Source organism: Hyperolius riggenbachi, chromosome 2 (assembly GCF_040937935.1).
Source record: "Hyperolius riggenbachi isolate aHypRig1 chromosome 2, aHypRig1.pri, whole genome shotgun sequence".
NCBI lineage: Eukaryota > Metazoa > Chordata > Amphibia > Anura > Hyperoliidae > Hyperolius > Hyperolius riggenbachi.
Window position 1 is genome coordinate 441330142 of NC_090647.1, and position 72089 is coordinate 441402230.

At 45.1% G+C, this 72089-nt stretch overlaps 1 protein-coding gene across 1 annotated transcript; it reads right to left on the bottom strand.

The window, feature by feature from the left end:
* Positions 1 to 244: 244 nt before the first annotated feature.
* On the bottom strand, positions 245 to 48263 carry EIF1AX (eukaryotic translation initiation factor 1A X-linked). Its single transcript, XM_068270006.1, has 7 exons — positions 48068 to 48263; positions 23326 to 23409; positions 20468 to 20571; positions 12589 to 12639; positions 6811 to 6892; positions 6625 to 6716; positions 245 to 3636 (listed from the first exon to the last, which is right to left on the bottom strand). The coding sequence occupies exons 1-7, from the start codon at positions 48081 to 48083 to the stop codon at positions 3631 to 3633; spliced, it is 435 nt and encodes a 144-aa protein (XP_068126107.1). The 5' UTR covers positions 48084 to 48263; the 3' UTR covers positions 245 to 3630.
* Positions 48264 to 72089: the final 23826 nt, after the last annotated feature.

A 72089-nucleotide genomic window follows, 5' to 3' on the forward strand; every position in this document is an offset into this window, starting at 1 on the left:
TCTAACAGACGGTGGGTTAAAATTTCTGTAGACAACTCATTAACATGTACAACCTAGGGATGATCACAGATATGAAAGTTCTTCCGAGTTGATGCAAATTTTTATGCAAACGTATGCCATTTGGTCCTTTTATTCAAGCTGCATATATTTGCATAAAACTTTGCATAATTTCTGAAGTATTTGCATCTCATTGACCATTCCTAGTACAACCTCTAATAAAAATAAAAACACATGCAAAGGAAAATATCCGCACAAATCTTTATTATGCATTTGGATGAAATTTTTCCATTCAAAAGTCGCATGGTATCTTTCCATTAGTTCATTCTAAAGCATAGGCCCTTATAGGTTTCACTTATATCTTTCTGTACACATTTTCAATTTGCATACTATACAATATTATGCAGCTAAGAAGGGTCTGCACACTCAACGGGAAGAGGAGAGAAGGTGGCGGCATAAATGGGAAGAGGGGAGAGGGTTGTGGCATGAATGGGAAGAGGGTGGTGGCCTGCAGACTATACTGTGCGCCATACTCCAGAGGGAATCTGCAGCATTTTTATGAGGTGACTAAATCAGTGCGTATGAATGTTCTGCAATACTTATTTCTATATATAGAAGCACTGATTTGCAAAAGGCAGCCAGATATACAGGCTTTGCTTCTTGTGGAAGTACAGCGATTTTTTGCAGTTCACCATTTCAGTACAAATCTGTTGGTCTGAAAAACTAAACTGTGTTCTTGAACTATAAAACTAACGCCAGATTTTGCATGCTGATGGACCTTATAGACATTCACCTTTGCTGCACCGTTATTCTGTCCTATGGAGAGGGGAAGGCAGAAAAAGCTCCTCACCATCTGCACAATTAACTACTGCCCTCCAAAAAAATCCTGTTGGGCTATTGGACCAAGTTATACCAGACACAGAAGATTGTTAGCTGAAAAAAATAATGTGGACAGAAAAGGTGTGTCTGTATGGCTTTTGATGCAAACATCAGATGAACATGCAATAGGACACAAGACAACTGTCCCTCTTGACATTAGCCTAAAATGTGCTGACCGTTCTCTTGGGTCAGGTCTGAGAATGAACAATGTAATGTCATGTAAACCGCACAAAACAAAATGGTCCATAGTAAACCCATTGCTTTGAATGATGCCTGCAATACTTCTATAGGGCACTGCCATCTTCCAATGGCACAACACTGGATCCAAAGGTGTATTCCACACAAATATTCAGCGTAGCCCAAACATCTCAGCTGGTTTGTAAAGTTTCCCACATGGGTGTACATCAAACTATCGATGGCCAGTGAGATGCTAAGCTTTCAAGCATACAAGCAAGTTCAATGCAAACTGCATGCAGCTTGGCACTAGGCAAATCGAACAACTGCTGCAGACTTGGACTGTACCAATTATAAGTGGCATGCAAGCTGGGTAAAAATGCATCTCCGCCACCACATTCCACTTGGGATTCTCCAAGAGACGTGGAGAACAGTCACTGCTGCTGATCTCAGAGCTGGTTTAGGAAGCACGGGGGAGAAGTTATAAACAAAGCATAAGAACATAAATTTGCCTGAGGAACAGATTGCATTTTACGCGTCACTCCATATCCTAAACTAACAGGCTCACTTGTTCCTATGAACTGCTGTACTTTGGAAAACAGTTCACATATTTGCCCTAATGTAAAGCATTTGTTTTACTAAAGGGAAGAAAAGTCAGGCGTTTGCTTGCAATGTGGTTTGTGACAGTGCCACCTATTTGTGCTGGTTGGTGGAGACTGCTGGTTAGTTGAGTTTTGGGTAACCGCACTGTATTTTTTTTTGCCTGAAGCCTCTGATTTCTGAAGTAGAAGTGTTTGCGGCCTCTGAATTTGTCTTCCTCTGCGTATGTGACTGCCCGTGAAAAATGTGTCCTGTCCTCCAACTGACAAACAAAGGAATACAACTGCTTTATAGGGGCAATAAGGACAAATATTTGCCACACAAGGCCCCTGGGCAAGAGGCAATAAATAGTATCCTCAGAAAAAAAATTTGCACTGGGTCACTTAAAGACCTATAGCAATCATTTATGCTCTATATGCAGTACTTAAGTTTCAAAGCTGTGAAACGCGGCTGTTCTTTGCCTCAACTACAGTCTTGTTACTACTGAATAATAAACAAAAGGAAAGAAAACTGCACAAGACAAACAGTTAAAGAAACTAACAGTCATCCACACACACACCTCTCCAAAGGAGGCAAATACAAGGCAAACAACTTCCTGTGAAAGAACTGGCCATTCTTATCACACTTATGTGTACATGCTTTTAGCTTACAGGCACATTTTGTGCCATTTTAAGGATATTGTCCATAGCAACCCTATTAGAGCAATTATTCCAATAGAACTGTTGCTTTAATACTTTGTCTTCTTGTAAGAATATTTACTTTATGCCCTGTACAACTGAAATTACTAAGGATGCTTCAGAACAGTGGCTCCCAGTCAGCAGCCTGGGTACCACATATGGTTCTCTGCTCCCTCTCAGCAGGTACACAGTATACATCTACATTAATGCCACCAGTATTAACTTCCTATACGGACAGACAAGCCCAATCATTAGTAAACCTAACTATTGTTGAGCCTGATAGTAAAATGTACTTAAATTAGTCAAAACTTTAACCAACGGTTTTCCCAAATGGTACACATATCTTACTGTAGCTTACAAGCACATGCAGGTTGGGCATTTCTGTTTTAGCATTTTACTGACTCTCCCTGCCTTCTGCAAACTGCAAAGATAATGAAAAAAAGTGTATACAGCTTGGAATCAGGCCAATCAAAAAGCTCTTCCTGTCAATGCCGATTGGCCTAATTCCAAGCTGCATACTATTTACATTAAATTTGCATCTTATTAACCATCTCTAGCAGCAAGGAGCATGCAATCAACTTCAAATCTAGCATTGCTCCTTCTTCCATTGGTAGTGTGCAATAATATCACTGCATAATAAAACAATTTCTGTATAGTAAAAATATTTATACAGCTCTTAAAAACACAAGCGAAACATATGATTAGGCATTTATTTACCGAAAAACAAAAATACAATTTGGTATTTTACTAAAAAAAAGTAAATAGATAAATGACAGGGATAGTCTCTAGGTAGATCTCATCACTTCACAAAACGCAGCCACTGAACACAGCAGCTTTTAAATAGCTGAGGAAGTGAATGTTAGATGGGATTGACTCTCTTTAGGTGTATAAAACTGGTCACATGGTAAAAACATGAGAATGGCGGTCATTGTGTGGACTGTTACTGGTGGCAATGAGTCCAATGGAGAGAGTTGGTGCATCTTCCAATTAAACACAAATGCTCTCAAAGGAATCAAAATGGCCACGATCATTACACAGAAATAAAAATCATGAGCACGGGGGGTACTGAAATAAAGGGCTGCACTTAACCAGCTTTCACAGGCATAGAATATTTTAATGTTCAGGCATTTAGAGTATCCAGCATGAATGACTTTTACTGAAATATAAATACTTTAAAATTTGAGAAAATAAATGTATTCAGTGGCAGGAGAGCATTGTCTCAAAGGGAGGACTTCACTCAAAATCAAAACCTCAAAACCGGAGCAATCTGCAGCAATTGGAATGGAATAAACTTCTCTCTGCTTTAGATCTGAAAAGCAAAAAAAGAGAAAAGAAAAATTAGTCTTAGTTTCACCTCTCAAGGCTGCATCAATCCAATAATGACCTTCATACTGTAGGACTATGCTTTAGGCCTCGTTCACATCTAGCTAACGCAGATGGCTGTGCGATCCGAACGCAACGCGTACGATCAGACGCCATCTGCGCCGCTGCTGATCCCATCCATTGACAGTGATGGGATCAGCTCTGCGCTTCCGGGCAAAATGCATGCAGCAGTACACAAGCGCTGCCCAGCGCATCATACTGCTGCGCAGCAGATATGAACAGTAGTAGGGCAGTCTATGCCCTTCCGCTCCGGCAATACGCAGGGTAAAAGCGCCCTAGATGTGAACAAGGCCTTAGGCCTCTTTCACATCTATGAACGCGTGCAGGAGCAGTTTCCTGCACAACGTCATATGCCCTGCGGCGTGTCGTCGGGAATCTGCGGTGCGACGCAATCAGCAGTGGTAGCTATTAATTGAACCCGACAGAAACGCTCCCGGGTGCGTCGAACCGCACCAAAATGCAGCGACGGGTGTGAAAGGTAAAATGAAAGTCTACGGACTTTCATTTTTCCTTGGTTAACGCAAAGAACTGCCTATGTGTTACACCGCAGAAAAGGGCTCTGGTGTGAAAGAGCCCTGAGAGTAGGGCTGCAAATATTGCCAGGAACCAGGCAACCTGTAAAAAAAAGGGTGCAGGGAATTGACGCTAGTAAAACATTGCTAAACTTAGTGATATTCTACTACTGCATTTGATCGTAAACAGTAATATTTACCAATATTTTAATATGGCTAAACCTAACCCTACTCTCACACAGAACCTTTCCCTGGTGGTGATCAACCCCAAGACCTCCCCCCTTTCCCCCTCCTGGTGGTGCCTAACCCTATACTACACGGTGCCTAACCCCCCTCCCCAGTGGTGCTTAACCCTAAAACCCCCTGGTAGTGCCAAACTCTGAGACCCCCCCTCCCCCAGTGGTGCCTTAACGCCCCCCACACAAAGCCACAATATGCACCTATGAAGGTAAATTTTAGCAGATAGAGGGGACAGTTTCCAAAAACACAGGCTTGCGGGGAAAAAAATTGGCTTGTAAATAACAGTTATCCGCAAGCCAACTTCTTCTGCAAAGACTTGTAGATAACTTTTAGTTATCTGCAAGCCATTTCTTTTTTCCCCGCACAGGCTTGTGGATAACTTAGTCCCGCAAGCCTCCGGGTGCCTCCAGGTGCAGAAATTTACCTTCTAAAAGCAGCAATTTGCGGCAAAGGTGTTAAAATTCAGCACCCCGAGATGCCGCTGCCGTGCACCCAACTTTCCCAATTATGCCGCAAAATGTGGCTTTTATTTATATTACATGCCGTTTTTATAGAAAGAGCTCCCCTTTTTTCCATGCTTTGAGCCTGTGCTCTTCACAAACTACACCTGGCATCTTACCTTTCAGGCTTTTCCTCATCTGTGGTCAATGAAACTACCACGCAAATATTTTCTGTTGGCTTCTGGATTGGCCAGACAAACTTGTCTTTAAAGGACAACAGTAACGATAGGGATATGGAAACAATTCCAGTTGCCTGGCAGTCCTGCTGATCTATTCGGCTGAAGTAGTGTCTGCATCACACCAGAAACAAGCACGCAGGTAATCTTGTCAGATCTGACAATATCAGAAACACCCAATATGCTGCATGCTTGTTCAGGGTCTATCACTGAAAGTATTAGAGGCAGAGGATCAGCAAGACAGCCAGGCAACTGGTATTGCTTAAAGGGTACCTGAGATGGGACTCCAGGCTATATTTATACTTACCTGGGGCTTCCTCCAGCCACATGACGCTTGTGGCTCTCTCACCATCCTCCTGGGTGGCTCCTTTAGCTGATTCTCGCTGGTAATGTGTCCAGTGGCGGCCAATCATGTTGTCCTGCGCAGAATGCTCCAGGCTGCGGGAGCATGGTGGAAGGGGTGTGAGCATGCATAGAAAAGTGCTCCTGGGTTACCAGAGAGTTAGAAGACAACGGAGCCTCATGGGGCTGGAGGAAGCATCAAGTATAAATATACAAACAGTGGTGCACATGACAGGGGCCCCAAGCTCTCCCACTGCCCGGGACCACCGAATGCACTATATAGATGCAGTGTGGGTGAATCCCCTGGCGGTGGCAGCACCGGGGCTCGCCTGCACTCCCCCTATTGGTGTTTCATGGGGAATCTAGGGTCTCGGGCAGTGGCAGAGCTTGAGGCCCATGCCATGTGCACCAGTGTGTGTTTTTAATTTTTTTGCAGCTTCTAGTATGCAGTATGGGGTAAGTGGTTAGGGAGGTGTGCGAAGTGAGAGGCTAGCTGCATGCGGTGAACGCTGCTAATAACAATCTTCAATTATGTCCGACCAAGCCCTCTCACCTGAATGTTGCTGAACTTATGCAATTCATGCTAGATTTAGTACTGCGGGCACGGGATATACCAATGCACTTGACTGGCTGACTGGCTGTCTGCTCACCATATTAAAATGCTTAATTGCTGGCTGGGAATGAGCGTTAAGTATAAATATAGCCTGGAGTCCCATCTCAGGTTCTCTTTATAAGTTAACAAATATGGCAGCCTCCATCTCGTTCTCACCTCATGTACATGAAGCACTTCAGTGCAATTCGGGCAAATGTAAACAGCTTACCTGGCCTATTGATCATTCCCACCAAGAATGATTACTTGCCAGTTTCCGTAGCAAATGTTTGGGCTCCAGACAGTGTGCTGAAGTGGCTTTTTTAAGAAATCCAAAGTAATAGGTCTATAGCTACCTCTCATCTTTCCCTCACTGTAATGATCACTTTGAAAAGATTAGTACAGAGAGACAGGCGCAGCCCATGACAAATTACAGCTTGCTAACATACTAATCAGATTCTGATGAATCACTGAGCATACTGCAGTACTGTAGACACAGCTACACCTACTTTATAACTCTGAATATTTCCTCACCAACGTCAGAATATCACTTACATCATCAATGTCTTCATCATCATCTCCGATGTCATCAAACTGGATCTCATCATCATCACCAGGACCAAATGTGTCTGTCTCATTGATTTTAGCTACAAAGAGAAAAAAAATATATATATTGTAGAAATCTATCAAGGAGACTAAAAACAAACAAAAACAAGTCAGCTTTGTTGTGGCTGTTCTTACCATGCTCTGGAAGTTCACCATACGCCTTTAGACTTCTTGCTTCATCTGCATTATACTTAAGAATAACATCTGCTTTGTTGTCCTGTTATGAAAACATTTAGATATTAAAGCCTCAAATGCAAAGTGTAGTAACTTCAGCACAGAAAACGCTCTTTAGAGATTCTCCATACCCAGTGTTCTCCCCAGGCTCTTTTAGCCGGAAATAAATTCTGGGGAGAACACTGCATACCTATCTCTCCCCCCCCCCCCCCCCCCCCCCCCCCAACACACCCATTTACAACCTTCTTAGCAAAACCAGTCTGTGGAAGCACAATTATCCAGAGCTGTGAGACTCGGCTCCCACGGGAAGCCACAATTTCTAGGGCACTTACAAAGTTCTATTCAATTGTACTAAATGGGACACAAATGCAATTCCATCAAAAATGCAATATACAGTGCATTTGGAATAAAAAAATAAAATAAAAGTGCTAGTGGAAATGGAGTACTGGGATTACATTATAAAGGACCGGTGCACCACTGAAGTCCAAATAATCTTATTAATTTATGAAAAAATAACCAACACAAGTTGACCTCAAAGTCACACAATGAGCATGAATCACAAAGCTTTCTCACCTGTTTTCACCTTATCTAGGTTTCTTTTTTAAGCTCCCAAAGAACAAAAGTATAATATTTAACCTCCTGGGCGATAATCCCGAGCTGAGCTCAGGGTATGTCGCGCAGGAGGAGTTCTCAGGCCCTGGTGGGCCGATTTGCATAATTTTTTTTGTTACACGCAGCTAGCACTTTGCTAGCTGCGTGTAACTTCCGATCGCCGCCGCCGCTCGCCGCTGTGCTGCGCAGCCCCCCCCCCCCTCCCAGACCCCTTGCGCAGCCTGGCCAATTAGTGCCAGGCAGCGCTGAGGGGTGGATCGGGACTCCCTCTGACGTCATCTCGCCCGGGTCGCCATGGCACGATTTAAAAAATATTTTTATTTTTTTTTAAAGTGCTGCGCCCCCTCCTGGGCGATACAATTAGTTTGTTGTAATCACCCAGAGGGTTAAAGAAAACCCGTACTGTAAAAAAGTTCCCCGGGTTGGGGGGGGGGGGGGGGTGGGGGGGGGGGGGGGGGGGGGGGGGAAGGAGGAGTGTCTGGACCCTATTGAGGCTTCCCCCGTCCTCCTGTGTCCCACGGCGGTCTCACTGCAGCCACAGAATGCACAGGCGACAACTGTCGGGCTGTACAATAATTACCTTTTCTGGATCCAGAGGGGGCGCTGTTGCGGCTTTTCCTACGGAGATAGGCGACAATAGCCAATCTCCGTTGAGTCCGCTCGACTTGTGCCTGCGCAGTAGAGCGGCCCGACGGAGATCAGCCATTTTCACCTATCTCCGTGCAGAGAGCGGATACTGCGCCTGTGCTGGAGCCAAGAGGTAAATATTTACATCGCCGCCACTCCGGGAGGATTTTCGCCACCGCCGTGGTACCGAGGAGGACGGGGGAAGCCTCGATAGGATCCAGAGGCTTCCCCAACCCGAGGTGAGTACCCCCCAGGGGAGGTTTTTTCATTACAGATTTTCTTTAAGGTAAGAAAAGTAATATTTTCAAGTAAAGGATATGCCGGCACCATGTGTAAATATATGCTCTTTTATTGTTTAAAGACAAACAGACATATTTCCATAACGACGTTTCGGAGGCGTACCTCCTTTCTCAAGTTGTGTCTGTGTCTCACTGATAAAATCCACATAATCACCTTAAATAGTATCAATACAATATGTACTAGCCTATCACGTCTGAGTACCGCCTCTGGCGGTAACCTCCCCCTATGTCCTGCCTAGCGGACCTTGTGGGGAACTTAATTACACATACCCATGACGTGTCCTCCTCATGGATATCTCTCCCTGGTTGGTGCGCATCTGTGACGGCGCACGTCCGCTACCTCGAGCGCTGTAGACCCACTCAGCCGCCGACCAATCACGGCAAGGTCTGCTGATACCTCATCTAGTACACGCCCCCTAAAGAGCGGACCAGATGGGAAACCTTGGTCGTGACGTGCGGCGATACGCCGCACGATCTGACAGGCTGCAAGGACGCCACGTGTGTAAACACAGTGACGCCCTTCTGGGTCTATCATAGCCAGAGGCCTAGATGTGCAAAAGGGATGCCGACCAATAGGAGACAAGGCTGATGTAAACAAAGCGCCACGTGCGCTGAAACCCAGCGCAGTACGCTAAAGTCTTGGATCCTAAGACGGCTGATGCCGTCTAGTCAGACGTCCCTATACAGACTGGACAAACGTCCACCCCGATATGCACAGATGACGTGAGACATCCAAACGCACACCCCCATGGGAGGTCAAAAAAGTACAGATAAAGGCAAATCACAGCACCTATCACAGCATAATGTATATAACCACCTATTTCATAAGATATATGATTAAATCAATGGCAGCATATCATATTCCCTATTCATGCCGCGCGGCTCAAGTGTGTCCAATCTGCGTATCCAGATTGCCTCCTTATAAAGGAGTTTTTTGATTCTATCACCCCCTCTCCTCAAGGGGGGCACCTGTTCTAGAATCTGGAATCGCAGCTGGCTCACATTGTGCCGCGCCTGCACAAAGTGGGATGCCACTGCTAGCTCTATTTTGCGTGTCCTAATGGCACTTTTATGGGCTGATAACCGAACTTTCATTGCCTGGGTGGTTTGGCCAATGTATAGCATCCCACAAGGACATTTGAGTGCATATATAACATATTTAGAATTACAGTCAAACTGGCCATGAATTCTAAATTTAACCCCTGTATAGGGGTGACAAATTTCCCTAGCTTTGATGACACTGCTACAATGTACACAGTTAAGACAAGGGTACGTACCATCAGATCTACATAACTTTTGAAATATTTTGTTGGTACCAGCATCTGCATGTACCAATTTGTCCCTCAGGGTGGGCGCCCTTTTATATGACATAAGAGGGAAACTCTGTACTTCTGCTACCTCAGGTAAACCATCCCTCAATAGGTGCCAATGTTTTCGCAAAATGTTCGCGATTCCTTCACTACAAATGCTATACTGACTCACAAAAGGAATTCTTTTGCTGTGAACCCTTCTTCTATGGGTCTGATTGGTCAAACCTTCCTGAAGCCTCACCCTAGCCCTGTCCAGAACTCTCCTGGGATATTTTCTCTGCAAAAATTTATTCTCCATCTCATCAAGTCTCACTGTCTTAATTGTATGATCTTTAACAATCCTGTCTACCCTCTGAAACTGACTAAAAGGGATAGCTAATCTAGTGGCAGGGGGATGGAAGCTTTCATAGCTCAAAGTAGAATTTGTGTCCGTGGGCTTTTGATATAAGTCTGTACTTAGCCCACCCTGGGACACACATACTCTAGTATCCAAGAAGCTAACCTCCTCCAAGTCACTATGAATCGTTAGTCTAATAAATGGACAACGTGTACCAACAAAATATTTCAAAAGTTATGTAGATCTGATGGTACGTACCCTTGTCTTAACTGTGTACATTGTAGCAGTGTCATCAAAGCTAGGGAAATTTGTCACCCCTATACAGGGGTTAAATTTAGAATTCATGGCCAGTTTGACTGTAATTCTAAATATGTTATATATGCACTCAAATGTCCTTGTGGGATGCTATACATTGGCCAAACCACCCAGGCAATGAAAGTTCGGTTATCAGCCCATAAAAGTGCCATTAGGACACGCAAAATAGAGCTAGCAGTGGCATCCCACTTTGTGCAGGCGCGGCACAATGTGAGCCAGCTGCGATTCCAGATTCTAGAACAGGTGCCCCCCTTGAGGAGAGGGGGTGATAGAATCAAAAAACTCCTTTATAAGGAGGCAATCTGGATACGCAGATTGGACACACTTGAGCCGCGCGGCATGAATAGGGAATATGATATGCTGCCATTGATTTAATCATATATCTTATGAAATAGGTGGTTATATACATTATGCTGTGATAGGTGCTGTGATTTGCCTTTATCTGTACTTTTATGACCTCCCATGGGGGTGTGCGTTTGGATGTCTCACGTCATCTGTGCATATCGGGGTGGACGTTTGTCCAGTCTGTATAGGGACGTCTGACTAGACGGCATCAGCCGTCTTAGGATCCAAGACTTTAGCGTACTGCGCTGGGTTTCAGCGCACGTGGCGCTTTGTTTACATCAGCCTTGTCTCCTATTGGTCGGCATCCCTTTTGCACATCTAGGCCTCTGGCTATGATAGACCCAGAAGGGCGTCACTGTGTTTACACACGTGGCGTCCTTGCAGCCTGTCAGATCGTGCGGCGTATCGCCGCACGTCACGACCAAGGTTTCCCATCTGGTCCGCTCTTTAGGGGGCGTGTACTAGATGAGGTATCAGCAGACCTTGCCGTGATTGGTCGGCGGCTGAGTGGGTCTACAGCGCTCGAGGTAGCGGACGTGCGCCGTCACAGATGCGCACCAACCAGGGAGAGATATCCATGAGGAGGACACGTCATGGGTATGTGTAATTAAGTTCCCCACAAGGTCCGCTAGGCAGGACATAGGGGGAGGTTACCGCCAGAGGCGGTACTCAGACGTGATAGGCTAGTACATATTGTATTGATACTATTTAAGGTGATTATGTGGATTTTATCAGTGAGACACAGACACAACTTGAGAAAGGAGGTACGCCTCCGAAACGTCGTTATGGAAATATGTCTGTTTGTCTTTAAACAATAAAAGAGCATATATTTACACATGGTGCCGGCATATCCTTTACTTGAAGACATTATCGGGACTCAAGTGCTGTGAGTCCCATCTGCAAGGCACATCAGCTAATCCTTACAGGAGTGCTATCCAATCCTTTGTTAAGAAAAGTAATATTGAAATTAAGTTAATCAGGAACAACTTAATTTGAGTGATTATTTTGCTTGTAAAATGTGCTGAAATGTTATTTTTATCGTTTAGGTGATAAAGTCACGTATGAGAAGTTTGCGATTAGTGAATGGCAATGTAATACTTAGGCCCGGTTTACACTGGGAATTAAGTTTCAAACGGATCAGTGAAAACTGATCTGATTATCGGTCGATCGGATCAGTTTTCACTCAATTGTCATTTAGCTCATTCCGTTCCCATACCTCCCCAACCAAAGTGGATTTTGTTGGCTAGAACGGTCAGTTTCTTCACTAGTGTGAAGAAACGTTCCATTTTCCCATTGCCGCGCTTCAGCTTCCATTTTGCTGGGCTCAGCAGTCTGGAAAAATTGCTGCAGAACCAAATTTGCGGTCTGTTCAGTGGATCGGATATGTTCTAACAGAGCAATGCGTAGGGATCCATCGGTTAACATTGGATCCGTTCTCATCCGTTAGGATCCGCAAACAGACCATTTTTGTCCACCAGTGTGAACTGGGTCGAAATCTGTATGTCTCACAGCAGCATATTAACACCCTGGGGAACAAAAGACCCTCATGGTATACTGAGTCAGGCTATATTCCTCGAATATTCTAAAGTGCCAAGCACAATTACTGTATAGCACTGTGTAGAGTGTAGTGTAGAGCTAAAAAACAAAATCAAAATGCAAACAGAGCAAAAACATCCACGGATGGACTAAATGTGTGCATGTACATATACTGTATAAAAACAGTTCTATTAAAAAAAAAAAAAACATTGATATAAAAGGCAACAACAAATAACTAAAGATTACCAGGCCAGGGTACAAGTGAGTGTAGAACAGGGGTTATTTACTATAGAGTAAATTGAGGCATGCAATCAAAAAGGAACCCAAGCCCAAACTCCCCCCGGTATAAAATACTTACTTGATAGTCCCTTAAGCCCACCAGTATAATGTCTGATGTGTTTATCCACACCTAAAACAAACAAAAAACAATCTTAAATTTTGCAGATATCACATCTTCAAGCAAAAAAAGCTGATGAAAAAGAAAAGGCGCTTGATCGCATAGAGCCTTTCCATGTCCCACATTCCAAATTCTCAGCTGGCTGTGTCTTCGGCCCTCCTTGAGCAGGCTTCAAAAGAGCTCGGGTCCTTGAGTACTTTGGAAGATGAACTGCTCCATACTGTGCACTAGTGTTAGGCGAACACCTGGATGTTCGGGTCGAACATGGGCCAGATGTTCGGCCCGAACCCCGAACTCAATGGGACCCCCGAACATGCCCATTTTGGGGGCCCTATGGGGTCGCAGGCATAAGGGGGGAGCATGCCCCGATCGCGCGGGGGGGGGGGGGGGGGGTCGGAAATTCCCCCCACCCCCTCTGCTAGCGCTCCCCCCTCTGCCCGCTTCCCCATAAAAAAAGTTTAATGCAAGTTAAATAGTACCGGTGTGGCTGGCAGTGGAGTGAGGAGGAGGGGTCCGAGTAGGAGAGTGATGTGTTGAGGCCGGGCAGCGGGCGGTTCAGCGGTAGTACCCTTGTGGTACTTCCGCCCTTTCTCTGACCTCACGTCCTCTGCATACGAGAGTACGCGTCACGCGTACCCTCGTATGCGTCATCACGTAGAGGACGTGAGGTCAGAGAAAGGGCGCAAGTACCACAAGGGTACTACCGCTGAACCGCCCGCTGCCTGGCCTCAACGCGTCACTCTCCTACTCGGACTCCTCCTCCTCACTCCACTGCCAGCCACCGGTACTATTTAACTTGCATTAAACTTTTTTTATGGGGAAGCGGGCAGAGGGGGGAGCGCTAGCGGAGGGGGTGGGGGGGAATTTCCGACCCCCCCCCCCCTGCGATCAGGGCATGCTCCCCCCTTATGCCTGCAACCCCATAGGGGGGCCGTATTCGGCCGAACAGGGGCCGTATTCGGCCGAACAGGGGCCGTATTCGGCCAGCCATTGAGCAGTTCGGGCAAACCCGAACAGTTTGGCCGAACACCATTAGGTGTTCGGCCGAACTCGAACATCACCCGAACAGTGGCGAACACTGTTCGCCCAACACTACTGTGCACTCGCAGGTCTGCGCTCTTGAGCCATGTACTTCCAAAGGCTGCCCCAGGAGGGCGGAAGAGATATATTAAATCTGCAAGTCAAATAACTTCACCGGGGACATCAGTTGAATGAGGACACAACGAGAGGAATGGGAAGCCTCTATAGCAGTGATGGCTAACCTTTCAAACGCCGAGTGCCCAAACTGCGACCTAACATCGACTTATTTATCACCAAGTTCCAATGGGAGGGCTTTGGGAGGTTTGCGGCGTGCCAAAAATGGGCGTGGCCATGGCATTGTATGGGCGGAGCTACCGTAATGATGTAACAGCGAGGCATAAGAAAGCAGCGTTTCCGCCATGATGTGGTGAAACGAGGATTTGCATCATGGTCTTGCAGAAACTGTGTGATGCTATTAGTATACCCGCCGTAACCCCAAAGCAGCAAATATAGCCAACTATGTCCATTAGCCTCTTGACGACCAGCTAACACCGATTGGCGTAAACTGGTCGTCTGCGGGTTTCCATGGAAACCCATGTCCGTTCACAGAGAGCCGCCGATCGCAGCTCGCTGGCAAAATGTAAACACGCGGGGAAGAAATCCCCGCTGTTTACATCATACGGCGCTGCTGCGCAGCAGCGCCGTAAGGCAGATCGGAGATCCCCGGCTTCTGATTGGCCGGGGATCGCCGGCATATGATAGGCTGAAGCCTATCCTACAATGCGCAGGACGGATATCCGTCCTGCGCAGCCCAGGGAGGAAGAGGTAGGGAGGGAGAGGGAGGGAGCACAGAAACCGCTGCGGAGGGGGGCTTTGAAGAGCCCCCCCCCCCCCCGCAAAGCGCAGCAAGCCGGCGGCGATCAGACCCCCCCAGCAGGACATCCCCCTAGGGGGCAAGTCTGATCGCCCTGGCATAATCCTGATCTGTGCTGCGGGCTTGAGAGCCCACGCAGCACAGATCAGGCAAACCACCCCTGGTCGTCAAGTGTTCAGCATACAGGGTTGAAATTTTTTTGCATCTGAGCAACTTTCACCTCCCATTCATTTGCCAATAACTTTATCACTACTCGGCACAATGAAGGGATCTATATATCTTGTTTTTTCCACCACCAATTAGGCTTTCTGTGGGTGATACATTTTGCTGAAAATTTATTCTAAATCAATTTTAACAGGAATATTAAGAAAAATGGAAATAAATTATTTATCAGCTTTTGGCCATTATAGTTTGAAATTCATACATGCTACCATAATTAAAACACATGTACTTTATTTGCCAATTTGTCCTGCTTATTACACCATTTAAATTATGTCCCTATCACAATGTATGGCCTATCACAATGTATGGCGCCGATATTTTATTTGGAAGTAAAGGTGCAATTTTTCAATTTGCGTCCATCACTATTTACAAGCCCATAATTAAAAAAAAATATATATTAATACACTCCTTTGACATGCATATTTATAAAGTTTAGACCCTTAGGTAACTATGGTTTTTTTTTTATTAAAAATTGTATGTGCGTAATTTTTGGTGTGGGAGGTAATCCGTTATTTTTTAATGTAAAAAAGTGTATTTGTGTAATGTAAAATGTATGTGGGTGTAGATTAACTATTTGGCCACAAGATGGCCACAGTCAAATAGTCCTGGGAGCGATCGAGCTCGCTCCCAGGAAGAAGATTGAAGCAGGGGAACTTTTTGGAACGCAGAAAAGCTGCAGCGTCTGGAGAGACGCTGTCGGCTTTTCTCCAGGGGAGTCCGATCAGTGAAAGGGATCTATAATCCCTTTCGCTGTTCGCTGGGCTAACGGCCGGTAGCGCGCAGCCTAATTGGAAGAGAAATTTCGTCCAGTTAGGCTGAAGTGGTTAAATAAAAAATGCAGCATCAGTTACCCCAGACCCCAGAAAATAAACGCAATGTGGGCTACATTTCACCAGAAAATAACGCAATGTGGGAAATATTTCACCAGAAAATAATGCAATTTGAGCAACATTTCAGCAGAAAATACATGCAAGGTGGGAAACATTTTTGCAGAAAATCAATGCCGTGGGCCACATTTCACCAGAAAATACAGGCAATGTGGGAAACATTTTAGCAGAAAATAACACAGTGGGCCGCATTACACCTGCAAAAAAAAGTAATGTACTCACCTGACAGAAGTCTTCTCTCTTGGCCGGGCTCTGGCGCGCATCTCCCCCGGACGATCCTCCTGCAGTCTCCCACGCTGACAGGCAGAGAGCAGGGCTACGGGAAGATGGCGCCCAAAGCCCTGTACAGGAGACACAAAGTCTCCAGTACAGGGCTACGGACGCCATTTTCCCGTAGCCCTGCTCTGCCTCCCGGGAGACTGCAGGGCTGCGGGCTATGAACTGGTGCGGCGGCCAGTTCATAAGCAGCGTTGGCATGCCAGCAGATTAGGCTACGCGTGCCGGGTCTGGCACCCGTGCCATAGGTTCGCCAACGCTGCTCTATAGGATCCAAAGCCTTTCCTCTAAATAGAAGAGCATCGAATACACCCCCCCCCCCCCATTGTCGCTTCATGGTCATTTTAAAGAGAACCTGCAACAACAACAACAAAAAAAAGTTTCCTTGGGGCTACTCGCCTCGGGAGGGGCGCCTGCGCTGGAGCAGGGAAGGTAAATAATTACATCCCCACTGTTCGGGGAGCTTTATCTCAACCGCTGTGGGACCGAAGAGGACAGTGGAAGCCTCAATAGATTCCGGAGGATTCCCCCCACGCTGGGCGAGTACCCCCCAGGGGAGGTTTTTCTCATTACAGGTTTTAAGCATAGTGTACTAGAATTTGGAGTAGCACACATCATTTTAACCTTATACAATTGTGGGCATGAGTGGCAGGAGACTAAGTGGTATGTGGGGAACAGCTGAAAGGATTTGGCCTGCTTGCTGCCTGCATTAGGATGGACATTCAGGCCCCTTTCACATGAGCAGCTGACAGGCGGTGAATCCAACACCTGTCAGCTGCTCTACTGCACTGGCTGGGTGCTTGTTAGCACTTAATACCAGCGCTGGACAACCCTCTGCCCATGGAGTCAGATCTGAGCGCGGCTGCAGCAGGCTCAACATGTCGCATTCCTCCACTGCGTGTCGGCACTTGCCACACATGGTGTTACAACCGCTGCAATTTGACTGCATTTGAATTGCACCCAAATTGCCCTGGCAGACAGGAGACTAAACTGCTTGGCAAGCGCGCAGTTCAGTCGCCCATCTGAAAGAGGCCTCAAGATTGTTGATGGTGGGGCTTTTAGAGGCCAAGGTGCTTAACCTCCCTGGCGGTTAATTTTTTTTGCCAAATTAGCAAAAATCCTTTTTTTTAAAAAATTTTTTCTTTGTGTTTCATGTAAAGCTACCAGAGTGGTAGCTACATGAAACACCACTAGAGGGCGCATGTGTCCCTCTAGTGCGATCGTCGCCGGCATCAATAGCAAACAGGGGAACGCGTATATAACGCGCTCCCCTGTTTGGCTTCTCCTGGCGCCATGGCGATGATCGGAATGACGTCATGGACGTCAGCCGACGTCCTGACGTCAGACACCTCCGATCCAGCCCATAGCGCTGCCCGGAACTCATTGGTCCGGGCAGCGCAGGGCTCTGGCGGGGGGGGGCCCTCTTGCGCCGCTGCGTACGGGCCATCGCCGCAGAGCGGCGGCGATCAAACTGTACGCGCGGCTTACAAAGTGCTAGCTGCGCGTACAGCATTTTGAATGGAGGAAATCGCCCCACCAGGGGCTGAGATATCTTCCTGCGCGGCATAGCCCGAGCTCAGCTCGGGCTTACCGCCAGGAAGGTTAAACATAATGAACACACTATTGCAGTCATGTTATTTTTTTAAATGTATGGACAGATTGCTAAAGAGTTTACACTTCTGTTCTTCTTACAGGGAACATTTGCCTAGTCCAAAAAAAACATTACATAACTTTTGTTAGGCCTCTTTCAGGCAGGCAGCTGAAAGGCAGTGAATTCACTGCCTGTCAGCTGATCTCCTGCACCTCCCAGGTGCTTGTTAGCACTCTGTACCGGCACTAGTAAGGTAGCCTCCCCATAGAGTCACATCTGAGCACGGGGGGCGCAGCCATGCCCAGACTCAACATGTCGCGTTCCTCTGCCACCTGGTATCACCACTGAGTGTCAACGCTTAACAAGCATGTTGTTACAACCGCTGCCATTCAGCTGCAATTAATTTGCACTGGCGGGCAGCAGAGGTGATGCTGCCAATCTGTCTAATAAAGGACCAAAACCGCTTGGAAGGGACCTAGTTGCCTCTTTCCCTTTCCCTACTGATTGTTTAAATAGCTTGTTAAAAAGGAAGCATTTATAAGATATAATCAAACATAAAGGAGAGGTGAAGCTAAAGAGAATTAAAAAAAAAAAAAAAGGAGTCACAGTACTGGACCCTGTATAGCTCAATTGTGAGCACTACAGCCACATTATTTAACCACTTCGCCATATCTGGACGCATATATCCGTCCAGATAGGCAGTGGTGCTGCAGCAGTGTGGTGCGCGCGCTCCCGCTGCCCCCCCCCCCCCCGATCAGTGAATGGGAATATAATTCCCATTCACCGATCTAAGTCCCCGGCAGAAATACCGACGCTTTCTCATCAGAGAGCGTGGTATTTCTGCCCCCAGGAAACTTCTTCTCTTCATTTTAGTTCCTAGATGCGACATTGTTCGCATCCAGGAATTTTTTGAATGTGGCCATCTTGTGGCCAAATAGTAAACTGCACCCACATACCTGTATTGAATAAAAAATACATTATATTACATCTAAAATTGGCTATTTACCTCCCAAACTAAAAATTACCCAAATACATTTTTGTACTAAAAAAAAATAAAAAAATTACAATAAAAAAAAAAAAACTACATAAATAGTTACCTAAGGGTCTGAACTTTTTAAATATACATGTCAAGAGAGTATCTTATTAAATTTTTTAAAATTATAAGCTTGTAAATAGTGATGGACGCAAATTGAAAAAAATGCACCTTTATTTCTAAATAAAATATCGGCGCCATAAATTGTGATAGGGACGTAATTTAAATGGTGTAATAAGCGGGACAAATGGGCACATAAAATGCATGGGTTTTAATTACTGTAGCATGTATTAATTTTAAACTATAATGGCCAAAAACTGAGAAATAATGATTTTTTTCCATTTCTATCTTAATCTTCCTGTTAAAATTTATTTACAGTAAAGTGGCTCTTAGCAAAATGTACTACCTAAAGAAAGCCTAATTAGTGGCGGAAAAAACGAGATATAGATCAATTAATTTTGATAAGTAGCGATAAAGTTATTAGCGAATGAATGGGAGGTGAACATTGCTCGGATGCATAAGATTTTCGAAGCTGTAGGCTGAAGTGGTTAAAGGACTTACGAGCTGAAATAAAAAAAAAAAAAAAAAGTTTATTACCTTAGTGCACTATTATGGCCCATACTCACGAGCTACAATTGTCGCGCGCGTGTTGCGGCGACAGGTCGCCCTTTAGTATGCAGCGTTGCACGGGCGCGCACCCCGAACTGTCGCCCGTCAATTGGCGCGGTCACTCGCCTGGCGACAGTTGCCGCCGCAACTGTCGCTAGTCCGCGTGAGTACGCGGACTAGCGACAGCAACATAATTGCAAATAGACGGCGCTTCCGGCGGGGGGAGGGACAACAGCGACAGCTTCCGCCGCATCAGTTGCCAGGTCCCTCCGCCGTGTGTATGCGGAGGGACCTGGCGACGAGCTGTCGCCGGCATGTCGCGCACGCTCCCGTGTGCTAGTGACATGCCAAAAAGTTGCCCGTGAGTATGGGCCATTAGAGCTCTGTGTAGACGATCTGTGCCTCCCTTGTACTTTCCAGACCCTCTGTTATCTTAATCCTCTTATCATTACAGGCCCCGACCCAGCCCAGGGTCGCCTCATCTCTATGCACTACAATCGCCGCTTTAAAATCCCTCTGCCTGCTTAGCTCAAAGAGACATTGCTGCGTAGGATTACAGCCCTGCTCGCAGCCCATCGTCACTCCGTACACTGAGTCATAAATCATGTGGGCGTCACCACATGACTGCCCACATGACTGATTTCACTTCAAGCCAGCCGCCCCCCTCAGCACAGAATAGGAGCGCTGAGAGATCGTGGAAGTAACCTAGTAACAGCATTTGTTTACAGGAGATTTGGAATGTAGATTTGTAGAAATGGAGATTTGGGCTCGGCTGGCTTGAAGTGAAGTCAGTCAGTCATGTGGGCGGTCATGTGGTGACGCCCACATGATTTATGACTCAGTGTACGGAGTGACGATGGGCTGCGAGCAGGGCTGTAATCCTACGCAGCAACGTCTCTTTGAGCTAAGCAGGCAGAGGGATTTTAAAGCGGCGATTGTAGTGCCCAGAGATAAGGCGACCCTGGGCTGGGTCGGGGCCTGTAATGATAAGAGGATTAAGATAACAGAGGGTCTGGAAAGCACAAGGGAGGCACAGATCGTCTACACAGAGCTCTAATAGTGCACCAAGGTAATTAACTTTTTTTTTTCTTTTTTCTTTTATTTCAGCTCGTAAGTCCTTTAACAACAAGTTTGATTTGTCTGAATTAAAAAGCAGCATTTTCCATTTCCTCCACCTGTCACCAAGAGCTACAAAAGGCACCACCATGTCTTAAAACCACAGGTCTCCTGGCTATACTGCTGATCTTCTCCCAAGAACACCCACCCAGCTGGACTGCTGAAAGAATACATTTAGGTTTCCATGTTCTTGTTTTCTAAAGTTCACCCACCTTTTTTCTTAGTTTCCCTCTGATGTGACATAGCCTCTTCACACCATCAAAGCACATGGCTTCCAGTCTACCATTTCCCAACATCTTAATGACCTGAGCATATTCTGAGAAGACAAATGAGATTAAGTCATACACACAAAGACAACATAAACTATTTTACATAAAACCACATGCACATTAGAATAATAAAATTTACAGAAACTTAAGACTTGAAAAATCTCACTACTTGTTCATCTAATCTCTAAAGCTCTGAGGAACCTTGGCTGCAGCTATGGCTCATACTATTCCCTGCACCACGGCACAATTATTGCCGTGAAATAGGGACTACAACACAGACTTTAGTCCAGTGGAGCAAAGCAGTATCTGACATTGGCACTGGAAGTCAGCACTGTGAGACAGGTATTAAATGAATAAAGCAAAAACCAGTTTATATGCAATGCACAAATCCTTTGCACATTACAATACATTTCACAAAATAAGAATAGCAAAACAACTACTTAGGCTTAAAAAAAAAAAAAAAGGTTAAGGGAAATTATCAGTCCTGCAGTCAAGTGGCATGCAACTTTGTTTGATCTAAAAATCTAAGAAAATGCTTCACTGCTTAAGGGCCCGTTTCCACTATCGCGAATTTGCATGTGTGTCCTGCATGCAGATTCGCACAGCCAATACAAGTGGATAGGCCTGTTTCCACTTGTCAGTTTTCCCGAGCGTTTTTCTGTGCAGGATTTTTCTGCACAGAGCCCTCAGAATTCGCCTGCATGTGGAATGCACGCGATTAGCCGCTAATGTATTTAATAGGGAAACCGCCTGCGGCTTTGGTATGCGAATTTTTAATGCAAATTCGCATGGAAATCAATGGAAAAGCACACCGGCACTGCCATGGTTAAATTCGCATACAGCGTCATCCATGCAAATTTTCACGCGAATTTTCATGCGAATTCGCACGAAAATTCGCATACAACCGCATGTGAAATTCGCATCCGCATGCTAATTTTTACTGCGGCGATTCGCACCGCACAAGTGGAAACGGGCCCTAAGAGCATGGAGCTGGATTGTAGCCTAGTGCCTGTATTTGGAAATAAGGGAGGAAAAGCAGCCTTTAGCTTTGTGCTGTGGACTGGTAGTGCATTTCTAGGTCAGAAAAAGAATGATTAAGGGCTGGAACCCACTAGAGCGATTTTCTGAGTGTCTAGGGAGCGATTCAAACAGCTAGCGATTTTCCTAAATGCTCAGCTAATGTTAATGGATGGGCCAAATTCCACTGGAGTGATTGCGCCATTTTTAGCGTTTCTGCAATGTAAAGTATATAAACGCTGGCATAATCGTTCGTCAAAACCTACACAGAGCGATTTTGCTGGCGTTTTTACATTACTGCACACTGTAAGTTAATTTAAAGGACCAACCAGAATTAAAAAAGCTTATCGCTACACAATCACGGGCAAAAACGCTACCAAAACACTTATGAAATAGCGTTTTGTATGAGCGGTTTGTAAGCTATCGATTATCGATTGCGTTTTGTAGTGGTTTCCAGGCCTAAAAAAAAAAAAAAAAAAAAAAAAAAAAAAAAAAAAAAAAAACTTTCACACATCTCTGATTTCAGGCTTGGGTTGTTCCATATATACAATTCTGCATTTTGTGAATTTTCGGTTCAGAATCTACTTTTGTTTGTGCACGCATTTGATGCAAATTTTTAGAATGCAATTTCATGCATTACGATAACGTCTATCAAAAGGTAAATGGACAGAACTTCAAATTAGCATGTGTTTCTTAAATGGCAAATGTGAAAATTTGCAATCGCCATTGGCTTTCATTAATATGCAAACTGCATGTCTGTTGCAAAAAATAAAATGCATACATGCAGGCATTTTTTGCAGGAAATTTGCACAAGTCACATGCAATGCCACTGACTTGCATTAGATGTGCAGGGAACTTGAATTTGCACACACACACACACACACACACACACACACACACACACACACACACACACACACACACACACAGAAATGTTAAGCAAAGAACAGACCAAAGGCTTGTTTCCACTAGGGGTGATTTGCAGCGTTTCACTGCACACATATTCAGATGGGGGTATTGCAGCCTACTGAAATCAATCAGCTGCTTCTGAATTCTTTTGGGTGAAGAAGATCATCAATTTAGAGCACAGAGACAAGATTTTTTTTTATTTTTTTTTTAATCACTGCACTATGAAGCGAACATGGACTTCCCATTATGAGCTGACAGAATACCAAGGGACCTGAAATGGATTCAAAAGTATCATTTAAACCATTTAGACTGCAAATAGCATGGGTTCACATTAGACAGGTTGGTGCCTTGGCCCATGGTATGAAGCCCTTGATATTTGTATGTTGCAGCAGACACATGATAGCACTGCTATTATGTCATGTCCGACTTCCATCCAGAAGGGATATGAGACACAAAAGCTGTGACTGACTGATTGCTGGGCTTAACATCAGGTCTGTAACTTTAGAAGACAACATTTATATTGGGCTATTCTCCTCAGGAACTCAAAGCGCCACAGCTGCAGGTACTAGGGAGTGCTCAGTAGGCAGTAGCAGTGTTAGGGAGTCTGGATCGAGGATCACCATCATGAAAAGCTGAAAATGAAAAATACATGTGCACACAAATGTACATTTCTTCCAGAACAAAAGGCACATGTGGCAAAGATGTCGTTTGGACCGATCAACTGCCATGCAGCAAGTGCTATTGAAAATAAAGAAATCCATGAGAATCTCATGAGGAGAGATTTCAAATATAAATAGATTTGAATTAGTCTATCTACTATAACAGACAGTGACCCGGGGGGAATGGATTTTGCTCTGGGGGAAAAAGGCACTAACCTTGACCATCCTCTTTGAATACCAATTCTCTCTTCTCAGATTCATTTTCATTCTTACCACGCCTCCTGTTTTTACCTCCCTTACCTAAGAGAAAAGACATCCAATAAATACAACAGGTCATATTATGTACACAAGTCAAATTACAAGCTTAAAAGATACATATAGGAAGTTTAGCGCTTTTCTCCCCTCCTCACCCACCTCCCGTCACGCATGCAAGTTCCCCATCAGGTCCACCGGCCTGGTGGGTGTAACAGCAGGGCGTACCTGGACACAGAGGCTGTCCTTTGCCGCCTGTTTGGATGGTGAGTGTGGGAGGAGGATGTGTCTATATTCAAACGGACCTATTGGGATCAACCTGAGTAGTTCCCCATCAGGTCCACTCTGAGGACGGACCATATGATTGGTTGTAATCTATGTATGCATTTTATTGGTTGTTCTGCCAGCATGCTGTGTATATAAAGTTGCTGTATATGTCAGTATGTGTTCTACTGCAGACAGCTTAGCTTGATAAAAGGGGCGGCTGCCCTGAAACGTCACTATAATAGCCGCCTTCTGAAATAAAAGAGCGTATACTTACCAGATGGTGCCGGTTTCATCCATTGGAAACCATAAGTCAAATTACATACACAAAGGTCCGTTCTTTCACAACACAATAGATTCTACAGAAACTGCACATTTATTACCCGTGTCTCTATTTTACATCATACAGAAATGCACAATATGTTACAGCATGACTGTGGCATATTTGGGTGGCAACTGATGCGCAGATGCACAGCAAAACTGGACCCTAAAACCGTTTGAACCTGCCGTAAAAATGGCTACCAATACGGCCATCATAGATCTGAAACTTTAGCCTCTGCTTGATAGGGTGGTAAGCATCTGGATGCTATTACAGTAGAATCCCTTTATAATAAACTGCAAGGGACCAGGAAAAGTAGTTTACTATATCAAAAGTTTACTATATTAGAATTGGTTATACACTGTATATTTATACAGATGCAGTTGCTGGAACCTGAGGGCTGAGTTTACTATAGCCAGAGGTTTACTATAACGAAATTCTACTGTACTGTGGGTATGTGAAGCTCTGCTGATGCCTAGCAGAAAAAGGTTGTTCCAGTGAATCAGATTTTTGGATCAATCAATTAGGCAAATGTTCTACAGTGGGGGGGGGGGGGGGGGGGGGGGGGGGGGGGGGGGAATACACGAAATAACAAAGCCCTTATTCTGGTTTGTGCAAACAGGTCCTAGCACGGGAAATGGTTAGCTCAATGCGTTTGTGTACACAGGTCTTCACACTGGACAGACTATCATAGCATATCCAGAAACATTACAACACTTAGGGCCCGTTCAGATCAGAAATGCGGATGGCCATGCGTGCGGAACGCAACGCGTACGAACGCATGGCCATCCGCGTTTGTGTGCGTTGCGTGGCTGATCCCATCACTGAAAAGTGAATGGGACAGCCACGCGTTTTTGCAAAATCTGCGTGCAGCATGCGTTCCCGGACCGCACAGGTCCGGAACGCATGCAGTGTGAACATCAGACATTGCACTCTATGCAATGTCTGATGTCGTGCGTTTTGGCCACCTGCACGCGTTTCCAAAACGCGGCTGGAAACGCGTGCAGTGTGAACGGGCCCTTAATACTTATAACCATGTTACTTTTCGCACCAAACTGTTTTACTAAGACATGCTACGGCAAAAATAAAGTTGTATAATATTCATCCCATGTCACATGTAATGCTTGTGCCACATCCACAATACACATTCAGTGTCTTGATAAGCCCAGACTTACAGGTCTAAATTTCCATCAATGCGAATGATGTCCATTGCGCCAAATGACTAAACCAAAATGGCTCTAATATGAAAAGTCTAACCAAAGTCACATATGACATGCGGACGACTAACAAATAGCTTTTACATACTACCACCAATCAATCTTACTGAAAACCCATAAAAGCTATTAAATCAGACATAAAATGGGGGGGGGGGGGGGGGGTGTCAGGACAGGGGAGGCAGTAGATTTTGATGCAACTGAAAAGAGTCCTGCATGCTGCATTTTTTCAGCGTTTTTCTACTGTTGCTAGCATCCAATGAAAATCGCAGATCAGAATCACAAATAGAAATTGTGATTTTCAGTAAAGAAGCCGAAGGGACATACAGACAGTAAACCAGGCACCCAGGAGGATTCTTTGGGATCATTTGGATGAGGAGAGATGTACGCTCAAAAGCCCATGATGACCGTACAAGATGCATATAATGTTCTGTGCAGGGTTTGTATAGAAGGAATCTGGCAAACACATGACTGCTGAGGTGAAGGGAGCAGCTTCTTTCTCCTTTAGGCCAAGTTTACATGGTCGTCCCATGGAGTTTTGTCCAAATGCTTTTCTGCAAGAACAGTTGGCCAGGGCTGTGGAGTCGGAGCAATTTTGGGTGCCTGGAGTCGGGAAAAATGCACCAACTCCTAATGAATTTGTAACTGTAATTAAAATAGAAAATATGATAAAATGTTCTATTTCTCAGATAATAGTCATTAAAAATAATGTATATATACAGTAATAGCTGTGTTCAGTCCACAAAAATGAAATAAACCAATCAAAATTAGTTACCGTATATACTCGAGTATAAGCCGGCCCGAGTATAAGCCGACCCCCCAACTTTTTCCTAATAAAACAGAAAAAAATGATTGACCCGAGTATAAGCCGGGGGTAGGAAAAAGGTAGCCTGGGGGTTGCTTGGTTGGCTGAAAGTTGTAATTGGTGACCCTTCTCTGTCTGTTTCTACTAATTTTACCCATACTTCTGATGCAGAAGGCAACACCATTAGTCTTAATCATTGATTATTAATCACCAGGCACATAGGACTGGGCATACCTGAACAGAAAATAAGCTACAGATTTGACCTTTCTCCCTACTCCCGCCGTGTACAGCTGAGACGTGATGTGACTGATGAAGTGTTTGCAGCATATGTGGTCTGTGTCTACATAATGCTACACTATGTGGCAACTCACACACTTTTCTAAACAGAACCCTGCACTTACACACACAGATAGCAGGTGTCTGTCACAGAGTAATGTAATCACAATATCACAGTGAACATATTATTTATTAGAGCAGCAGAGCTGGTAGCAGTGAAATGTAAGCCTGGAAGGCGGCAGGGGAAGAGCTCCACAGAGTGCATATGCATAGTGTGCATAGTGGTATATAGCTGCTCTTATCTAAGCTACGCCAACCAGCCCCCCTCCCCTTCAACCAGACCAGAGCGGCATGCAAGTGATAGCTTGTACTACCTCCAGGCATATGAAGAGAACCTGTGCCCGCTTCCCCCGAGTGGCCGCTCCTCCGGTTTGCAGCTTTCCGTTACTCTCCGCCAGCCAGACCAGAGCGGCATGCAAGTGTCAGCTGTGACCCCCCTCCTCCTGGGCATACGAGTGTGCGCTGAAGTATTTTCCCCGGCAGACCGGAGCGACATGCCGCTGTCAGATATGTCCCTTCTCCCCGGTATATGCAGAGTGTGCGCAGCGGAGCTTTCACTTACCGCTCCATGCCACCGGGATGTCTCGTTAGCTTGCCTGTTGCGTCTCTTTCCTATGACGCCCTGCACTAGCGCATGTGATGAGAAGCGTCACTAGAGGGCGTCATAGGAAAGAGACGCAACAAGCAAGCTAACGAGCAGTCCCGGTGGCATGGAGCGGTAAGTGAAAGCTCCGCTACGCACATTCTGCATATACCGGGGAGAAGGGACTTATCTGACACCGGCATGTCGCTCCAGTCTGCCGGGGAAAATACTGCAGCGCACACTCGTATGCCCAGGAAGAGGGGGTCACAGCTGATACTTGCATGCCGCTTTGGTCTGGCTGGCGGAGAGTAACGGAAAGCTGCAAACCGGAGGAGCGGCCACTTGGGGGAAGCGGGCACAGGTTCTCTTCATATGTTGGAGGGGCAGTACAAAGTTATTGACGCGTGTATAAGCCGAGACCCCCACTTTGGGACCACTTTTTTGGTACCAAAATCTCGGCTTATACACGAGTATATACGGTACTTGTGGTGCTTCAATAAAGCAGTCCCCGTATTTTTAAAGTCAGATATACATATCTAATTGTGACTGTACAGTATATATGATGTGTACACAGGAATCTCATATATACGAAACAGCTATGCTGTAAGTATAAAGCCTGATGTGTAGCCTTGTCACTAATAGAGATGGTCAATGAGATGGAAATAATTCTGCATTGAGGGGCAGCACGGTGGCGTAGTGGTTAGCTCTCTCGCCTTGCAGCGCTGGGTCCCTGGTTTGAATCCCAGCCAGGGCACTATCTGCAAAGAGTTTGTATGTTCTCTCCGTGTCTGCGTGGGTTTCCTCCGGGCACTCCGGTTTCCTCCCACATTCCAAAAACATACGGATAAGTTAATTGGCTCCCCCTAAATTGGCCCTAGACTACAGTACTTACACTACATAATATAGACATATGGCAATGTTAGAGATTAGATTGTGAGCGATAGAGATAGAGATAGAGATAGAGATAGAGATAGAGATAGAGATAGAGATAGAGATAGAGATAGAGATAGAGATAGAGATAGAGATAGAGATAGAGATAGAGATAGAGATAGAGATAGAGATAGAGATAGAGATAGAGATAGAGATAGATAGATAGAGATAGATAGAGAGATAGAGAGATAGAGAGATAGAGAGATAGAGAGATAGAGAGATAGAGAGATAGAGAGATAGAGAGATAGAGAGATAGAGAGATAGAGAGATAGAGAGATAGAGAGATAGAGAGATAGAGAGATAGAGAGATAGAGAGATAGAGAGATAGAGAGATAGAGAGAGATATATAGATATATAGATATAGAGATATAGATATATATATATATATATATATATATATATATATATATATATATATATATATATATATATACACACTGTACAGCGCTGCGTAATATGTCGGCGCTATATACCGTATTTTTCGGAAGACGCACTTTTTCTTCCCCAAAACTGGGGGGAAAAAGTGGGTGCGTCTTATATTCCAAAGGTACGGTATTTTCGCTCCATAACATACTTACCGGATCCTGCCGCCGCGATCCTAGCCTCCTTCGTCTATCCGCCGTCATCCAATGTCGCAGCAGCCGTCATCAGAGGGTCCAGCAATCCCATCCAGTATCCCCGACTGATCCCCGCTCTTTAAGTGTCCAAGTCGCCGGCTCCTCTTCACTGCAGTCATGCTTGTATGCAGGCTCGCGGTGATTACGCGCTGCCGGGGCCGCCTTCCTCCATACTTACGGCGTCCTCTTCTTAGATACAGTGCCCCCTTCTGTGTGACGAGCGGCGCATGTGCGCCGGGGTCACGCATGACGTCAGGCGCACGTGCGCCGCTCGTCACGCAGAACGGGGCACTGTATCTAAGAAGAGGACGCTGTAACTATGGAGGAAGGCGGCCCCGGCAGCGCGTAATCACCGCGTGATCACCCCGGGGCTGCATACAAGCATGACTGCAGCGAAGAGGATCCGGCAACCTGGACACTTAAAGAGCGGGGATACTGGATGGGATTGCTGGACCCTCTGATGACACCTAATGGGACCCTCAGATGACGGCTGCTGCGACTCTCGGGTGATGACAGGCAGATGGAGGAGGGGAGGATCGCGGCGACAGGATCAGGTGAGATGCAGCAGGGGTGTAGTGTAGTGTTTGGGTTGGCTGAAGGGGTTACTTAGTGAAGTGTAGTGTAGTTTGGTTTGGCTGCAGATGTTAGTGAGGGAAGTGTAGTATACTGTAGTGTAGTGTAGTGTAGTTGTAGTAGGGGTTAGTGAAGTAATGTGTAGTTGATGGGGGCAGCAGGGGTAAAGTGAAGTGTAGTGTAGCAGGTGTTAGTATAGATGGGCAGTGTAGCTTAGATAAAGACAGTTTTGGGGGAGTTAGAGGTCCATAAGAAGCCCCTGCACCATAGACGCACCTAGGTTTAGTTTATTTTTTTTTTTCCTGATTTTTGCCCTCTAAATCTAGGTGCGTCTTATATGCCGGAGCGTCTTATATTCCGAAAAATACGGTAAATACTAAATAATAATAATAATAATAATAATAATTGATGCTGGTTTATGCAAATGTATGTGCTCTCTTTGCTCATGAAATCAAATAATTTGATATGTTGTTAAAATTTGGTTTGGTGACTATGAATTAAAGGGTACCTGAGGAATTAAAAGAAAAGCTTTATACATACCTGGGGCTTCCTCCAGCCCCCTTTAGGACATTCGGTCCCTCGCTGTCATCCTCCACCACCTGGATCTTCTGCTATGAGTCCAGGTAATTCAGCCAGTCAGAGCAGTCTGGCTACGTGCCGCTTTCACAGCCAGGAGCGTTCTGCACCTGCACAATAGTGCTGCGCAGGTGTAGTATGCTCCTGGCGGCGGAGTGTGTGCATGCGCACTACACCAGACTGGCTCAAGTACCTGGACTCATAGCAGAAGATCCAGGTGGCGGAGGAGGACAGCGAGGGACTGATTAGCCTGAAGGGGGCTGGAGGAATCCCCAGGTATGTATAAAACTTTAATTTCATCTGTCTCAGGTTTACTTTGTTACACAGTAGTACTATACTCTACATATGCTCTCCCCACAGAGCTGCAGGGAATCCACTGAGAATGTTGTGCACATTGAACACAGAGGTGTTGTCTATCACCCATAAACCTGGTTCAGATTGCGCATGAAGAATGTGTAATAGAGGAAGAATCTCCTCATTCCCCTGCAGAGTACCTTCACATCATTCTTACATGTACCCACAGTTACATTGCCTAGGGCCTGATAGATGTTCTTTTTTCCGGTCTGTACCCTTTACAAGTACTCTTACCAAGGACTAGTTTTAGTCTAAAGGGAATAAATATAGTAGTCTACATATCCTTCTCACTTCAGTTGTCTTGTAAAATTCCTAAGCGTTGGCAGTTAAGAGATGAATTTCACGTTACACACTTAACCAACAAAATTGTAATATGCAAATTAGAGGAGTCGGAGTCAGAGTCGGTGGAATTCTAAACTGAGGAGTCTTAGTCGGTGGATTTTTGGACCGACTCCACAGCCCTGCAGTTGGCAGCCATCATCAGCATCCTGTGTGCAAAGTTTTTAACCCCTTAAGGGGAATACAGAGGTGCTGCTGATGCTGCATATAGCTTTCAAGTGCATCTGAAACGGCGGGGAAAAAAAAAAAAACTTGTCAGTGAACGATTGCACCAGCACTGTCCATTCACTTGAATGGACAGCGCTTAGATGACAAATGCCCCAGCCCATCATTTAGCACAGTGAGATGCCAGTGTGAGCTATCCCATCTTAGGGATAGTGGAGCCCCTTGTTATCTCCTTGGTGAATGCTCTGGGAGGTTGGAAGACCTGTGCTACAGCTTACCTACAGTCTGTGGGGGGGGGGGGGGCTTTACTGGTGGTCATAATACAACATCTGTCAGGCCCTAGGCAAGGTAACTGTGGGCACATGTAAGAGTGATGTGCAGGTACTTGGCAGGAGACTGAGGGGTTCCTTCCTCTATTACACATTCTTCATGTACAATCTGAACCAGGTTTATGGGTGATAGACAACACCTGTCTTCAATGTGCACAACTGTGTAATTTAAAGTAGACCTGAGAGATGAAATTAACGTTTAATACATACCTGGGGCTTCCTCCAGCCCCCTTCAGGCCAATCAGTACCTCGCTGTCCTCCTCCGCCACCTGGATCTTCTGCTATGGGTCCAGGTACTTGAGCCAGACGGGCGTAGTGCACTTGCAAACACTCCGCCACCGGGAGCGTACTACACCTGCACAGCACTATTGCGCAGGTGCAGATCGCTCCTGGCTGAATTACCAGGACTCAGCAGAAGATCCAGATGGTGGTGGTGGACAGCAAGGGACTGATTGGCCTGAAGGGGGCTGGAGGAAGCTCCAGGTATGTATAAGGGCTCGTTTCTACTATTGCGGTGCGGAATCGGCTGGATTCCACCGCTGATGATGCGTTTTTTGCCGCGAATTCGCATAGGTGAGGGTATATGCGATTTTAACCATGTCACTGCCTGTGTGAATTTACATTGGTACCTATGCGAATTCGCGGCAAAAAAACGCATGGGGAAAACGCATGCGATTTCCCTATTAAATACACTGTGTGCGATTCGCCTGCATTCCACACGCAGGCGAATTCTGAGGGCTCTGCCGTGCACAAAAATCCTGCACAGAAAAACGCACAGCAAAACTGACAAGTGGAAACAGGCCCATCCATTTGTATTGGCTGTGCGAATCCGCATGCGGACAACGCATGCGGATTCGTGATAGTGGAAACGGGCCCTAAAAAACTTTTCTTTTCATCCATCTCAGGTAACCTTTAATTCGTAGTCAAACCAAATTTTAACATATCAAATTATTTGATTTCATGAGCAAAGAGAGTGCATACATTTTCATAAACCAGCATGAATACAGAATTCTTTGCATCTCAATGACCATCTCTAATAGTGACACAGCTACACATCAGGCTTTATTCTTACAGCATAGATGTTATTTAGTATATATAAGCGATTCCTGTGTACACATCATATATGCAGTCACAATGAGATATGTATATCTGACTTTAAAAATACAGGGACTGCTTTATTGAAGCAACACAAGTAACTATTTGATTGGTTTATTTCATTTTTGTGGACTAAGAGCTATTACTGTGTATATAAATTATTTATGACGACTTTTCTGAGAAAGAGCATTTTATAATATTTTCTATTTTAATTACAGTTTAAATTCATTAGGAGTCGGGAGCATTTTTTTCCTGGCTCCGACTCCAGGTACCCAAAATTGCTACGACTCCACAACTCAGACTCCGAAATAAATAGGACAGCCTCCACATACCTCCACGATACAGTCGTCCTTTAAAGCAGTATTGTCACCATAAAAATTAAATTTCAACAGCAACTGGTCTAAGCAATGAACTTTGACCAAGTGTTTGCTATTGCTGTGGGGACATGGTGAATAAAAAAATTAACGTTTTATTGGACTTAAAGTAAACAGCATTATAAGGAAACATTGAGGTATTATCAACCAGGATAAGACCTCCCACCCACCTAATCATCCAAAGTACATACAATCGCAAAACATGTTAATATTTATACAGCACCATCCTCTGCAGTTCACTTAGGGTGCCCATACATTACTTGATTTTTGTGATCGATATCCAGCCAATTCTGCTGAATCTGGCAAATATCAATGCTGCAACATGGCCACCTGATCAATAGTTTTGACCAATTTCTGGTCAAAATAAATCAAAAGGATCAATTAGGCATGCTGGAAACCTCCCAAAGGCTCAATCAAGTGCAGGGCAGTAATGGACCCCCAGGTGGTCTCCCCCACATGTATTGACAATATACAATGTATCTGTGCGCTCACTCACAAATGTCCCAATATTAGTGATTTTTAGTCCTTTTACTTAGCTAAAAGATAGTCCTTTGGATCGCAGCATCAGTCATCAAGCATACAATGTAATCCGATTATTCCACCAGGATACTGCGCTCACAACTTCATTAGATCCTTATTCCAGAGATGTCACTCGGAAAAAAACAAAAGACCATAGCATAATACTGTTTTAAATGGTGTTCCCTCTTTCCACAACACTCAGTGCTGCAAACATCTGTGTATACATCCACCAGACGATGTAGGGTCTCACAGGTCCTCACCATATACTGTGGCTGCCAGATCACAGACAGCAGCAATCGCCTCAAACCAACACCAAGTGTAAACTCTCCTTCAGTGTTACCAAGTGTCCCAGCACCAACATATGTGAACTCTCACCTTCTCGCAATGCCGTCCAGATTATAAGACAGCATATGCGCCTGTTTGTTATCCCTTCAGTGGCAAACTCTCAGCAGATGGATCCTCATCAGAGCAACTGTGTTCATAACACCTAGCAAACTGAAGAGCCTCTCATAGCATAAAACCGTATTTTATTTTAAAAGATTAAAAAGTAGTGCACTCACATGTTCCAAGTATTTACACGCATAGTATAAAATCAAAACTCCTCCACGCCAGCTCTCCACACCCTTAGCTCCGCCCAGCTAAGGGTGTGGAGAGCTGGCGTGGAGGAGTTTTGATTTTATACTATGCGTGTAAATACTTGGAACATGTGAGTGCACTACTTTTTAATCTTTTAAAATAAAATACGGTTTTATGCTATGAGAGGCTCTTCAGTTTGCTAGGTGTTATGAACACAGTTGCTCTGATGAGGATCCATCTGCTGAGAGTTTGCCACTGAAGGGATAACAAACAGGCGCATATGCTGTCTTATAATCTAGACGGCATTGCGAGAAGGTGAGAGTTCACATATGTTGGTGCTGGGACACTTGGTAACACTGAAGGAGAGTTTACACTTGGTGTTGGTTTGAGGCGATTGCTGCTGTCTGATCTGGCAGCCACAGTATATGGTGAGGACCTGTGAGACCCTACATAGTCTGGTGGATGTATACACAGATGTTTGCAGCACTGAGTGTTGTGGAAAGAGAGAACACCATTTAAAACAGTATTATGCTATGGTCTTTTGTTTTTTCCGAGTGACATCTCTGGAATAAGGATCTAATGAAGTTCTGAGCGCAGTATCCTGGTGGAATAATCCCCCACATGTATGTGTACCCCCATCAGCCAGAGTGTTGCATGCTCACCTGTCACGCCAGCGCAACTCTTCACCACCTATGTACAGCGTCTTTTAAGAATTTTCACCATGAGCGCCTAAACCATTTGACACCACTACATGCGCCGTGTCACGTGGTACAGGTAAACAGTGGGGGATGGAGCGCACACACACTTGCGGAGCAACCCAATTTGCTGGGGGGGGAGGGATTGAAAGAAACACCTCAGACACTCCCACCAGTCTCTGGTCTAGGTGCATATTGTCTGTCACTCTGATTGGAATCGGATAATTGAAAAGATCCGGATCTTTGAACCATTTGCAGCAGAGTGAGAGAAGCTGCAGTTCCTGTTTCTTCCAGACATCCACTGTGAATCAAATCTCGGATGATTCGACTCACAAAAAAGATCCGGATCAAAGATCCTAATGGTTCATGATCCCGACAACACTACTGTGCAGTGAATATTAATTAGCCATGTGGCTAGGAACAATATGGGACTCCTGCAGTATACTCTAAGCAACATGTGCACTGTGAACAGCACATTGATTTTTCAGTGCTGTGAGTTGGGCTGCAAGTTACAAGCTGCTGTAACATGAGCCTGTAACTTCCCACTGTGAAAGCAGCCTTAGGGCGGGATAGGGAAATGAAGGGGAGGACCAAGGGAGTGCAGTAGGGAGAAGCAGTCCCAGCATGCTCTGCAGTATCTGTTAAGCGGCCTGCAGCCTCCTTAGGAGCTTGGGAATAAAGAGGATTGCTATTCAGGAAACAACAAAGTAAGAGAGATTTTTAACTTCAGTATTGCCTTTTTTGGCTTCCTTCTAAACTGTTTAACACAGGAGACTAGAGGTTTAAATTAGCTTTTGCAGCGTAATAGTTACTCTTTAAATAGAATCTGTACTCTAATATTTTTACAGCAAAAAGCATACCATTCTATTCATTATGTTCTCCTGGGCCCCTCTGTGCTGTTTCTGCCACTCTCTGCTGCAATCCTGGCTTGTAATTAACAGTTTTAGGCAGTGTTTACAAACAAACTAACCAGCTTGTGATAGGCTCACATAAGCAGAGTGTGTGAGTAAGGGCCTGTTTCCACTACACGCAGATTCTGCACGCTGAAAACTGACTCCAATGAATGCCTATGGGAAATCTGCATCAGAAAAATTGCGTTCAGTGGAAACAGGCCCATAGACATTCATTGGAGTCAGTTTTCTGCATGCAGACGTGGTTGAGGTGTCTTGGCACCCTATGGAAAAAAATACAGGAGACAAAAAAGGGAGCCCAATAGTGCAGTATGTCAATAATAGGTGTGTGGAGAAATCAATTGATTAAAAGGGCTACTCACAAAGGAGGGTTGCAAGGGGCAACCGACCACAGGAAGCAGGTGGAGACCATAAACCCGACTCCACTCGGGATGGTCCTGGACGGACCTGGTTGCGGTCGCTCTCTTAGATGAAAAAGGATGGACAAAACATTAACCGTGGTAAAACAACAGGTGTTCTGTCACCACCCCTCGGACAAACATGTACGGGGGTATAACTATGCACAATAAGGGAAAGAGGCGCCCTGATTTGAATAAAAGCTTTTAAAACCAGTTTAAAAACGAAAAAGAAAAATGAGGCATCTTACCTCAATGACGAAATCTCTGTAAACTTACAAAAGATTTTTATTTGAGCACAGGCAACGCGTTTCGCGGGTCTGAGCCTGCTTCCTCAGGCCAATACAGTGCGAAATGACAGAAATCATGTAGCATGGGGAGCCTCTCGATCCTTCATGCAGAATCTGCGTGTAGTGGAAACAGGCCCTCATACAGAGCCTGCAGAAGGTGTGTATCGCTTCTATCCAATCACAAGCAGCCCTGCACATTCCACACATACAAGCCTTAAGGTGGTCACTAATGGTCCAATTTCTAGTGAAAAATCGTTTGAGCGATCAGAAATTCTGATCGGACGAAAAATCGTTCACTACACCATCAACTAACCAATCTTTGCTTCCTATCTATCATGACCACCAAGAAGAAAATCCAAAATTTTAATTCGATGAAAATTCATTCGGGCGACATTTTTTTCACTCGTTCATAATCAATTGTGTCCACCAATGGAGATTATTTACAACCAATTCGATCAGAATTTCTGATCGCTCGAACGATTTTTCGCTACAAATTGGACCGTTAGTGGCCAGCTTTAGCCTGACAGAGCCAACAGAAGGAAACAGATTAGATCATATAACAGAGATAACAGCCACTGTGCAATTAGGATTAAGCCAGAGCACATTAGAACAGGCAAAGGAACGTATAGGATAGAAGAACTGAGGCTGAAAATTTTGTTACTGAGTCTCTTTAACCTATTTTGGTTCCTGGACGTAGTTTCTACGTCCAGGAACCATGCGCGCTGCCGCGCGCTCCCGCTGTCGATCGTGCACGCGCACACCCGGCCGCGGATTCGGTAGCCAGGGAATCAATGTATGGGGCTATGGTGCCCGATCATTGATTCCTCTCCCCCGCTGAAAAAGCGACAGCTTCTCTCGGAAGCTGCGCCTTTTCTGGCCGTTCCCTCTCCGATAAGTCACTCTAAGCGCGTGCTACGCTTAGAGTGACGTCATGTAAACAAACTCATGGCCGCCATCTTGTGGCCAAAAAGTAATACTACACCTGTAAGAAAAAAAAAAAAATACAAATTAACACACATTTACATTATAAATCTATTGTTTACATCCCACCCTCCCAAAACTACCCAAATAAAATGTTTACTATAAAAAAAAAAAAAACCATTACAATAAAAACAAACAAACATGTAAATATTTACCTAAGGGTCTAAACTTTTTAAATATCAATGTAAAGATGAAATATTTCTATATTTTTTTTTATTTTAAACTTGTAAATAGTGATAGATGCAAAATGGAAAAAAATGCACCTTTATTTCCAAATAAAATATTGTCGCCATACATTGTGATAGGGACATAATTTTAACGGTGTAATAACCAGGACATATGGGCAAATACAATACGTGAGTTTTAATTATGGAGGCATGTATTATTTTAAAACTATAATGGCTAAAAACTGAGAAATAATGCATTTTTCCATTTTTTTTCTTATTCTTCCTGTTAAAATGCATTTACAGTAAAGTGGCTCTTAGCAAAATGTACCCCCCAAAGAAAGCCTAATTGGTGGCGGTAAAAACAAGATATAGATCAGTGCATTGTGATAAGTAGTGATAAAGTTAAAGGCTAATGAATGGGAGGTGAACATTTCTCACGTGAAAGCGACGGAACCTGAATGGGTTAAGGTTCGCTTTAAACAAAGACATTTCTATGTTACAGCTGATACAAATCCTGCAGTGTGTCTACTTCCTGCTCTCATTGAAGCAGACATATTGTTAATCTGTGTTTACAAATTAGCTGCTCTGCCATGGCAGCCACCTGACTCAGCTGAGAGATCAAATTACAACTTGAGATTAGTCACAAATTAGGGGGAATGAGACCGGCTAAACTCTCTAAATACATACAAAGTGCATTTCTCTATGCCTTCCTTCTGACATGTGCAAGAGTTCAGGTCCACTTTAAGGCGAGTCACCGGTCGCAACCACTAATGGTCTGCCCTCTGCCACTTCTGCCTTTCAGTCCCCCGAACTCACTCCCCGCATACAGAGCTGTGGAGTCGGTACAAAAATCATCCAACTCCTAAATTTATGAAACCGACTCCAACTCCAAGTACCCGAAATTGCTCCAACTCCTCGACAGACACCCTGCCCGCACATCCCTCAAAACACAGATCTGCGGCGACCAGAGAAAGACAGAGGGCACATATTTTCTACCTTGACAGGTGCACGTCACATGTGGAAGTGATGTCATTGGTCACCTTCTGCATGTGAAGCGCAACGGGCAGGAAGTGTGCGCTCTGTCTCTGCGTTAGCCGTTGATCTGAGGTCTGTGAGTACAGCAACCAGCCTTACCACCCAGCGCAGCACCCAGACCAGGCAGCACCTAAAACAGAAGCCCAGCACAACAACCAGTACACAGAGACAGTGCCCAGCACACAGCCCTGAGTACAGCACACTGGACAGCCAGCACACAGCACCCAGAGCTAGCCCAGCACAACAGTCAGTACCTAACCCAGAGACAGCACAGCAGCCAGCACACCACCCAACATTGCCAGCCCTGCACCCTGTATAGCACCCAGCCTTGAGCCCAGCACAGAGCACACAGACCAGAGCTCAGCACAGCACCCTGGACAGCCAGCACCCAGCCCAGCACCCAGCATAGCCAGCCCAGAGCCTAGCATCCTGTATAGCAGCCAGCACACAGACCAGAGCCCAGCACAGCACCCATGTCAGAGACAGCCCAGCACCCAGCCCACACCACCAAGACCAGCGCCCAGCTAGCACCATGCACAGTCCCCAGCACACAACACCCAGCCCAAAGACCAGCACACAACCCAACCAGCATCCAACCCAAACCACCCAAGCCAGCACCTAGCTGGTCCTCCCTCTCTCTTTCCCACCCAAGACAGCACCACCCACCTCCCCCAACCAGTACTAAAGATAGGACAGTGAAAAGGCTAAAGGCTCATACACACATCAGACTATAGTCTTTGGAAAATGAAAGATCACAGACCAATCTTACCACCCTTCATGTAGTATGAGAGCCATACTCTACACAGTCTTTTCTATGGAGCTGAACTCCACATCAGAAAAAAATCTTTGCAAGATGTTGCACACACAGATGCTGTACAGACACAAAAGATCAGTATCTGCAAAAGATCTGTTCCTGCCAAAAATCCATTCCTGCAAATTGCAATGATAGTCTATGAGATCTGCAGATCATCATACACACATGATTTAACTGACATTCAACTGCAGATCAAGCAATCATCTGCAGATCTGAAAATCCATCCTGGTGGATCTGATCTGCAGATGAATGTCAGTTAAATCATGTGTGTATGATGATCTGCAGATCTCAGACTATCATTGCAATTTGCAGGAATGGATTTTTGGCAGGAACAGATCTTTTGCAGATACTGATCTTTTGTGTCTGTACAGCATCTGTGTGTGCAACATCTTACAAAGATGTTTTTCTGATGTGGAGTTCAGCTCCATAGAAAAGACTGTGTAGAGTATGGCTCTCATACTACATGAAGGGTGGTAAGATTGGTCTGTGATCTTTCATTTTCAAAAGACTATGGTCTGATGTGTGTATGTGGCCTAAGTCTGGACCTGGAATGGGAGGTTATTTTTAGCTTATCTCTATACCTACCCTCCCTATCTCCCAGACGCAGCTACTTACCCTCCCTACTTATCTTCCCACCCAGCTGCAGCTATCTACCTCCTGAGGTCCAAGATAGTTTCAGCCAGCATGGCATTCATAAGGGGGAAAAACTGGCTGCCAGGGTGGGGTAATCGCTGCATTTTGTTGGGGCAATTGATGCATTTTAAATTTCGAGTGATTGCTGCATTTCATTTGGAGCTTATGGATACATTTTAAATGTGGGGGAATTGCTTTTGTTTCTTTTGTGACAGTGATTTATGCAGTTTAAATGTTGGGTAATAGCTTCATTTCATATTTGAGATGATTGGTGCATTTTAAATGCGCTGCATTTGCTGCTTTTCATATGTGGGGGTAATTGCTGCATTTTAAATGTAGAGTGGCCTTTAATGTATGAGTAGATTTTTCTTAACTAAAACCAGTTTTCAGTATAAATTGCCGTGTTGGCACTCTGTGATAAATAGGTGGATTTTGGGGTGCAGTTTGGGCACTCGGCCTACAAAAGATTCGCCATCACTGCTTTAGGGTCTATGGCTAAAAGTATTAGAGGTAGAGGATCATCCGGACAGCAAGGCAATGTGCAATGTCTCCATATCCTGCTCACTTCAGGTTTCCTTTAAGTTACTTGTTATAGTTAGTTTTTCATCTCGGATCCGCTTTAAGGACTGCAGTCTTAAAACCCCTTAAAGAGACTCTGAAGCGAGAATAAATCTCGCTTCAGAGCTCATAAATAGCAGGGGCACGTGTGCCCCTGCTAAAACGCCGCTATCCCGCGGCTAAACGGGGGTCCCTTCACCCCCAACCCACCCCTTGCAAAAGTGTGTCGTGAAAAGGTCGCTGGCTGTCTCTTCCTGGAGGCAGGGCTAACGGCTGCAGCCCTGCCTCCAGTCGCGTCTGTCAGCGGCGCATCGCCGCCTCTCCCCCGCCCCTCTCAGTGAAGGAAGACTGAGAGGGGCGGGGGAGAGGCGGAGATACGCGCTGACAGACGCGCGTGGGGCAGGGCTGCGGCGGTTAGCCCTGCCCCAACCAGGAAGCGCTCCCCGGGTGTATCGAGGGGGATTTGGGGGTGAAGGGACCCCCGTTAAGCCGCGCTATAGCGGCGTTTTAGCAGGGGCACACATGCCCCTGCTATTTATGAGGTCTGAAGCGAGATTTATTCTCGCTTCAGACTCTCTTTAAGGACTAGACACTTTTCCATTCAGACCACTGCAGCTTTAACGGTTTATTGCTCGGTCATACAACCTACCACCTAAATGAATTTTACCTCCTTTTCTTGTCACTAAAACAGCTTTCTTTTGGTGCTATATGATTGCTGCTGTGATTTTTAGTTTTTATTATATTCAATCAAAAAAAAGACGAATTTTGACAAAAAATGATTTTTATTTTTAGAATACTTTCTGTGCTGACATTTTTCAAATAAATTTCTATATAACATTTTTGTCCAAATGTATTGTGCTACATGTCTTTGATAAAAAAAAAAAAATCCAATAAGTGTATATTTATTGGTTTGAGTAAAAGTTATAGCGTTTACAAACTATGGTGCAAAAAGTGAATTTTCCCATTTTGAAGCATCTCTGACTTTTCTGAGCACCTGTCATGTTTCATGAGGTGCTAAAATTCCAGGATAGTATAAATGCCCCCCAAATGACCCCATTTTGGAAAGAAGACATCCCAAAATATTCACTGAGAGGCATGGCGAGTTCATAGAAGATTTTATTTTTTGTCACAGGCTAGCAGAAAATGACACTGTGACCCCAAAAAAAAATAATAATAATTAAATCTGCCACGGACTCACCATGCCCCTCTCTGAATACTTTGGGGCGTCTACTTTCCAAAATGGGGTCATTTGTGGGGTATTTGGTATTTTGGGGGTGCTAAATTGTAAGCACCCCTGTAAGGCCTAAAGGTACTCATAGGACTTTGGGCCCGTTAGCGCACCTAGGCTGCAAAAAAGTGTCACATGTACTCAGGAGAAATTGTATAATGTGATTTGGGGTGTATTTTTACACATACCCATGCTGGGTGGGAGAAATCTCTGTAAATTCGATTTTTTTAAAAAATTTACACACACAATTGTTTATTTACAGAGATATTTCTCCCACCCAGCATCTGTATGTGTAAAAATACACCCCAAAACACATTATACTACTTCCGAGTTCGGCGATACCACATGCAGGGCTGTGGAGTCGGGACAAAAATCTTCTGACTCCAACTCCTCAGTTTATGAAACCACGACTCCAACTCTGACTCCGGGTACCCAAAATGGATCCGACTCAGACTCCTCGACTCCTTAGCCTAATACTTAACAGGGCTGTGGATTTTGTACAAAAATCATCCGACTCAAGACTCCCGACTCCTCAGTTTATGAAATCAACGACTCCGACTCCAACTGCGGGTGCCCAAAATTGCCCCGACTGCAACTCCACAGCCCTGACCACGTGACACTTTTTTTGCAGCCTAGGTGCGCTAAGGGGCCCAAAGTCCTATGAGTACCCTTAGGATTTCACAGGTCATTTTGAGGAATTTCGTTTCCAGACTACTCCTCACGGTTTAGGGCCCCCAAAATGCCAGGGCAGTATAGGAACCCCACAAGTGACCCCATTTTAGAAAGAAGACACCCCAAGGTATTCCGTTAGGTGTATGATGAGTTCATAGATTTTTTTTTTTTCACAAATCTATGAACTCATTATACACCTAACGGAATACCTTGGGGTGTCTTCTTTCTAAAATGGGATCTCTTGTGGGGTTCCTATACTGCCCTGGCATTTTAGGGGCCCTAAACCGTAAGGAGTAGTCTGGAAAACAAATGCCTCAAAATGACTGTACAGGGGTATAAGCATCTGCAAATTTTGATGACAGGTGGTCTATGAGGGGGCGAATTTTGTGGAACCGGTCATAAGCAGGGTGGCCTCTTAGATGACAGGTTGTATTGGCACTGAAGTGCAGGAAGCGCGGGATGCTCTTAAATCGTGACCTGGACATGGCAGCAGAGAACATGGGCATGTGATGTATTGGGTGTGTAGACCAATAAGACCGTACATTCTTTGACTAGACCCATGTTAAAGAGACTCTGTAACAATTTTCAGCCTTAGTTCTTCCAGCCTATAACTTCCTTTGCCTGTTCTAATGTGCTCTGGCTTACTGCAGCCTTTCCTAATTGCACAGTGGCTGTGTTATCTCTGTTATATGATCTAATCTGTTTCTGTCGGCTCTGTCGGGCTAAGGCTTGAATGTGTGGAATGTGCAGGGCTGCTTGTGATTGGATAGAAGCGATACACACCCCCTGCAGGCTCTGTATGACTCACACACTCTGCTTATGTGAGCCTATCACAAGCTGGTTAGTTTGTAAACACTGGTAAACACTGCCTAAAACTGTTAATTACAAGCCAGGATTGCAGCAGAGAGTGGCAGAAACAGCACAGAGGGGCCCAGAAGAACATAATGAATAGAATGGTATGCTTACAGATTCTCTTTAAGGAGAAAGCCCCAAAAAAATGTTACGTTACGTTCGGAAACGGAGCAATTTCCACAAAAAAGGATGGGCATGGTAGCTTCTTGGATTGGCGGTTGCGTATTGTGTGGCATAACGGTTGGTCTCATCCACAATTAAGTCGTAGAGACCAGCAGTGATCAGAAAAAAAAAAATTCTGTCACTGCGGTGGGGCGGGTGATCAGAAGCCCGCAGGGGGAAGGTTAGGGCCTGATCTGATGACAGGAGGTGATTGATGGGTGTCTCAGGGGGTGATTAGAGGGGAGAATAGATGCAATCAATGCACTGGGGAGGTGATCGGAAGTGGGTTTGAGGAGGATCTGAGGGTTTGGCCGAGTGATCAGGAGCCCACACAAGGAAAATTAGGGCCTGATCTGATGGGTAGGTGTGCTAGGGGGTGACAGGAGGTGATTGATGGGTGATTAGAGGGGAGAACAGATGCAAGCAATGCACTGGGGACGTGATCGGGGGGGGGGGGGGGGTTCTGAGGGCGATCTGAGGGTGTGGGGGAAGATTAGGGTCTGATCTGATGGGTAGCAGTGACAGGTGGTGACAGGGGGAGATTGATGGGTGATTAGAGGGGAGAACAGATGTAAACAATGCACTTGGGAGATGATCTGAGGGCGGGTCTGCGGGCAATCTGAGGGTGTGGGCGGGTGATCAGGAGCCCGCAAGGGGCAGGTTAGGGTCTGATCTGATGGGTCGCAGTGACAGGTGGTGACAGGGGTAATTGATGGGTGATTGACAGGTGATCAGTGGGTGATTACAGGGGAGAATAGATGTATACAGTACACGTGGGTAGGGGGGGTATCTGAGGGTGTGTGATCAGGAGCCCCCAGGGGGCAGATTAGGACCTCATCTAAAATATAGCGTTGACAGATAGTGACAGGGGGTGATTGGGGGAAACAGTGGTCTGAGGGGGTGATGGGGGGCAGGATCAGTGTGCTTGGGTGCTTACTAGGGGGGCTGCCTCCTGCCCTGGTGGTCCCTGGATCACTGGGACCACCAGGGCAGGAGGCAGCCTGTATAATATACTTTGTATACATTACAAAAGCGTATTATACAGTTTCTATGCGGCAGATCGGGGGTTATCAACCCGCCGGCGCCACTAATGGGCCAGCGAAGCCAATTGCGGCAGATGCGCGTGATCCCCAGCTATTCAGTCCCCCAGGTACCGCCACCGATCGGCGTTACGCGGTCCTGGGGGTGCCACTTTGCAGACGCCCATAGGTAGTGGGCGGTCGGCAAATGGTTAAAGGACTTACGAGTCCAAATAACAAAGTACCTGAATTGAATTTGAATGCACGGAGGATGCCATCCGCGCCAAACCGCCGGGTCCCCGCAGATCAATAGTGCCCCCGGGCCGCTCCCGACCACCGGGTCGAGCTCTCCTGCCTCCACTTAAATAGCCTCCGGTGCTGCCCACGGCTGTATAGTCCGCATAGACGGGAGTGCGGCTGTGCAGTTCTAGCCCCCCCCCCCCAATCCAAGCTACAGGCTGTCTCTTGTAGCGTGGGGGGGGGGGGGGAGGTTGGAGGCCCTAGAGCTGCGCAGCCGCACTCCTGTCTATGCAGACTGCACAGCCAGCTCTGGCAACCATTTCAGTGGAGGCAGGAGAGCCCGACCCGGACAGTCCGGGTCGGGAGCGGCCCGGGGGCACTATTAAACTGCGGGCACCCGGCGGAACGGCACGGAGGGCGTCCTCCGTGCATTCAAATTCAATTCAGGTACTGAACTTTTCTGTTATTTGGACTCGTAAGTCCTTTAAGGCGGAAATAGCCGAACACGATCATATACACTATGCTGCGCAGACGTGAGTCCTTTGCACCTGTGCAGTAGAGCATATACGATCGAGTAAGGCGGAAATAGCCAAACGAAGAGCCGCTAGTGCGCCTGCGCAGGATCACGGTAGGTAAATATTACTCGCGCAAGTGCACACTTGTCAGAATTTGTCAAGGGACTTTCGGGGGAGCCAGTGCTGGATTCCCACAAGCTACAGAGGACCCTGAGGCTTCCCTCTCCCGAGGTAAGTATCCCTCAGAGGGCTTTTTTTCTTTTTTAGTACAGTCTCTTTAAGGTGCCCATACACATCAATTTTCCCATTCAATTTCCTTAAAATGTCAGATCATTCAGATTTTGATTTAAAAATAATCTATTGTCACATTTTTTACTAAAAATTAAGAAAAATATTGGAGCCAAAATAAAAGGGCGTCCGGAAATTTGGGCACCACTCTTAACTCTAACCTACCACTACCTACGCCCAACCCCCCCTAAAGACACAATGCTTTCCCAATACCAAGTGTGCTGTTTATTGCTGTAGGCTCTAAATTTCACGTTTACACATTTCGCTACAACTTCTTTATTTTCCAATTCCAATGTGCTGCAGCCATTATTTGTAGCTGTTATAACCAGTGTGGATTTGGTTTTCTTCTAACAGTAAGGCCTAGTTCACATAAATAGCCAGCACAATCGCAAGCGCTTTCCCCTGCACTTTCAGAACGATTCGTTAAAGCGGTATTGTCACCATAAAAAAAAAAAAATCAAATTTCAACAGCAACTGGTCTGGGTGTATTAAGTGATAAAAATGCTAATCCTGCATTCAAAACTTGCAAAACTTTTTCTGCTGTTATGGTTTGGAGTTATGACATACTTTAGGAGCACTGGCCCTAGTGCCAAACAGTGCCAAAGAGTTGAACGCTGGGAGTTCTTTTTATATATAATATATTCCTCCTCTTCCGTTTATTTCCCTGCCTTGCTGCTTATCAGAAACTCCCTCTGATTACTTGCATTTACAAGCAAGGTTGAGGGGACTCAGTGATTGGATGTGTAAACAGAAACCGGCAAACTGGTGGAGTAGCAGGTGTCTGGCAAAGGAGGAATTGCTAATGGCTGCCACCTGTATAACCCTAGTTATGAAAAGAGAAGGGTGAAAAGCATGCACTGAAATGCTCATAGGCTTGAAGGAGTGTTTATCTTTGTATGTGTCAGAGTGGTGCAACTAAATATTTTGAATTAATGTTTGGTTTGGGTCCGCTTTAATGCAGCCTGATTGGCTGAAGCCTCTTTCCCTCCTGTTTTCCCCTCCCACACCTATCTCTCTGATTGGCCAATATTTCTCATGCTGAGACAATGCACTTTCTATAGTGAAGGGCAGGCAATGCATACACAATCAGGCAGAGGAGACTAAAGGCCCATACTCTTGGGGCACAACTGTAGCTTGTTACACGTGGTGCACAGTTCGCACGTGTGGTTGAGGCGTGCACCACGAACTGTTGCCAGGTCCCTCTATCGGCTCAGCGATTGAACGGTTCAATCACTGGCAACTTCTGCCTCAAGAACCGTCCCTAGTCAGCCACGCGTACCGACGTGTGTATGCAGAGTTTGCGGACTAGAGACAACAGGCAGTGAAGGGAACATCCGGCAGGGGGACGAACCCTCCGCAGACAGCTTCCGCCACATCTCTGTCCCTCTGTGCTACTTGTGTACAGCTGTCGCTCAGAGGGACCTGGCGACAAACTGTCGATGCTTTGTCTGTTGTCTGCTTGCAACTGCAGACATTTGTGCCTCATGTGTATGAGGCTTTAGGGAAGAAAATGACATCAGAATTGGCTTCAAAATAGCCACACTTAAAATGGGAAATGCCAAGGATTTTCTCTTTTTACTGTACAAAAATCACTGGACTGTACAAAAAGTGGACCGTGCAATATACATGTTATGTAAGTAGAGCAAGTATTTATCTACTTATATATGTGGTTTTTTTTTCTGAGATAGTATGGCTGACAGCTCCTCTTTAAACTACCATATGTTTCGAACCAAAAGACATTCCCGACTATAAGACGCACCTAGGTTTGAAGGCCAAGAACTGGGGGGGGGGGGGGGGATAATAAGGTAGTGGATAATCAGGGTCCCACAGTTGGTATGTGAGGTATTCTTTTGAGAAGGGAGATAACATAATATTGTGCAACTAAATCTGCAGAATCTCCATGAGAATGTTGCGGGTCAGACCAAACAGGATCCACCTAAACAAAAACAGCTCCAAATTAAATGTGTAGTTAAACTTAACACATTTTCCTGTTCCTTTCGACGTCTATTGATGATCAGTACTTCCCCTCCAGCGTTCTTGACATATAACGTCAGTTTGCACTTGCTATGTCTGGGGTCCTCCCTCTCTCCATGCAGTGCACTGGCATATAGCAGACCGACATGCCACATAGCCGCAGTCTGCAGTCACCCTAATGGGTCTGCTATGTCCAGGGTGCTCCTTTCTCCCTCCATACAGCGTTCTGGCACATAGAAGCCCGTTCTGGCACATGGCCGCAGTCTGCACTCATCTCTCCGCAGTGGCTCCCCTGTGATTGGCAGTGTATACTTCGAGTGTTCAGGGTCCTTGCTTGAAGAGGTCATGATGATTTCTGTACCAACTCCACAGCCCTACTAAGACTAAGGAGCAGAGAAATTTTAGGTACCTGGAGTCAGAGTCAGTAGTTTCATGAACTGAGTTGTCTGAAGATTTTTGTACCGACTCCACATAGGTTTAGTTTTTTGGCCAAGCAGATTCGGCCACTGCGTTGGCATGACCCTGCATATAGGGGAGCATAGTAGCCAAAGCAAAGAGGGTTCTGGCCAGTGAAAATGTCACATAGGATCAGGGAAGCTTCCCTTTTAAAGAATACTTATTCCGTTTTTAGGAGAGCTACATACTGTGTCAGGGCTTACATTTACAGGGCTGTGGAGTCAGATTTGAAGTCATTTGGGGAGTCGGTTATTTCATAAACTAGGGAGTTGGAGTCTGTTGATTTTTGTACAAAATCCACAGCCCTGGTAAGTATTAGACTAAGGTATCGGAGCCATTTTGGGTACCCGGAGTCAGAGGTTTTATAAACTGAGGGGTCAGAATATTTTTGTACTGGCTCCACAGCCCTGTAAATTTAACAGGAACTTTATTTGCATCTAGCAAAATTCATATGTGCTGGACCCGAATTTTGCACAGGGCTGGTCAGTTAGAAAATGCTACCTGACAGTTTAATGGTTAAACATCTGCAATCGTTAACCCTGTGATTCTGGTAAACACTATAAAAAGAATTCCTCTAGTTTAGCCAACATGACTGCCACTTCCTGTTAAGGGGGAAAAGCCCTATACTGAAAAGGTGTTACTTCTCCTCTCTGCCCACCTATCTATATAGGGGAACAAGAGTTAGTACTGCGAGATACAGCGTTGTGGTAAACAAGGATACCGAGCTAGGAATGATGACGTAGTTGCGCTGGCCGCACTCCATGCCTCTCCCTATACCCACAGCCCTCCCTGTGTACCCACACTGCATGGCCCGCTGGACAGCAGGCCGCCCGGCTCCCCTCCTCCTCCTCACCTTTATTCTTCGGCATGGCGCGAGCTGGCGGCGGGCTGACTGGGGGTTACGCAAAGGTCTCCGGTGACACGGCTTCTGCTCGGTTCGCCTGATAATCACACTAGTGCACTCTACTCGAGCTCCCGCGTGCGTAAGGAACCGGCGTGCCCAGCCGTGAAAAAAAAGAGCGTCCTCACGCCGGAAGCAACAGAGGAGAGGGAATGTGACGTCGCTTGAGATGATAGCTGTGTTAGCCAATAATATAACAACAAAACTGTAAACCAATGATAAAACATCTTTTTTTTTCCATTAACTTTATTTGTAGACATTCTGGCGTACACAGACAGTAAGACAGCAGTGGACTTTGCATTACATTACAGTCCTGGCCAAAAGTTTTGAGACTGTCAAAAATATTGCAAGGAGTTTTGAATCAGGATTATACCATTTATTGGCTAACTTAGAGATGAGGAAACACTTAGCTTTCGGCTTATAAAAAGCCTTTGTGGGACTGGTTCCTCAGCTCAGATGAACCAGTCTGATGAAAGCTTTTTATAAGCGGAAAGCTCACTGTTTACTCATCTCTATGTTAGCCAATAAATGGTATCATCCTGATTCAAAACTCCTTGCTTTTACTGATGGCTAACATGGTACAACACTCTACTGCTTCAAAAATATTGGAAATGAGAAAAGGTGGTGCTTAAGTTTTTATAATAGCGCATATACTCCAGAATGTTATGAAGAGTGTTCAGATGAATTGCATAGACCTTCTTTGCCATGAAAATTAACTGAATCCTCAAAAAATCCACTTCATTTCATTGCTGTCATTAAAGGACCAACTGAGATCATTTAAAGGACTTACGAAGCTAACGGAGCAAAAAAAGTTAATTACATGCATCGATGTACATACCTGGGGCTTCTTCCAGCCCCATAAGCCTGGATCGCTCCCACGCCACCATCCTCTGCTTCCTGGATCCGCCGGTACCGGGTCCCGTCACTTCAAGCGGATGCGGCCAATTGTCTGCATGATCAGGGAATCCCTCCATATCCTTACACATGCGGCTGCGCAGTATGGAGCCGCACGCGTAAGGGTATGCTTGGAGCCCCTGTGATGCGGACAATTGGCTGCGTGCTGACGCCAACTGGCCGAAAATACGGGACCCAGTACCGGCGGATACAGGAAGCGGAGGACGGTGGCGTGGGAGCGATCCGTGCGTATGGGGCTGGAGGAAGCCCCAGATATGTATAAAATATTTTTTCTGGCGTCTCTGGTTCCCTTTAAGGCACGGAGGACGCCGCACATAACGATTATTTTCTGGTGAATGCTCCCCACATTGCGAATATTTTCTGGTGAATGCTCCCCAGAGGCCAGGGATCGCCGATCTCCTTTACGGCGCTGCTGCAGCTGCAGCGCCGTACAGAGTAAACACCGGGGATTTCTTTCCCGTGTGTTTACATTTCGCCTACGAGCCGCGATCGGAGGTTCGCAGGCAGTTCACGGAGACACTCTCCGTGAACTGACATGGAACGTTTCCATAGAAACCCGCAGACAACCAGTTTACGCCAATCGGCGTTAGCTGGTCGTCAAGGGGTTAAGGATTTGTAGCATGTCAAAAGCCAACTTACATTGGCTAGGAATAGAACCCAGGTCTGAGTGTGTGGTAGGTAACTCACTTAACCACTATTCCACCACCAACACTACATGCTGAAGCCAGCCTATCATGTACCATTATGATATACCCAAGAGAAAAATTAGCTTGCTTAAGGATTTGTAGCATGTCAAATGCCAACTCACATTGGCTGGGAATAGAACCCAGGTCTGAGTGTGTGGTAGCTCACTTAACCACTATACCACCACCAACTCTACATGCTGAAGCCAGCCTAGCATGTACCATTATGATGTATCCAAGAGAAAAATTAGCTTGCTTAAGGATTTGTAGCATGTCAAAAGCCAACTCACATTGGCTGGGAATAGAACCCAGATCTGAGTGTGTGGTAGGTAACTCACTTAACCACTATACCACTACCAACACTACATGCTGAAGCCAACCTAGCATGTACCATTATAATATATCCAAGAGAAAATTAGCTTGCTTAAGGATTTTTACCATGTCAAAAGCCAACTCACATAACCATTATACCACCAACACAACACACTACAATGCTACATGCTGAAGCCAGCCTAGCATGTACTATTGTGATATACCCAAGAGAAAAATTAGCTCTCTCTCGCTCTTTCTCTCTAGGACTTGATGCCATTGAACTGAATTTTCAGCTTAAAACCATCAACGGATACCGGCAGAATTTCACAGGCAATTTCGAAATTCCACCGGATTGAAAAAGCAATTCTGTTCTGACCAAATGGAATGGAATGACCAATTTCCGCCTAAAATTGCAGAAAATACAATTCCGCTGAAAGCAGTGACCATCCCTACTAGAGAGAGAGAGAGAGAGAGAGAGAGAGAGAGAGAGAGAGATGAATCTACATGGCTATCTGGGGTTCTCTTCGGACAACTGTTGAACACAACAGGCAAGGCCATGCCTGGGTGGGCTTGAACCACCAACCTTTCAGTTAACAGCCAAACACGCTAACCAATTGTGCCACAAAGACTGTGCTTGACATACTACAAATCCTTAAGCAATTTTCTCTTGGATATATCATAATGGTACATGCTAGGCTGGCTTCAGCACGTAGTGTTGGTGGTGGTATAGTGGTGAAGTGATCTACCTACCATGCACTCAGACCTGGGTTCAATTCCCAGCCAAGGTATGTAAGCTGGCTTTTGAAATACTACAATTCCTTGGAAGACAAGGTTCTATTCCCGGCCAATGTGAGTAAGCTTTTGACATACTACAAATCCTTAAGCAATTTTCTCTTGGATATATCATAATGGTACATGCTAGGCTTGCTTCAGCACGTAGTGTTGATGGTGGTATAGTGGTGAAGTGAACTACCTACCATGCACTCAGACCTGGGTTCAATTCCCAGCCAAGGTATGTAAGCTGTCTTTTAAAATACTACAATTCCCTCTGGGAGGAGGGAGAGAGGGATTACACTTCCTGATGTTGTAAAGTAGTGTAGGCCTGCAATTGAACATTCAATGAGATCTCTGACCTTAAAACACTGCTTAGTATTAAATCCAGAATTTTTCCTGGGACTTTTGATGTGTATTTCACTCAACCATGTTTAGCTCCAGGTATTAGACCCCTTGAAACATCGATTCTATCATTTGAAGTTCGCCTCCCTATTGAAGTCTATTTTGGTTCGCGAAAGTTTGCGCAAACCGAGTCTTCCGCGAAAGTTTGCGAAAGAGGTTCGCGAACCAAAAAACGGAGGTTCGCGACATCTCTAACCTGGAGTCCTGGACCCTGTTGATGGTGGCGGCAGGGGTGCGGCTAAGGTTTTTGTGGCCCCAAGCGGACTGTAGTAAGTGGCCCTATCCTGCGGCGCGTGAAGAAGGAGGGCGGATTGGGGCGGGGCTGTTTGCGGGGAAAAATGGATGTGGGGGTGATTGAGGCGCGCGCCGCGCCGAAAGATGGGTTTGCCATGACATTGTATAGGCGTAGCTTAACCGTAGCACAGCAAATATAGCCAACTATGACCATTAAATAATAAATGCAGCAACAGTTACCCCAGACACCAGAAAATAAAAACGCAAATTGTGCAACATTTCAACAGAAAACAAACAGAATTTGGGCCACATTTCAGCAGAAATCAAACAGAATTTGGCCCACATTTCAGCAGAAATCAAACGCAATTTGGGCCACATTTCAGCAGAAATCAAACGCAATTTGGGCCACATTTCAGCAGAAATCAAATGCAATTTGAGCACATTTTCAGCAGAAATCAAACGCAATTTGAGCACATTTTCAGCAGAAATCAAACACAATTTGGGCCACATTTCAGCAGAAATCAAACGCAATTTGGGCCACATTTCAGCAGAAATCAAACGCAATTTGGGCCACATTTCAGCAGAAATCAAATGCAATTTGGGCACATTTTCAGCAGAAATCAAACGCAATTTGGGCACATTTTCAGCAGAAATCAAACCCAATTTTGGCCACATTTCAGCAGAAATCAAACGCAATTTGGGCCACATTTCAGCAGAAATCAAACTCAATTTGGGCACATTTTCAGCAGAAATCAAACGCAATTTGGGCACATTTTCAGCAGAAATCAAACGCAATTTGGTCACATTTTCAGCAGAAATCAAACGCAATTAGGGCACATTTTCAGCAGAAATCAAACGCAATTAGGGCACATTTTCAGCAGAAATCAAACGCAATTAGGGCACATTTTCAGCAGAAATCAAACTCAATTTGGGCACATTTTCAGCAGAAATCAAACACAATTTGGGCACATTTTCAGCAGATATCAAACGCAATTAGGGCACATTTTCAGCAGAAATCAAATGCAATTTGGGCACATTTTCAGTAGAAATCAAACGCAATTAGGGCACAGTTCAGCAGAAATCAAACGCAATTAGGGCACAGTTCAGCAGAAATCAAACGCAATTAGGGCACATTTTTAGCAGATAAACGCACTTAGGGCACATTTTCAGCAGATAAACACAATCAGGGCACATTTTCAGCAGATAAACGTAATTAGGGCTGCAAAAAGAAAATAATTTACTCACCTGGCAGGCTGGCACTGGCAGAAGTCTCTCCTGGCCGGCTCCTCAGGCGCGCAGTTCCCATAGAGCTCCCTCCCTCCTCCAATCTCCCGCGCTGATTGAATGCAGGGCTACGGGAAGATGGCCACCCGAAGCCCTGTACTGGAGACAAAAATAGTCTCCAGAGCAGGGCTTCAGCAGCGGCCATCTTCCCGTAGCCCTGCTCTGCTCTGCCAGCCCCGCGGGGCTGCGGGAAAATTGTGACGTCACGCCAACGTCACCGAGCCGCCGAGAACCCCTAAGACCTTGAGGCCCCAAGCGGCCGCGTGGTCTGCTTGGTGCCTCGCGGCGCCCCTGGGTGGCGGAGATGGCAGTCAAGCGGCCTGCAGGCAGAGATGCTGTGTGGGGACCGACTTAGTCTTGGGGCAGGCAGTCACACTGCGTGCAGGCAGAGATGCTGTGTGTAGGGACTGACTTAGTCTTCGGGCAGGCCTGACCATGCTTTGCAGACCAGGCAGCCGTGGTCAGATGGACCCTTGACCCAACGCTGTGTGCCAGAGATGACACCACTTGCCTTTCAACATCACGGTACAGTTTGGGTATCGCCTTTCTTGAGAAATAATTGTGTGATGGTATCTTACACTGCGGTGTGTGGCTTTGCTTTTGTGTGCTGCTTTTCCTCAGGTGGTCATCCCATTGCAGTTTGTGCTTTGTAATCATGTGCCATTGTAAGGCAGTTGTCCCTACGCGGGTCTTAGTCTGATCCATGGCTCAATTTTCGGTGGCAGAGAGTACAGATGGCATTGCTCTCATCTAAGGCAGACAGACACAAAAATGTCCACGCTGCTGAGCCCTGGGAAGATGACACTTTGGTGATGGCTGCCAACGGAGTGTTAAGTGGGGTGCCAGAATCAGAGCAGGAGGATGCTATGTCATGCATCCGTAGGAAAGCTGAGGAAGATGAGGTGTTCTGTGTTAAATAGTCAACTACATCCTGAAAATATTGGGGGTTGATGGCACTTGCCTTCTTCTGAACACTGTACTTTGGTCGACGAGGGGCGCACGAAATCACGACAGCGACTGATTGTTACGTGGGGTGCCAGAATCAGAGCAGGAGGAGGAAGATATGTCACGGTTCCGTGAGGAAGATGAGGTGTTCTGTGTTAAATAGTCAACTACGTCCTGACAATCTTGGGGTTGATGGCACGTGCCTTCTGAACACTGTACTTTGATCCAGGGCCACACAAAATCACGGCAGCACGACCTCGAACAGACCTGCCTGGTGGCCTGCCTCTGCCTCTGCCTGTTTTGCCCATATTGTGGGGGGGGGGGGTGAAGTGAAAGGTATGCACTGACTTTACTAAGACAATGTGCAGTCACACAGGTGCAGTGAACAGGTATGCAGTGACTGCTGGTATCAATATAATGTGCAGTTGTCACACAAACAGGTACCATGAACAGGTATGCAGTGACTGGTATTACAAACGTGCAGCTGTCACACACACAGGTACACGTGAACAGGTATGCAGTGACTAGTATTACAAATGTGCAGCTGTCACACACACACAGGTACCGTGAACAGGTATGCAGTGACTGGTATATATAACACTGCGTGTTGCTGTCATACAGGTGCAGTAAACATGAACAGGTATGCAATGACTGGTATATATAACACTGTGTGCTGTGTGCTGTCACTCAGGTGCAGTAAACATGAACAGGTATGCAGTGACTGGTATTACAAATATGCAGCTGTCCCACACAGGTGCAGTGAAAAGGTAGTCACTGAATGTCCTGGGCCTTGCACAGTATAGCAATTACCAAGGACTAGCTGCGACTGACAGGGCTGTATATGCAAGTGTCAGTGGGCCACAAAAAAAAAAAATAAACACATCAAAAGAACATTAGCTCTCAAAAGAGCTGTTTTGGGGTGCTTCTTAGCAATAAGTATCAGCAAGGAACAAGCTAACAAGCCTAACAACAGCCTAACTAAGCTTTCCCTATGTCTACAGCAGGTTCCTCTCCCTTCTCTCACTACTGCAGCCAGACCAAGTGAGGATAACGGCTGACGCAGCTGCCTTATATAAAGGGGGGCTTCAGGAGGGAGTGTAGTCTGATTAGCTGCCCTGTGTCTGCTGACTGTGATGTAGAGGGTCAAAGAAAAGCCTAATGATGTAGTATAGGGGGCGGGTCGAACTCGCATAAAGTTCACGGGTCACCGCGAACGCGAACCACCAAAGTTCACGCGGAGAAGTTCGCGGTCGTACCGTTCGGGCCATCTTTACTTTTAACCACTTGAGGACTACAGTCTTTTCGCCCCTTAAGGACCAGAGCTTTTTTTTCCATTCAGACCACTGCAGCTTTCACGGTTTATTGCTCGGTCATACAACCTACCACCTAAATGAATTTGACCTCCTTTTCTTGTCACTAATACAGCTCTCTTTTGGTGCTATTTGATTGCTGCTGCGAGTTTTAGTTTTTATCATAATTATCAAAAAAGACATGAATTTTGTAAAAAAAAAATACTTTTTTAACTTTCTGTGCTGACATTTTTCAAATAAAGTAAAATTTCCTATACATTTGAGCGCGAAAGTTATTCTGCTACATGTCTTTGATAAAAAAAAAACATTCAGTGTATATTTATTGGACTGGGTAAAAGTTATAGCGTTTACAAACTATGGTGCCAAAAGTGAATTTTCCCATTTGGAAGCATCTCTGACTTTTCTGACACCCTGTCATGTTTCTTGAGGTGCTAAAATTCCAGGATAGTATAAATACCCCCCAAATGACCCCATTTTGGAAAGAAGACATCCCAAAGTATTCAGTGAGAGGCATGGTGAGTTCATAGAAGATTTTATTTTTTTGTCACAAGTTAGCGGAAAATGACACTTTGTGACAAAAAAAAAAAAAAAAAAAAAGATTCCATTTCTTCTAACTTGCGACAAAAAAAAAAATGAAATCTGCCACGGACTCACTATGCTCCTTTCTGAATACCTTGAAGTGTCTACTTTCCAAAATGGGGTCATTTGTGGGGTGTGTTCACTGTCCTGGCATTTTGGGGGGTGCCTAATTGTAAGCACCCCTGTAAAGCCTAATGATGCTCATTGGACTTTGGGCCCCTTAGCGCAGTTAGGCTGCAAAAAAGTGCCACACATGTGATATTGCCATACTCAGGAGAAGTAGTATAATGTGTTTTGGGGTATAGTTTTACACATACCCATGCTGGGTGGGAGAAATATCTCCGTAGATGACAATTTTTTGATTTTTTTTACACACAATTGTCTATTTACAGAGATATTTCTCCCACTCAGCAAGGGTATGTGTAAAAATACACCCCAAAACACATTATACTACTTCTCCTGAGTACGGCGATACCAAATGTGTGGCACTTTTTTGCACTATAACTGCGCTAAGGGGCCCAAAGTCCAATGAGTACCTTTAGGATTTCACACCTCATTTTGCGACATTTGGTTTCAAGACTACTCCTCACGGTTTAGGGCCCCTAAAATGCCAGGGCATTATAGGAACCCCACAAATGACCCCATTTTAGAAAGAAGACACCCCAAGGTATTCCGTTAGGAGTATGGTGAGTTCATAAAAGATTTTATTTTTTGTCACAAGTAAGCGGAAATTGATTTTAATTGTTTTTTTTTTACAAAGTGTCATTTTCCGCTAACTTGTGACAAAAAATAAATCTTCTATGAACTCACCATACTCCTAACGGAATACCTTGGGGTGTCTTCTTTCTAAAATTGGGTCATTTGTGGGGTTCCTATACTGCCCTGGCATTTTAGGGGCCCTAAACCGTGAGGAGTAGTCTTGAAACCAAATGTCGCAAAATGACCTGTGAAATCCTAAAGGTACTCATTGGACTTTGGGCCCCTTAGTGCACTTAGGGTGCAAAAAAGTGCCACACGTGGTATCACCATACTCAGGAGAAGTAGTACATGGGTATGTGTAAAAATACACTCCAAAACACATTATACTACTTCTTCTGAGTACGGCGATACCACATGTGTGACACTTTTTTGCAACCTAGGTGCACTAAGGGGCCTAACGTCCTGTTCACGGGTCATTTTGGGCATTTGGATTCTAGACTACTCATCACGGTTTAGGGCCCCTAAAATGCCAGGGCAGTATAGGAACCCCACAAGTGACCCCATTTTAGAAAGAAGACACCCCAAGGTATTCTGTTAGGAGTATGGTGAGTTCATAGAAGTTTTTTTTTGTCACAAGTTAGCGGAAAATGACACTTTGTGAAAAAAAAAACAATACAAATCAATTTCCGCTAACTTGTGACAAAAAATAAAATCTTCTATGAACTCATCATACACCTAACAGAATACCTTGGGGTGTCTTCTTTCTAAAATGGGGTCACTTGTGGGGTTCCTATACGGCCCTGGCATTTTAGGGGCCCTAAACCGTGAGGAGTAGTCTTGAGCCCAAATGTCGCAAAATGACCTGTGAAATCCTAAAGGTACTCATTGGACTTTGGGCCCCTTAGCACAGTTAGGCTGCAAAAAAGTGTCACACATGTAATATCACCGTACTCAGGAGAAGTAGTATAATGTGTTTTGTGGTGTATTTTTACATATAACCATGCTGGGTGGGAGAAATATCTCTGTAAATGACACATTTTTGATTTTTTTTACACACAATTGTCCATTTACAGAGATATTTTTCCCACCCAGCATGGGTATGTGTAAAAATACACCCCAAAACACATTATACTAATTCTCCTGAGTACGGCAATACCACATGTGTGACACTTTTTTGCAGCCTAGGTGCGCTAAGGGGCCCAACCTCCTATTCACAGGTCATTTTGAGGCATTTGTTTTCTAGACTACTCCTCACGGTTTAGGGCCCCTAAAATACCAGGGCAGTATAGGAACCACACAAGTGACCCCATTTTAGAAAGAAGACACCCCAAGGTATTCTGTTAGGTGTATGGTGAGTTCATAGAAGATTTTATTTTTTGTCACAAGTTAGTGAAAAATGACAGTTTGTAAAAAAAAAAAAAAAAATCAATTTCCGCTAACTTTTGACAAAAAAAAAATCTTCTATGAACTCGTCATACACCTAACAGAATACCTTGGGGTGTCTTTTTTCTAAAATAGGGTCACTTGTGGGGTTCCTATACTGCCCTGGCATTTTACGGGCCCAAAACCGTGAGTAGTCTGGAAACCAAATTTCTCAAAATGACTGTTCAGGGGTATAAGCATCTGCAAATTTTGATGACAGGTGGTCTATGAGGGGACAAATTTTGTGTAACCGGTCATAAGCAGAGTGGCCTCTTAGATGACAGGTTGTATTGGGCCTGATCTGATGGATATGAGTGCTAGGGGGGTGACAGGAGGTGATTGATGGGTGTCTCAGGGGGTGGTTAGAGGGGAAAATAGATGCAATCAATGCACTGGGGAGGTGATCGGAAGGGGGTCTGAGGGGGATCTGAGGGTTTGGCCGAGTGATCAGGAGCCTAAACGGGGCAAATTAGGGCCTGATCTGATGGGTAGGTGTGCTACGGGGTGACAGGTGGTGATAGGGGGTGATTGATGGGTGTCTCAAGGTGTGATTAGAGGGGGGAAATAGATGCAAGCAATGCACTGGCGAGGTGATCAGGGCTGTGGTCTGAGGGCGTTCTGAGGGTGTGGGCGGGTGATTGGGTGCCCTAGGGGTAGGTTATGGTCTAATCTGATGGGTAACAGTGACAGGTGGTGATAGGGGGTGATTGATGGGTGATTGATGGGTAATTAGTGGGTGTTTAGGGTAGAGAACAGATGTAAACACTGCACTTGGAAGGTGATCTGACGTTGAATCTGCGGGCGATCTATTGGTGTGGGTGGGTGATCAGATTGCCCACAAGGGGCAGGTTAGGGGCTGATTGATGGGTGGCAGTGACAGGGGGTGATTGATGGGTGGCAGTGACAGGGGGTGATTGATGGGTGATTGATAGGTGATTGACAGGTGATCAGTGGGTTATTACAGGGAAGAACAGATGTAAATAATGCACTGGCAAATTGATAAGTGGGGGTCTGAGGGCAATCTAAGCATGTGGGCGGGTGATTGGGTGCCCGCAAGGGGCAGATTAGGGTCTAATCTGATGGGTAACAGTGACAGGTGGTGATAGGGGGTGATTGATGGGTAATTAGTGGGTGTTTAGAGGAGAGAACAGATGTAAACACTGCACTTGGGAGGTGATCTGATATCGGATCTGCGGGCGATCTATTGGTGTGGGTGGGTGATCAGATTGCCCGCAAGGGGCAGGTTAGGGGCTGATTGATGGGTGGCAGTGACAGGGGGTGATTGATGGGTGATTGACAGGTGATTGACAGGTGATTGACGGGTGATCAGTGGGTTATTACAGGGGGATAGAGGCATACAGTACACGGGGGGGGGGGGGGTCTGGGGAGAATCTGAGGGGTGGGGGGTGATTAGGAGGGAGCAGGGGGCAGTTTAGGATTTTAAAAAAAATAGCGTTGACAGATAGTGACAGGGAGTGATTGATGGGTGATTAGGGGGGTGACTGGGTGCAAACAGTGGTCTGGGGGGGTGGGCAGGGGGGGGTCTGAGGGGTGCTGTGGGCGATCAGGGGGGGGGGGAAATCAGTGTGCTTGGATGCAGACTAGGGTGGCTGCAGCCTGCCCTGGTGGTCCCTCGGACACTGGGACCACCAGGGCAGGAGGCAGCCTGTATAATAGGCTTTGTATACATTACAAAGTGTATTTTACGCATTGCGTGCAGCGGTCCGGGTACTAGTAACCCGCCGGCGCTTCCGAACGGCCGGCGGGTTACAGCGCGAGGGGCGCGGAGCCAGTCGCCGGCGGCTGATCGCGTCATGAATGACGCGATCACCGCCTAACCACGCCCGCCGCCGCCCCCGCCGATGGGCGTATTGCGGTCGTTTAGGCCCGATCTTTGCCGCCGCCCATCGGTTGGGGGCGGTCCTGAAGTGGTTAAACAATACCAGTTACCTGGCTATTTTGCTGATCTATTTTGCTGCAGTAATGTCTGAATAACACCAGAAACAAACCTGCAGTTCATTTTGTCAGATCTGACAATAATGTCAGAAACACCTGCTCTGCATATGCTTGTTCAAGGTCTATAGCTAAAAGTATTAGAGGCAGAGGATCAGCCAGGCAACTAGTATTAAAAAGAAATAAATACGGCGGCCTCCATATCCCTATGGGCTTATTCAAAGTGGTACGTGCGTTGTAATGCGATGTTAAAGTCGCAACGCAGCATTACAACGCAATGCAAAAAAAAGGTGGTAATGCACATTAACGCTGCATTACCGTCGCATACAGTAGGTTCAGTAATACAGGCAATGAAAAGTATGCTTTCCTGCACCCGGTAATGTCTGCATTTAGAGGTAACGCACTGCAGCAGTGCGTTACCATAACGCTAAACGTTACAATGCAACACACTAACGATAGGATTATCATTGCAGTGCGGTAAGCTGCGTTATAAGACTTTATAACGCAGCTTCGCAACGTCCCACTGTAAATGTGCCTTTTCACTTCAGTTTAATTTAACTTTAACTTTAACCTATTGGGGACCAGCTGCCTACCCCCCCCCCCCCCTTAAAGGACAACTGAAGAGAGAGGTTTATGGAGGCTGCCATGTTTATTTCCTTTTAAGCAATGCTAGTTGCCTGGCAGCCCTGCTGATCCTCTGCCTCTAATACTATTAGCCATAGCCCATGAACAAGCATGCAGCAGATCAGGTGTTTCAGACTTTAAAGTCAGATCTGACAAGACTAGCTGCATGCTTGTTTCTGGTGTTATTCAGATACTACTGCAGAGAAATAGACCAGCAGGGCTGCCAGGCAACTAGAATTGATTAGAAGGAAGTAAATATGGCAGCCTCCGTATACCTCTTACTTCAGTTCCCCTTTAAGGACCAGGTAAATTTGCGTGCAGGGATGGGGGGGCGTGTTTGGGGAGGGGGGGGGGCAGGCAGCCAGATCCCCAGTGTGGCATGCTGGGCCAGATGTCCCCCTTTTATCCAGATGTCCCCCCTTTCGCCAGAAGCCTTTACTCACCTCCCAGGCTCCAGCAATGAGCCGCAGTAGCCCCCTTCGCTCTCGATGGCATCCCTGCTCGTACTGCCGCTCAGTTCCGGGTCGCGGCAAGCCAGGACCGGCACTGACGTCAGAGCGAGCGGAGATGCCAGCCAGAGCGGAGGGAGGCGCCCGATCATCAGAGAACCGGCAGGAAAGGGAGTGTATCCTCTTCTTTCCCCCCTACCGCCACAGCTGTTGCAGTGGTCACTACGATCCGCCGGTGATCGTAGTGATCCCGTGATCAGAAGCCATATGCGTTGGCTTCTGATCACTGAGGGGAGATGTCAGCTGTCATATGACAGCTTAATCTCCCCTCTCGGGTGCTCACGATCGCATCGGGAGTGGAAACGGCGGGTGGTGTAGATCCTACGCCGCCTCAGGCTAGAACAGCCACAAGTGCGACGTAGGATCTAATAGAGGCGGTCCGGAAAAGGTTAAATGGAATACTTGGTGTCCTTTCTGATATACAAGTTTCTGATTTTTATTTATTTTATTATTTTTACTATTTTTTTTTATAGCATCATGCCTGACAAAAATAATTGTGTTCTCTAAAGTTTACTTCTAAAGAATATATACAACAAAAAGTAGTGACCACAATTCTTTCCCTCTTCTAGCATTCTAGTATCATATATTAGTATCATATATGACAGTTCACAAAATCTGTAAGGTGGGCCATCTGTGAAATATGCACCTAGAACAATAAAGAAAATAAATCTCTGTAGGGTTTTATAGGCCAGTGATATCAATAATATATAAAATATAATATTTATTATTCAACAACAACAACAACAAATAACATTTGTAAAGCGCTTTTCTCCCGTGGGACTCAAAGCGCATAAGCATGGCTCCGACCATCATGGTACAGGGGAAGAATTTTATAAATCTGGAAATGCCAGGCTAAACAGGTGGCTTTTCAGTCTGGATTTCAATAGCTCCAGGGATGGTGCTGTCTTTACTGGGTGTGGTAGGGAGTTCCAAAGAGTAGGGGCAGCATGACAGAAGGCTCTGTCTCCAGATTTTTTGAGGTGCACTCTGGGAGTGACCAAGTTTATAGAACTTGCTGATCTGAGGTTGTGAGAGGTGTGGTGCAGCTTCAGCAAGTCCTTCATGTATCCAGGGCCCAGATTGTGCAGGGATTTGAATGTCAGCAGTCCAATCTTGAAGAGTATTCTCCATTCTACTGGTAGCCAGTGCAGTGAGCGAAGGATCGGTGTAATGTGACAGTGGCGAGGCTGGTTTGTTAGCAATCTGGCAGCAGCATTCTGCACTAATTGCAGGCGACGCAGGTCTTTTTTGGGGAGGCCAGCATAAAGGGCATTGCAGTAGTCCAGCCGTGATGTGATGAAGGCGTGGACTAGGGTTTGAAGATCCTCTGGGGGAATCAGATGTTTAATCTTTGCAATGTTCTTCAGATGAAAGAAGGAAGATTTAACTACAGATGAAATTTGGTTTCTGAAACTCAATTCCCCATCGATTAGTACGCCAAGGCTACGCACAAGGTTGGAGCTGTTTATGTCTGAATTCCCAATCCTGATTGGTGTTGCTTTAGGATAGAGCTGTTTTGATGGCGAGCACTGGCTTTGGACAAACAGGACCTCAGTTTTGTCAGCATTCAGTTTCAACCAGTTATCATTCATCCATGCCTGAAGCTCAGCTATTCACCGCTAAAATATCAGGTACATAAACAACAATAAAATAGGCTGCACATTTTATAGTGTACTCACATGATTATGGGTTCAATATTTTATTGTTGTCTATCTACCTGATTTTTTTAGCAGTGTCTAATAAATGTCATATTGTATATATTGTTGATATTACTGAACTATAAAACCCTAGAGATATTTATTTTCTTTATTGTACTATTATAGTATCATCCAGCAGATGGCAGCAAAGGAAAATAAAAATCATTTTAAGACTCTCAGGCCCTTATTCAATTCCCCTTTTTCTCCTACATGTTCTACTTGGTGATATTTTCAAATTATAAAATTCCTTTTAAACTACCAGCAAGAAACAAAATACTCTGAATAAGTTTGTTAGTACCCTACCATAACCCCATAAAGAGTAAATATAGTTAAAGGACAACTGAAGGGAGAAGAATGTGGAAACTTCCATATTTATTTCCTTTTACTCAATACTAGTTGCCTGGCTATCCTGCTGATCCTTTCCCTCTAATACTTTTAGCCATAGACCCGAACAAGCATATGCAGATCAGGTGTTTATGACATTATTGTCAGATCTGACAAGATTAGCTGTAAGCTTGTTTCTGGAGTTGTTCAGATACCACTGCAGCCAAATAGATCAGCAGGGCTGCCAATTAAACAAAACACCTGGAAAGGGTTCCTGAGCATTTAAAGGGAACCTAAACTGAGAAGCATATGTATCCTTCCTTTTAAAATAATACCAGTTGCCTGACTCTCCTGCTGATCTCTAATACTTTTAACGACAGCCCCTGAACAAGCATGCAGATCAGGTGCTCTGACTGAAGTCAGACTGGATTAGCTGCATGCTTGTTTCAGGTCTGTGAATCAGCCACCACTGCAGCCAAAGAGATCAGCAGGATAGCCAGGCAACTGGCATTGTTTAAAAGGAAACATCCATATCCCTCACAGTTTAGGTTCCCTTTAAGTGGTCTCTCAGTCTGGTTCAGAATTACTGACATAAATTAACTTTTGCATGATATTCTAATTTTTTGAGTTTCACCTATAGGTAGCCAAGGTGTCCCCCGGTATAAGTAGCCAAGGTGTCTCCCAAGTATATATAGCAACCCCCAGTATAGGTATCCATGGGAGTAACTGCTGCACATTTCAGATGCAAAAGTGAGGTCATTGCTCATTTCCTGCATTTAACTACCTAAGGACTGCATCACGCCGATGGGCTTGACCGCGGTGGCAGCCCCAGGACCGCATAACGCCGATCGGCGTAAAGTCTTGGGGCTGGCTTTTGCAGGAGATTGTGCACACGCATCTCTACTTGGTAGGTGGAGCTCCGCTCTGCCTTCAGTCTCCCTGCGGCGATTGCCGCTTGGAGACTGTTAGACGGCGAAGCCACCATCTAATTAGCTTGTACAGCGCTGCGATCTACAGCAGTGCTGTACTGGGGACAGCCGTTTGAAACGGCTGTCCCCCTGAGACCCATGCAGGAAGGGGACAAGCACTCCCCCTTAAGTTCCCTGCTCACCGGCAATTCTCTTGTTCATAGGTGCATCTAAAAACCATATATCCAGAATCTATAAATACAATATAAAAGCGCTTCTCATAGTGTAAACAACCTTTTAATATGGCTTTTACTGGGCAAAATTGCCCCAATAAAAGCTATGCATACCAAACACAAGATAAAATCAGCATATCTCACATATCAGCTGCTGGCATACAGGTCTCTCCGCATCCCCACTTGTAGACCATCCGTGCCTGCCAGGAAGAGATAGCGTGCGTGTCCTAAGCTCTGCCATACGTGTTTCGTCACTAGGGGGCGTGACTCATCAGGCGCTTTCTGGATACTGTAATGATTAAGGGCTCTGTCTCTGGCACAGGCAACCTGGGTTCAATACACGGCTCTCCTTGTGCAATAAGCCAGCACCTATTCAGTAAGAAGACCTTGGGCTAGACTCCCTAACACTGCTACCGCCTATAGAGCTCGTCCTAGTGGCTGCAGCTCTAGTGCTTCTAGTCCACCAGGAGAAACGCACAATATAAATGTTCTATGCTCTATGTCTGCTTTAAAAGACTGCATAAATATGATAATGTTCTAAGTATTTGAGTACATTTTAGGCCATCTTAGCCCCACATAACCCCTAGAATTGAAATCCACACAATAATAGCCATAGTTAATTGCCCTGATCTCTATCTTCAAATACATCAACAAAGTCTTATGGATTATTACTACAATTATTAAAACAACTGAGCTCCATTTTGCTAAGACACTTCAAATCTCAGTGGGGAAGAAGGAGATATCCAGAGCATCTGAATACTTGGTATGAGAGCATTAAAATTGATTTAAATACTTTACAGTGCAAGAAAATCATTATAAATGGACTTAGCTGTATTAGCAGTGAGGACATAAAAGTTTAATCAATATGTCAGTACAATTCTAAAACACTAAATAATGCACCATGGTTTCTTTATCTTGTACAAAAAGCATCAGAAAAGACTTAAGTTAAGAACGATTTTGTCATTGAATATCTTCCCAAATTACAGTTTTACACCTTAAAAGAAGTGTGAATAAAACTATATTAGTCATCTTTCAAAGCAATACAAAGTTTCGTAAGACAAGTTCTAGTTCATTGAGACAAAACGTGTTCTCCTAAATTCGTCATTATTATATGTCTTAAGCCTCATCTACACGGGTAGATGAGGCTGCGATCCGGCGGCTCAATTAGCCGCCGGATCGCCTCTTCCGCGTCCCCGCGCGTGCTTGCCGCGTCCCCGCTCGCCGCACGTGCGCCGCATTCGATTCCCCACTCGTCCCCGCCGGCGCCGCTTATCTTCCGCTCGATTCCCTGCCATTGTCCCCTCGCGGGGAGCGAGCAGGGAATCGGCGGTGGGGAGATCCGTCCTGTCGGATCTTATCAATCGAGCCGCATCAGCGGCTCGATTGATAAGGAACATCGCGGCCGCATCTACGCGTGTAGATGCGGCTTTAGATAATCAATCACTTCTGGGCAACATCCAATGAAAATCTGTAGTGAAAATTCGCATATGTCTAGATTTCATATATACTGTAATATCAATCATTAGCTCTACCGAAGCATAGCAGAAAAGCTTAGAGAAATTGCCAGAGAGGTTTAAAATACTCTCTTAGTCATAGGTAATTGCATGCCATTATAACATTACTAACTAGAGTAATTTGGTCATTGCCTGTGGCGTAACTGCTTCGATCACTAAAATGGTCTTGGACCTGAGAATGGTACTGAGAAAGTGGTAATGGGAGATAATGACAGTTACATGGGACCTGTTCTCTTAGGCTAGAGAAAACGAAATAATGATGATGCTATCCTATCCTTTTTTTTTCTGTTAAAACTGTGCAACTATAGGTAGCGATCAGTAGGGTGCCTTCAAAATTATCCCTGTGATTTTTGGACAGAAAAATCAGATCAGTTTGCACGCATAATATTTAAGTGAGTTGTTTCTTTAGTTGGTTGGCAGGTAAAACACTTGTTGTGCGGTTGGTCATGTTGTGCAGTTCGTTGTGCATTAAGGAGAGTCTGAAGCCAATTTAAAAAACGACTTTTTACCTTTTATGTATGTTAGGCATGTTTGCCCCTGTTAAAACGCTGCTATCTCATGGCAGAACAAGGTTTTTTTTTACCCCCACCCCCCCCCCTAATCCCCTGGGGCACACTGCAGGGAGTGCTTCCGTGAGAGGCAGAGCTTTTGGCTGCAACTCTGCCTCTACATGCGTATATCAGCGCTGATCGCCACCTCTACCCACTCCTCTCAGTCTTCCTTCACTGAGGGGGGCGGGGGAGAGGAGGAGATACGTGCTGCATGGAGGCAGAGCTGCAGCTCAAAGCTCTTCCTCCCGGGGCAGCAAAATCCATGACCAAGAAGATAGCGGCATTTTAACAGGGGCAAACATGCCTAACATAAATAAAAGGTAAAAAGCTGTTTTTAAAGTGGCTTCAGAGTCTCTATCCTGAAGCCCCATACACACACTCAAAAGCGGTCTTTTATACAGCACAATTATCAAATAACTTTTGTTGGAAACAAGTTGAACAACCCCCTAAAAAAGTTGCTTGCTATTGTTCACACAGCTGATAAGCCGACAATCCAAGGCTAGATTCACAGTGGTGCGCTGCATAATGCACGCATTATAATGTATGCAGTGTGGACATAGATAAGGCCAGCATGCATCAAGTTAGGATAACATGTTCAGTTACAACAGAGAGATGTGAATAGCCTCTTAGAATTGTATAAGCAATGAGCTGACATGCAGAATTATCCTGCAACTTAACTGGCCACTGAGAACTAGCCAGAAAAGGATTAAGATAAAATGGGTCTCTAGGCAAGATAGCACTTTTTTCCCACCACTGATGGCCACCTGGCTTTTTTAGTTAGATTTGGTGGGCATAGCATCCACCAGGCCCCTACACTCTCTCCAGGCCCTAGGCAGCTGCCTAGATTTGAATTTGTGGATGATCCGGCTCTGTAACCAGCCCTAAAAGTAATGTTCTCTTCGATCTGCAACCTTTTTTGCATGCTATCCACTAACAAGTCTGTGTGTTAGTGCATCATTCAGTGCCTCTTCAAAGTCACAATTCTGTGATACTTTTCTGTAGCTCTTCTCTCATTCTCTTTATGATTTCTTTGGTGCAATCTGAATTTTTCAGTTATGATCAAAGGCTTCAGTGAGAGGAGAATGTACACAGTTTTCCCTTGCCCTTATGTCTTAACATTATACACTGTATCTACAGTGTGTACCCTAATTATTGTGAGGCTCTTGGACCCTATGCTTTATGTTGTGTATTATGACCGTACTTTGTGTATCTTTGGATTAAGATTCTGTGCTTCCGATATTTTATTGCTTTGATGCTGTATTTTCTTTTGAATGTCGTATTTTAACCACTTTACCCCCAGCTGTACGGATATCTCCGTCCCTTTTTCCATCCTTTCACCCCCCGGGATGGAGATATCCGTACCTCCCGTGCTCCCGCCGCTGCCCGCGCTCCCGCTCGCTCGTGCGCGTGCCCCCACGCTCGTGCACGCTGCCGCCCGCTTGCCCAGAGATCAATGAAAAATCCATTCCCGTTCGTTGATCTAAGCCCCGCAATGATCCGCTGCTTCTACGAGAAGCAGCGCGATCATTGTGAAGAAAAAAAAAAGGTTCCCAGCCTCATATCACTTCCTGCAAGCGTCCGGAGGACGCTTGCAGGTCGCATAAACAAAAAGTTACTGTGGCCATCTTGTGGCCAAATAGTAAAACTACTCCCTAAAGCATTTTTCATATTCAAATACATTAGTTTTACACAAAAAATTAACTAATTACATCCCACACTCCCCAATTATTATTTTTTTTAATAAAAAAAAAATTAAAAAATGTACAATTAAAAAAAATACATAAATAGTTACCTTAGGGACTGAACTTTTTAAATATTTATGTCAAGACTGTATAACACTGTTAACTGTATAACACTGTTACTTTATAAACTATGGGCTTGTAATTGGGGATGGACGCAAAACTGAAAAAAATTCACCTTTATTTCCAAATAAAATATTGGCACCAATCATTGTGATAGGGACATAATTTAAACGGTTTTATAACCGGGACAAAAGGGCAAATACATTTCATGGGTTTTAATTACAGTAGCATGCATTATTTAAAAAATATAAAGGCCGAAAACTGAAAAATAATAATTTTTTTTCCCACATTTTTTCCTATTTTCCCATTAAAACACATTTAGAATAAAATAATTCTTGGCATAATGTCCCACCTAAAGAAAGCCTAATTGGTGGCGAAAAAAACAAAATATAGTTTATTTCATTGTGATAAGTAATGATAAAGTTATAGACGAATTAATGGAAGGAGCGCTGAAAGGTGAAAATTGCTCTGGTGCTCAAGGGGTAAAACCCCTCAGTGGTGAAGTGGTTAATATGATGTGTCTACTCGCTATAGCCCCATGTGGGGCATCTGATAAGCTTGTTGTTAAAAATTGATACCATATTAATAAAACTTTAAATTATTTAATTATTTCTCTTTCTTACCAGTTAGTGCCCCTAATATCCCTAATGTTTGTGGTGGACTATAAAAATAAAAATAATGTATTCACCATTCAGTTGACTCTCCTGTCCTTCAGCATTGTTGCTCCCCAATCTTCATTGCAGCAGCTCTGGCTGCAAACCTCTTACGCTATGCCAACAGCCAGGGCTGGTCTAAAGGAAAATAGTGGCTGCAGCCCAGCACTGGAGACGCAACTATACTCCAGTGCTGGGCTTCAGATGGCATTTACCCATAGCCCTTCTGCTGGACTGCTGCTGAGACTCCCACAGCTGTGCCCTTCACTGCAACTACACACCTTGAGGAAAGCACCACCATTTTATATGTGTCCCCTGGGGGACCCCCTGACAGGTTGTATTCTACACCCATGGGTCTGGTGACCCCAAGATGAGAATCATTGTTTTATAATATATGTCCGAATCCAGAGTTGTCTGTAAGTTGAGACCTGTGTTAAACATGGTGCAACATGGATAAATGATTTAATTGCAAACAACAAGGTTCTGGAATGGCCGTACCAGTTTCTAGACCATAAAGAGGGAGCTGATGGTTTGAGTTGCCAAAAATCAGCCTTGAAACCTTACTGACTTGGAGAGGGGTGGACCATAATCCCTGCTGAGAGGTGTGCAAACCGGGTGGACAACTACAAGAGACACCTAACCTCTGTGATTTGCCACTAAGTCAGGGGATCAAATAGGGGGGTCAAATATCTATTTCACTCATTACAATGTACATGAAGCTCTGGACTGCACTGGGTTCTTGAAGGTTCTTGTCTGGTAGGTTTATTGTAGCTATAAGAGACAGAATAATAACAACAGTTCCCATACTCTAGAGCTCCAGAGTGAGAGTGTATAAATGGACCCCCCCCCCCCCAAATAGACTTGGGCACACTAATGCAATGTGCTAGCCAGATATGGCCCCCAGTATTAGTTAGCCAGCAGTAGCCCGCACCCTGTATAGGTATCCAGAGTAGCCCCCACTGCCCCCCCCCCAGTATTAATTAGCTAGATGCATCCCCCTGCCCCAGAAATGGTAGCCACAGGGGCACCAATATTAGGTAGTCAGCCCCCTGTTATAGGTAGCCACAAATGCCCTCAATATTGGGTGCCTAGAAGAATCCCCCCCCCCCATATAGATAGCCAGAGAGAGCCACCCTTACCCCCTATTTAGGTAGCCAGAGCCCCCTTGTAGGGAGCCAAAGAGACCCCTCTTTAAGTAGCCAGAGTGCCCCTTTGGAGGGATCCAGAGAGATACATGTTTGGCTCCCTACAGGGGAGTTCTCTAGTTACCCGTAGGGAGTAAGAGAGTCCCCTGTTTAGGCAGCCCGAGGGGGGGGGGGGGTGATTGCACAGGGCGCAGATAGAGCAGTTAAGATAACTAGATACAGATATAAGATACGTCGCTGGGATCCACAAGAGTCTCATCTTCTTCATGGTTCTAGGTGTCTTGTCTCACTGGGAACATCACAGGGGGCGCTCTTGCCAGTAAGACGCTGACGCTGTACCCCAGGCGATGTCCCACCCTGCCCATTACTAGAAACGGGCATGAAACCTAGCATAACAATTATAGACTGGCCATTTCTTGGTCAGATGAAAAATGAGCAAAGTCAGCAGGGGATCGAATATGACTTGCCCTAATATATTCTTATATCATAAATATACCAGTATATACAATATATACATATATATCTATATATCTATCTATCTATCTATCTATATAGATAGATAGATAGATAGATAGATAGATAGATAGATAGATAGATAGATAGATAGATAGATAGATAGATAGATATATTTATTGCATTTCCCACACACTAAAGGAATTAAGTTTTTGACAAGATTATTCATTGTTTTTACTTGTTTAGCCGTAGTCTTCCATGACTGTATCACTATGGGAGCACTGGCACAGCGTGTTGCTAGGCGAATTTGAAATTAGCAACTTAGCACAGTATGACATCTGACAGACAAGAATAATTACAAGACTTCACATTTTATCTCTTCCTACAGGAACCTATGAGTAATACAAGTATGCCGCACCGCTCAGTTCCAAGCTTTGATGAGTCTCTAAATGATTAGTCACGGTGACCTGTGATTTTACTTCACTCCGCAAAACCTGGTCTTTTGTGAGCATATATCACAAGCGTCATTTGCACAAACGGTTTTAAACGGCTTATGACAATGTCAAACCCCAGGCAATATTATGTTCTACCCACACATGAATTACCTGCAGCATAGAATTATACAAATAAACCAAATCTAGTTTGCCTTGGCAAGGAAATTCAGTTGCCATGTGAGTCACTTTTTAATTTAGTTGTCCTGATGGACTATTATTAATCTTTGCTATTATATTTATTTTGTTAGTATGTACTTTACTAAACAACCACAAATATAATTATCACCATGATGGATACGTCAGACAAATTAAGGATCCTTTCTTATCAATTGCTAAAAATAGACCAAGTGCATCTGTTCAGAAAGGTAAATGGCCTGTTTGTAAGGTGTATTGACTGAGAAACAGCATTATATGTCAAAGGTGTTAGGTAAAATTCAACAGAGCAGTTATCAAAGAAAATGTATTTTAATGAACTAATAGAACAATTATCTGAACAACTTGGCTGGCCAAACTTTTTTTTTATAAACATTTCAGGAAAAGAGAACTGTGGAAGTTACAAACAAGATTTCACTATCTTATATGTTCCAGAACCCAGGTTCTCAGCATGTGGTAGGTGAACCTCATAATGGGCACTCATGATGGGATGAGATGGTACCTGAACCAATTACAGAGAGGTTCCACACACACTATGTGCATTTTTTTCTCTTTGGCACTAATCAAAGCCAATAGACAAATAAGGACTGGGCCATCAGAGGTAATCAAACCTGTGAGGAAGGTCTGAAGATATAAAGTGGACCTGAACTTTTGCACAGGAAAGAACGAAAATAGAGAGAAATGCACTATGTATGTATTTAGAGAGTTTAGCCTGTCCAATTCCCCCTCATCTGTGACTAATCACCATCAACATTTGATCTCTCATCTGTGTCAACTCAGGAATCTCCTCCGCCATGGCAGAGCAGCTAATTTGCAAACATTTCACTTCCCGGCTTGTTTGCTGCTACACCTTCTTTCACCCGGGAACGCTTTGTTGGTATAATATGCACCATTTATCTATTCAGTGTCCATGTTTATATGCCTGATCATCCATCCCAGTGAACACCTTTGCTTTATTGGGCAATGACTACGAGCATATTGGATCTCTTCACTTCTCTATATTGCACACTTAGGGGCCATATGCTATTCACTTTTTCTCCTGAGTTTTCTCCTAGGTGACATTTTAAACTTGTCAATAATATGCCCTTCAAGCCGCAAAAAAACAAGAACATACTAAAAATAATTTTGATAGTACTTTTTCATCTACTTTTTGGTACTTTTTACATTGAAAACTGCTGGAAAATTATTTTAAATCGAAGATGAAAAATTATCTCCTAGGAGAAAACTCAGGTGAAAAAGTGAATTGCATATGGGCCTAGTCCTTTATGCCTTTCCTTTCACTGAGCAGAGCACTAGCACTTTGGCTTTTGGATACCAGGCAGATGTTACTTTACTTATTGTGCGGATCCGGGTCCTTACTATCCATTTGGCGTTTTTGCATGAACCCCAAGTTGGATGTTTT

What these genes read in the sequence shown, in the direction of transcription:
- EIF1AX (XM_068270006.1), bottom strand. An exon ending in GAGGGAAACTAAGAAAAAAG is followed by an intron (nt 12,640 to 20,467) that starts GTGGGTGAACTT and finishes TGTTTGTTTTAG; the next exon opens with GTGTGGATAAACACATCAGA. An exon ending in TGGTGAACTTCCAGAGCATG is followed by an intron (nt 6,717 to 6,810) that starts GTAAGAACAGCC and finishes TTCTCTTTGTAG; the next exon opens with CTAAAATCAATGAGACAGAC.